The sequence below is a fragment of the Rutidosis leptorrhynchoides genome, chromosome 6, assembly GCF_046630445.1.
Source record: "Rutidosis leptorrhynchoides isolate AG116_Rl617_1_P2 chromosome 6, CSIRO_AGI_Rlap_v1, whole genome shotgun sequence".
NCBI classification, from domain to species: Eukaryota; Viridiplantae; Streptophyta; class Magnoliopsida; order Asterales; family Asteraceae; genus Rutidosis; species Rutidosis leptorrhynchoides.
Window position 1 is genome coordinate 68,131,394 of NC_092338.1, and position 72,089 is coordinate 68,203,482.

Consider the following 72,089-nt stretch of genomic DNA (forward strand, 5'->3'; position numbering starts at 1 on the left):
GGTTCAAGAGATTATCGCATTTATTACTACTGCATCTAAACAATTACTTTATTCCTTTGTAACGACATTTCATTTTCCGCTGCGTACTCATTGAACTTAATTTTCTCATTTAGTATTGTTCTCGTTATTATAATATGTTGGTATATTTTGATATTAAGTCACATTTCGCCCAGACCCTAACCGGGGGTGTGATAGATTGGTATCAGAGCTTAACCAAGCTGTTATAGAGAACCAGGATTGCATCTTTATGTGTGCCTTATTTGCTAGCTAGGGTACCTTAGAAATCTAGGAAGCTATAACCTTTCCTGCCTTAGACTTTAAAGCACTTAGGATTGCCCTATAATCTTAACATTTATGCTTTCCTAAACTTGATTAAAAGATTCTAATCAAAGTCTCTTTCCTAATGATAGGATGTCAAGCTCAAGCGTTTACAAGCCCAACAAGGCAACTCACAACCTTACTACCGAAGTAGGTGTTGGACACTCTGAAACATCAACACCTGTTCGAATTCCTTCTTACAGTCCTGCTTCACCAAACTATAGTCCAAATACTCTGCAAAATTCACAAAGGTCTCCTCAATATTATCCAACTTCGAGAATCAAAGATAAAGAAAAACGTCATGAAGAAGCCGGTCCATCAAGGAAGAGAGCCCGGACTCCTTCTTATAATGATGCTGCTAAGTATGCGGGTTTGCTTCGCCACATGGCGAGAGTGGAGGTCCGTATGGATGAGAAGGACCGCAAAATTAAGAAGTTGGTGGAGGAAAATGTTGAACTAAGAAAAGAATTAAGGCTCCTAAAGTACGAGGAAGAACGCAACACTCGTTGGGGGAAGCAATCACTTGCTCATCTCCAGGAGGATGTTAACTTCCGAATGAAAATGGAGAGAAGCCGAGTCGACAAACAACTTGCCTTAAGGGAATACGACACCAATGCCATTAACAGTCGTGTTACCAACCTCTACGACAATCTCGAATATCTCTACGAAAAGCAAAAAGCAAAGAACGAGCGATATGATAAGTTTATCAAAGAGTCTCTCAACTCTCAAACCGAAAGGCTAGAGAAACTTGTGAAGGATAACATGGAAAAAGTGATGAAGCATTGAGGACGAAAAGAAGAAATATGAAGACTATTTTAATCTTAATATTCTTTAGTTATCTTTCCTATTTTTCCATCTATGTAAAGGCTATGCCTTAAAACTATTTCTATTTCCGAATCGTGTAATAAAAAGGCTTATTTAATGCCTCGTTCCTTAATAATATAAAGTGTTTTATATATATCATGTGATATCAATACTTTATCTTATTCCTACTTGTAATTTCTTAACCCTATAATTTGTTAACTTATCCGACTTATGTTCACTTATGTAGCGACATCATGGTTCTTCCATCTGCACCTACTGTTAACAATATCGTATTGACTACTAAGCAATTCCAACAACTACTCACTGCCGCACAAGGCAACAATCAAGCTAACAATGTTAATCCTCAACCGAAACCTTGTTCCTACAAGGATTTTTCAAACTGTCACCCTCATGCGTTCAAAGGAAATGAAGAAGCTGTCGAGCTAGTTCGCTGGTTCGAGAAGATGGAATCTATTTTCCGTATTTGCAACTGTAGAGATGACGATCGAGTAAAGTATGCCACTAGCTCATTAGGTGGTAATGCTTTAACTTGGTGGTCAGCTCATGCCAAGTCTGTAGGGATTGACAATGCTAATGCAATTCCATGGGACGAACTCAAAAGCATGATGGTCAACAAATTTTGCCCGAGGAGTCAAGTTCAGAAACTTGAAGCTGAGTTCTGGGAACTCAAGGTCAAGGGAACTGATATTGAGAATTACACCAATCATTATTTGGAACTTTCTACTCTATGTCCTGAGATGTTTCCTACTGAAGCTAGAAGAATTGAGCGGTATATTGAAGGTCTTCCCGAGGATGTTCAAGGAAATGTTATAGCTGCCGAGAAAGTTACTCTGGATACTGTGATTCTTATGGCACAAAATCTGATGTTGGCCAAGAGAAGAAGAGCGTCAGCTAATAAGCAGGTTGAAACCAAGGGTAATGATGGTAAGAGGAAGTTTGAGCCATCTTAAGGTTCGGCTCAGAATGATAATAAGAAGCCTACGGATAACACAAGGTCAAATTATAAGGGTACTTATCCTTTCTGTATTCGTTATGAGAGGCATCACCCGGGGAAGTGTACTGTGGTTTGTGCGTTGTGTAAGAAAGTGGGACACGTTGCTAAGACGTGTAAGACTCCTCCAAAGGATAATGCTATTGTTCCAGCCAAAGCTCCTCCAACCTGCTATACTTTTGGAGAAAAGGGACACATTAGTCCTAATTGTCCTAAGAAAAAGGATAATCCCGCTACTGGAGCCAATACTACTGCTGTGAAGGGTCGTGCGTTTGTTATTACCGCCGCTGAAGCTCGAGATGAGGATGAGGTCATCACGGGTACGTATCTTGTCAATAATTGTTATGCAACTATTTTGTTCAATACTGGTGCCGATAGAAGTTACGTGTCTAGTGATTTTTATACCCTATTTACTGAAAACCCTCAACCCTTAGAAACTAAATGATTAGTAGAAGTAGCCAATGGAAAGATCATGCAAGTCGATAAAATATATAAAAACTGCAACTTAATCTTAGCTGATAAGGAATTTAAGATAGACCTTTTGTCGATCGAGCTCGGAAGTTTTGACGTCGTAGTTGGAATGGATTGGTTACGTCCATTACATGCTGCTATCATGTGTTACGATAAAACTGTTCATATTCCATTGGGAAATGGAGATACTCTCATCATCCAAGGTGAAAAGAGTGGTTCCAATCTCAACATCATCTCGTGTATTAAAACTCGCAAATACCTTATGAAAGGTTATCCAGCTATTCTAGCTCACGTTAAGATGATTGAATCGAAAGAGAAGCGTATTGAAGATGTACCAGGGGTTAAAGACTTTCCCGATGTGTTTTCCGAAGATCTTTCTGGTCTTCCACCTCCTCGACAAGTTGAATTTCAAATTGATTTAACTCCCGGTGCTGCTCCTATTGCTAAAGCACCGTATCGTTTAGCACCCTCCAAGATGAAGAAATTATCCAACCAGCTCCAAGAACTATTGGATAAAGGTTTCATTCGTCCTAGCTCGTCCCCATGGGGAGCTCCTATTCTGTTTGTTAAGAAGAATGATGGTACGTTAAGGATGTGCATTGATTATCGCGAACTTAACAAGCTTACTATCAAGAACCGTTAGCCGTTGCCGCGTATTGATGATTTATTCGACCAACTTCAAGGGTCAAGCGTCTATTCAAAAATTGATTTGAGATCTGGTTATCACCAACTCCAAGTCAATTAATCCGATATTCCTAAGACTGCTTTTCGTACTCGATATGGACATTATGAATTCTGTGTCATGCCTTTTGGTTTGACCAATGATCCTGCTGTATTCATGGATCTTATGAATCGTGTCTGCAAGCCTTACATCGATAAATTCATTATTGTGTTCATTGACGATATTTTGATCTATTCCAAGAGTGAGAAAGAACATGAGCAACATTTGCGTATGATTCTTGAACTCTTAAGAAAGGAACAACTCTATGCTAAATTTTCTAAGTGCGAGTTTTGGCTCAAAACCGTACAATTCCTTGGACAAGTTGTTGATAGAGACGGAATACATGTCGATCCAGCTAAGATTGCTGCTATTCAGAACTGGGAGATACCAAAGACTGCGAAGCATATTCACCAATTTTTAGGACTTGTCGGTTACTATCGAAGGTTCATAAAAGATTTTTCTCTCATTGCTAAACCTCTTACGAAGCTAACTCAAAAAGGGAAGAAATTTGAGTGGTCCGAAGAACAGGAATCTGCTTTCAAGATTCTGAAGGAGAAATTGACCACAGCCCCGATTCTATCTTTACCTGAAGGTACTGACGACTTTGTTGTTTACTGCGATGCTTCGAATCAAGGCTTTGGTTGTGTTCTAATGCAACGTGAAAAAGTTATTGCCTACGCATCTAGATAGTTGAAGAAACATGAAGAGAACTATACCACACATAACCTTGAGTTAGGTGACGTGGTATTTGCATTAAAGATATGGATATATTATTTGTATGGTACCCATTTTTCGGTGTACACTGATCATAAAAGTCTTCGACACATCTTTGATCAATAACAGCTGAACATGAGGCAAAGCCGATGGCTCGAGTTATTGAACGATTATCACTGTGAGCTGAAATATCATCCTGGCAAGGCGAATGTAGTTGCCAATGCCCTTAGTCGGAAAGACGATGTTAAACGTGTTCGTGCTCTAAACCTGAAAATCAAATCAAATCTTATCTCGCGAATCTGTGAAGCTCAATTGGAAGCCATTAAACTGACACTTATCGAAGGTGAAGGACCCATTGGTTTTGAGAACCAACTTCACGTGAAAGCTAATGGTACACGGTACTTTGGCAACAGAATTTGGGTTCCTCGTTTCAGTAATCTCCATGAACTCGTCTTGGATGAAGCACATAAGACTAGATATTCTATTCATCCCGATTCCGGTAAAATGTATCACGATGTGAAGCAATTCTACTGGTGGCCTAACATGAAAGCTGACATTGCTACTTATGTTAGTAAGTGTCTTACTTGTTTGAAGGTCAAGGCCGAGCATCAAAATCCTTCTGGTCTATTGACACAACTCGATATTTCGCAGTGGAAGTGAGAGTGCATCACTATGGATTTCGTTACTAAGTTACCTAAGACTTCGAACGGTAATGATACTATTTGGTTCGTAGTTGATCGTCTTACTAAATCTGCACATTTCATACTGATCAAGGAAACCGACAAGATGGAGAGATTAGCACAACTTTATATTAAAGAAATTGTCTCACGTCATGGTGTTCCTATATCGATTATTTCTGATCGCGACAGACGATTCGTTTCTAGATTTTGAAAAACTTTACACTCTGCTCTTGGAACTCAACTCGACATGAGTACAACTTATCATCCCCAAACTGATGGTCAAAGTGAACGGACTATTCAAACCATGGAAGATATGCTACGTGCTTGTGCAATCGATTTCGGCAAAGGATGAAATAGACATCTACCTTTGGTTAAATTTTCTTACAACAACAGTTATCACTCTAGCATTAAAGCTGCACCTTTTGAAGCTTTGTATGGACGAAAGTGTAGATCCCCTCTGTGTTGGGATGAACTTGAGGACATATATTTAACTGGTCCTGAAATTATTCATGAAACTACCGAAAAGATCGTTCAGATTAAGCAACGTTTAGAAACTGCCCGTAGCCGACAGAAGAGCTATGCCGATAAGAAACGAAAAGACATCGAATACCAAGTTGGAGATAAAGTCATGTTGAAAGTATCCCCTTGGAAAGGTGTTGTCCGTTTCGGTAAACGAAGCAAACTCAGTCCACGATATGTCAGAGCGTTCACAATCACTGAAAGAGTCGGTCCCGTGGCATACCGATTAGAACTACCAACCGAACTCAGTTAAGTACATGATGTGTTTCATGTCTCAAATCTTAAACGGTGTCTTGCTGATGACATACTCGTTATTACTCTGGATGATGTTCGCATTAATGAGCAAATGCACTTCGTTGAAGAACCTATAGAAATCATGAAAGGAGAGGTCAAACAAACACGTAAAAGCAACATACCTAACGTTAAAGTCCGTTGGAATTCGCGTAGAGGCCCCGAATATACCTGGGAACGCAAAGACCACATGAAATGGAAATATCCCCATCTCTTCTCAAATGCTGATGCAAACGAGGAATCTACCTAAAAACTTCGGGACGAAGTTTTCAATAACGGGTAGGTACTATAATGACTCTCATTTTTCCATTCTATATTTCTCATTTTTCCATTCTATACTTTTCCTTATTAAATGCCCAACAAAATAATTAACCTTAATAATTAAACTTTAATCAATGATTGTTAAGCGTTAAGAATTATAAAATACGATTATTAACTTTGTACATTAATTGACAAGTTATAAAAATAATAAGTTAATAAACTTTTTGTGAGTAAATAAATAACTATAAAGACTTGTGTAATTAAAATAAATAAACTTGGATAATTAAGGGTTATTAAGCTAAATTAAAGTGCAAGGTTTAAAGTGAAAATATTAAAACTCTAGCCCATAAAACCCTAGCCGATTTGGAAGGGCAAAATTACCCTTCTACCCCTCCAAATTTTTGGCCCAAATCACACTCCTAACCCCTTCTCCAAGTTAGACTTGTTTCCTAAGTAATTCCTTATTAAAACCTAATTCTAGAATAATCCTAACACTCCTATAAATAGGGACCTAGGCTAAACCATTCTATGTACCAAATCACAAACAAATCCCTCACTCAAATCTCTCTCTCCCTCTCTTGATTTCGGCCCCAAAAACTGAAATCCACCACCACCCCATCGAAATCCTTGAGGGTTTCCAAGTAATCTTCAAGTGTTCTTCGCATTCTTCTTGTTCTTCAAGAATCTTTAAGGTGTTCTTCAAGATATTCAAGACTTTGATCTTTCATCTTCATCGAGTTCTTCTTTTCTTTGTTAATCTTCTTGGATCTTCAAAGGTATAACATAAAACCCTAAACTATTTCCATAATTCTTTGATCTTTGTTTTAATCTATATTCATATAAATTCATAAACATATAAACATAAGAACAAACCTAGATCTATACATGTAAAAAAAATATAAATCTATACATATATGTATGTATGTCGACTAGGAAAAAAAAAGAGGAAGGAAACTTTGATCTTTAAAAACCCTAGATACAATTAGGAGATTTGTTAGTGTTAATTAAGGAAACAAAATAAACCTATATACATATACATATAAATCGGCATATACATATATATACATGTAGAAAATAAATTTTTGTATACATATATATATATATATATACATGACATCATATACATATATACACTAAAACCCTAAACCCTAATTTAAATTATACTACTTTAATCAAACCCTAGTTTTATTAAAAACCTAATTAATTATTAAACCCTAATTCATTAAACCTAACCCTAATTAATTAATACCACTTTAATTATTAAACCCTAATCATTACTACATTAAATAAAACCCTAATTTACTAAACCCTAATTTATGAAACCCTAGAACATTAATTACTAAACTCTAGTTAGTAATTACTAATTTAACTAACCGCCTTCTCATTAGCCGGATGAGATCGTATCCATTCTTTAGGAGCTGTGAATGCAACCCATTCAATAGATGTGGGCCATTCCCTTCAGCGTAACCCTAATTAATGAAACCCTAATACTATTAATTAACATGTATACACTATTACTATTATTAGCACCTATAACCTACTACTTATATTGTAACACATAAAAACCTTTTTGGGATATGTATTAGAGATGTATAGATCTTCGAACTTTCTTGACGAATGGTTTCTACGAAACTCTAGGCGAAAGGGTTTGGATTTTCGATTTAAAGGGTCCTATAGCTCAAGCCCCTAGACCTGAAATGGCCATTCGAAGGGAAAGGAGTGATTGGAAGCTTATCTAATACGGCAAGTATCCTAAAATGGAAAACACTCTTAAAGTAGAAACTTTCTAGTTATAGAAACTTAGTAAAACAAGCTATACTTAAAACGCTATCATACTTAAACTTAAACATGGGCAAAACACTTAACTACTCTTAAATCTCAATAGGTTGACTTTCCTGCTCACTCGTCCAACTTTCTATTCCGAGGAATAACTAGCTCTCTCTACTAAGGTGAATTCATAGCCCCTCTTTATTGCTAGCAAACTTACTTACTTTTGGGGTGAGACACATGCTATTTTTTACTTTTTACACTTTAGACACAAGTACCAAACTGTTAAACTATGCTATACCCGGCTGTGTCTGACTAAGTCCCTACAGTGATATTTTTAATTGCTGCAGCATGCTTAATTATTGGGAGGAGGCCTATCGGGAGTAACGTCCCCGATACATTTGACTAAGTCTTTGTATTACTTGATAATGAAATTAAAACCGACAAGGACAGACACAATTTGTCATGGGGCAAACTTGAACGTTTAGTCTAAATATCACGCTTTGGAATAACTTTTTGATCCTGCGGGAGATCAACTTTACAAACTAAATCTTGTGGTCTAAAACAACGGTCAAACTTTTGTTAAACCTATGAACTTCACTCAACCTTTTTGGTTGACACTTTAGCATGTTTTGTCTCAGGTGCTGTTTAATTCAAGCTTACTTATCTACTGCTTATGTGATGCTACTTGGACATAGGATCAAGAGATTATCGCATTTATTACTATTGCATTTAAACAATTACTTTATTCCTTTGTAACGACATTTCATTTTCCGCTGCGTACTCATTGAAGTTAATTTTCTCATTTAGTATTGTTCTCGTTATTATAATATGTTGGTATATTTTGATATTAAGTCACATTTCGCCCAGGCCCTAACTGGGGGTGTGATAATATGCATCTTGTTAAGGTCAGTTATCAGGTGTTCACCATATGAATGATTTTTATCTCTATGCAGTTTGCGAAATTCCTGATATGAGAATGATGTTTATGAAAAATGAAATCTTGTGGTCTATTAAAATAATGGAAATAATTGTTATGATAAACCTATGAACTCACCAACCTTTTGGTTGTCACTTGAAAGCATGTTTATTCTCAGGTATGAAAGAAATCTTCCGCTGTGCATTTGCTCATTTTAGAGATATTACTTGGAGTCGTTCATGTCATATTTCAAAAGACGTTGCATTCGATTCGTTGAGTTCATCAAGATTGTTATTAAGTCAATTATAGTTGGATATATTATGAAATGGTATGCATGCATCAACTTTCGATGTAATGAAAGTTTGTCTTTTAAAAACGAATGCAATGTTTGTAAAATTGTATCATATAGAGGTCAAGTACCTCGCGATGTAACCAAATGTAATGTATTCGTCCTGATGGATTAGGACGGGTCGTTAGAGTTGGTATCAGAGCGGTGGTCTTAGGGAACCAGGTCTTGCATTAGTGTGTCTAACTGATAGTTGTTTAGATGCATTAGTGAGTCTGGACTTCGACCGTGTCTGCATGTCAAAAGTTTTGCTTGTCATTTAGTGTCGAAAATTATTTGCTTATCATCCTTAAAGTCTAGACACGTCTTACTGTCTCTATTGCATAGACAGTGTATTGATAAATTCATATCTTAGCATATCTATTATTGTTACCTTTGATTGACAGCTTCCGTAGATTCCTCCGTAACTTATGGGATTTTAGTATTATATATGCATATGTAAACTATGTATTGCAGGGTACTAATCTACATCCTATAATCTATTTCTTATCGAAAATCCTTCATCTGATCGTACGAGATGAATCCCTCAACCAGTTCGAGTCCCTCAGATTCCGATAGCTATTCCGATAGTTATTCTGACAGCTATTCCGACATGGATATTCACCTAAGCTCCGGAAGCAGCATCACCAGAATGAATCAACCAATCAGCCATCCCCAATTCATCTGAAGGGTTCGTAGTCTACTTAATCATTGGAGACAAGAAGAAATAATCCCTTTCATTCACCACATTTCCCTCTTGATAATGAACCTGAAGCAATTACCGGCGAACCTGTTCGAAACACCATTTTCACCCTCATTTCCAGAATATCTCGCAACAATTACATAATAACCATAATTCTAAACATTATTCATCCGTTCGTTCCAACCGCTAATCATCCCGGAATAATAGAAGAAGTTAACGAACTTCGCGCTCGAGTAATTAATTTGGAGAATATGGTGCAAAACTTACCAGCTTCAGCAACATCACCGGCACCAACAGTACCACCAACAACCCAAGTTTCAACATCACATGCATCAACATCTCATTCTGTACCTCGAGTATACTCATCGTTCTACATGACGTTCTACATCAATTATCTTCGTTCGATATGGCTATTATGTAATCTCTAATGTTTTAGAGATTATATATTCTTGTTCTAACGGTAAATTAAATGAGTTTAATATCATATTGACTCATTAAATCCATGATTACATCTGAAATATATATATATATATATATATATATATATATATATATATATATATATATATATATATATATATATATATATATATATATATATATTTCATAAAGATTGTAATTGAAAATTCTTTTGTACAAACTATTAATGATGAAAATATTTTAACGGGTAGGTAATACCCGAGAAATATTTTGATTTCACATTAATAAGTTACACTGTACATTCTTCGAATCTGATTCAACAGTCATTTACTATCCTACTTACATCCACAGATTTACGAATCTGTTCACCACAGAATAATCATTTTCATTCAATTTCATATTTGGATTTTTACTTAACAGAATCCAACAAGTGGCATAATGAAGAAAACATTGGATAAAATAAAATTTGTTAGAAACAAACAAATTTACAATGAGAAATTTTGTTAAGAATCCACGCTAACTGTTCCTAGCTAACTATTCCTAGCTAACTGATTATATTTTATTTATCACAATTTAATTATCGCAATTTATATTCTAACAATTTTATTTATCGTCATTTAATTTCTGTTATTTATTTTACGCACTTTAAATATCGAGACACGTATACAAGGTTTTGACATATCATATCGACGCATCTATATATATTATTTGGAATAACCATAGACACTCTATTTGGAATAACCACAAACAAATGATTCTAAAATTCTAATATATTATCGTATCTTTCATTATGAATATCCTCAATATTTCTAAAGATATCTTCATAAATATTCTCGTCCGATATTAATTATCTCTCCTCGCTATCTGAGATATATCATAAAAGGAAATTATTTCAGTTTCTAAATTCTGAAAAGAAAAAAAAATCGAATTTAAATTATGAATTTTTTTGAAGTAGTGTTGAGAACTGAAGCATGGGTTAGTATAATATAATGACACTTGATCAACGTGATTATATTACAGTAAGTCATGCTGAATTTCTAATGGGACAAGATGATTCACAGATCATAACGTCATCATGTGCCATGTTACATAACTCTTTCATTCTTCTTAACTTCTGAACATATCAAGAAAATATATTCTTGATAGTTCTATTCTCAGTGATTCTGGTAATTTGACAAATCAAATCGTGCTATTACGTTCTTTCTTGTTTAGAACATTAAGTTCATTCGAAACTCCATACTTACGAATTCTGGACCATTACTCGCTTTACTAGAGGTCGAGAAGAGAATAAAAAGGCGAAGAGCTCCAAAATATAAGAGAAAATATAAAGCTCAACAACAACACGGAGGTTAAAACCGTGGATATTAATACGAATAGCAATATAAAGACGCGGTATAATTAAGAATAGTATCACCCAAGGTAATGGTAGAAGTAAATATATTTTTCTGGTGGAAGATTGAAAAGAATGATGACAGAAATGATAATTAGAAAAATATCAAGGATTAGAACGGGATTAAGCATTTTCACAATCTTTTGGATGTATGAACTAAGAAAGAAAGTATAGGAATGGTGAGAATAATGGAACGGAAGAGCTTAATTTATAATGGAAATATCAGACAGAGTAATTGAGACAGATCACCGTATTTAATTATAGAGATCTTAATTTTCTTACTCGCCGAAGAAACAAATCCTTTAGATTTTGAAGATTTTCTTTAAATCCCTTGAATTCCAGAAATCCACCGTGACTACGTCAAAAGTTAAATCTCTATCTCAATCTTTTGTGACAACTTCACTCGTACGCTTCACATAATCGAATCGTTTTATCTATATTAATCAATAATGATAAAACTCTATTCATCAACTCATATTCGTCATGAAAACATTTTTATTGTTAGCCATGACCACCTCACCCAAATTTCGGGACGAAATTTCTTTAACGGGTAGGTACTGTGATGACCCGGAGATTTCCGACCAAATTAAACTTAATCTTAATATTGATTTCGACACGATAAGCAAAGTCTATAATACTGAGTCTCAAAAAAATTTTGGAACTATATTCATGTAATCAATTCATTGACCTTCGACTGCTCTCGACGATTCACGAACCACTATTTGTAAATAGATACATATATATTTAAATATATGAATTTGAAATATAAATTGAAATATTGTATGACGTAATTGTTAGAGCTAATAATGTAAAATAAAATAATATATAATAACTATTATTTAAAAGGTATCTATATATGTAAATGAAGTATATTGAATATATATATATATATATATATATATATATATATATATATATATATATATATGTTTTTGAATTTATTTTGTAATCATATATATATATATATATATATATATATATATATATGTTTTTGAATTTATTTTGTAATCGACAGTAACGCTCAATTGTAATTCGATCGATATTAAACGAGTTAAAAATGAATATATGTGATTTTAAAATAAACGGTGATCCGAAAATGAGTTCTGTAAATTTTAGGCTTATTAAAAATGTATTTAAGAACTATTGGTTAAGTTTTGACACTTTTTATATTTTACCCAAAAAAGAGAGGGACGGTTAATGTAATTTTTTATTTAAAAATTTCTAATCGAATTTTATACCATAATGACCAAAATAAATAAATACAGTTAATTTAAAAATATGAGATTTTTCTGAGAACTTTTATTCGTCACTGATTTATCAACGGGGTACGATATTGCAGTCCGTCAAAACTGTCGGTAGAATAGGAATTAGATATTTTAATTCATGCACGTTTAATTTCTTAATTATATTATACTTATTATTATATTTAATGTTACTGTTATTGATTGAATGATTTATATTTCTGTGCTTGTTTCCTTTCCAATTCTGTTTACCATCATATCAATATATCATATTATATGGACACATATAATGCAACTAATTATCTAAAGCAAACCCCACTTGCATATATATTCTTGTTTTTCAGAACATCAATTAACCAAACACCTTTAATATATAAATACATATACTTGTGCATTACATCTGTCCCACTTTTCTTTTCTTCCTTCTTTTCTCTTAAAACTAATCACACTCCAAGAACAACCATCTTACTCAATTACAAACTACATCACCTGCACCACTCCACAAACGACTATCAACAATAAACCACCACTCTGCTGCTATGCGCTTTCGTTTATGTTTTTCTATTTATTGTTGCTGCAACTATACGAAAACCATTCATGTGCATTTTGTTGTTGATCTATTATAACCCGAGATCAAAACCCATCTCTTACCCTATTATTTTAATTATAACTAAACTCTTCAAGAACACCCACTGCCACTTCGGTTCCCTGTTGTTGTTATGATAACGATTTCTGTTTCATCTTACAAACAACCACCATAATAATCACCATCGACACCCTCACCATATTCTTGAGCCAAAAACTTGCGGCCATCACCATTCTCTTCAACCTAAAACCCATCACTATCACCGCTAACACCTTCCATCTTCCATCATTCCATAACCCTCCACCAGTACAACCATAACCCATCCTCCATCACGATCACCGGCTAAATATTCAAAACCTACTATTGTTTTTCTGTTTCTAATCACGCAAGTGTAATATCATTATCTTCATAATCAAGCTGCAACTGTACATCTATCGTTTCTACTTTTGTATTCGAACACCCACATAAAATACCAACCATTTTCAACCGATATTGTTTGGATGTAACCCAAAGAAAAACCATCACCATTTCTACTCCTTTGTAAACCTACTAAAACCACGACCCGTATTATTTTTCTATTTCTTGTCTATCCTTCTTGAACCCACAAAAACTGCTGCTACAGCTGCAAAATTTGCAGCTATTAAAACCAATGATATTCCTTAATTTATTGCTTGACAAAACCACCCAACTATCATGAAACCACTTGTGTACTTTTCTCCTTTTTCTGTTGATTGAACGACCACAAGAACCACGCTACAATCAATCTCCATCATCACGCAAGTTGATACATATAATTATTCTGCTCGAATTTTATTTAGTTATAACAAAGATAACTATAATGAAGATGAACGTGAACGTGAATATGAGAAAATGTGAAGATAAATTGATTGATTTTGGTAATAAAGGAGAGACGATAATGATTTTAGATGATTATGTTTAGTTGAATGATTAACCAAAGACCCCACTCTTTATTCTCCTGTCCAACCTGATTAGTTAATGAAGATAAACATTAAAAACCGTTCGGATTAGGTATTGGACTCTTGGGCCTAACAGGTATTGGGTCTGTATGAAGACGTTTTTTTTATTTTATTTAGGCTATCGAGCATCAGGAAAGGAATCAAACATCCAGAATTTTAATCGGGCTTCTAGTTATTCATGATGGGCTTTTAGATGTTGGGCCAATATACCAGCCTTTTATTTTCTGTTTGACTGAAAATGATAACGAAAATGAGAGGGGATGGTGATAAATAATGCAGGTGATAGATTATGGATAATGATAATGGTTAGGACAAAGATGATGATGAACGTATGATAAGATGATTATGATGTAGTGTATGATGCTACGATGATAAAAATGATGATGAGGTATGGTATTCGATGTATGATGGTGTGTGATGATAGAAATTATAGAATAGATGATGATGATGATGATGATTAAGTGATGGTTAAATGATGATAATGATTATTGATGATTGTTGATAAATAAATAACAATAATGATCGTAAGATGATGATGAGAAGAGGTGAGGAATTCATGAGGAAATTGATAACAGCTGTTATAGTTAAAATACATAAGAACTCAAGTTAATACCTGAAACAAGTAATGGTTCAATGGTTGGAGGTGTGTTTGTGAGACGAGAGATCTCAGGTTCGAGCTCGGTCTATGGCATTTTTTTTAAACTCTCTTTAAGGTTCGTGAATCCAAGGCCAACCCTACAGTTGTTCAATGTCGTCATATGTATTTTTACTACAAAATACAGTATTATGAGTTTCATTTGAGTCCTGCGAAGAAACGCTTCATCATATCCTGAACAAAATCAGGTTGCGAAAATAAGTGGACCATGTAAGGAGGTGCCGCCTGCATAAATTGGCTTGCGAGATTCGCCTGTCCCTGAATATTTTGTCAAGCTTACCCCAGCGTCTGCGGATATAGCCAAGGCTGCTGCGTTGGAAAAGAAGGCAGGCTTGACGGCGCAGAGTATACGTGTAGCTGAAAAGATGCCGAAACCTGTGGCGCAGATGCCTACGACACCTGAGGATATGCCGTTAAGAGCCCTACTGTATGGGCAGTCCTTTGCTGTTGCGCAGTGATTGGCGTCCAATGAGAGTTTGCGTCTGGAATGACCCCAAACCCCCAACTATAAGTAATGCATGCGCATCCGCAGGGGTCAGAAACTGCGATACTGGACGCGGCGGTTGCCAAGGTTGCAATGGTGTAAACGACGAATTTTGCTGAACACTCTGTGCCTGCAGAGGGATTGAAACCGTGGTACTGTAAATAGATACATGGTCGCAGCATACCACATGCGGACCTACTGTTTCACCGCTAATGCCTACCAAGATGACCCTTGAATCCACCGAGGAAAAATCCAGCCGCGTGGTTGTGACTGGTGAGTTTGCCCTTGGCGGTGTAATTCCATCCGAATATATCGGCTTGTACCTTTGGAAAGGCTCGCCGGACACTGGTGGAGGGTAAGGCGTATAACCCGCCCCCGTAGTCATAGCTTGCGTCTGCTGATTACCAGACAGCGTGTTTTGATTGTCTGTTTGAGTACGTTCCGATGAGTCCCCGGAAGTCATGATACTGTAAAAGAGAAAAAAAATTCAGAAATTTTGTGAATAATGAGTCTTATAATTCAAAACTTTCTAAAAGAAAAAAACAATTAAACATGTCTTGAATTAATTCGGCTCTCAATGAAAGCACCACTTGATCATGCATATATTTTCCATAGGATCAATATGCCTGTTCAATAAGCTAGAGGGGGGGGGGGGGGTAAGGATCTTAGAACTTGACTCTCCGGTCCGGCTACCGTGAATAACCCTGGCCGACATGATGATGTCTGCGGGGTGGCCAAGTGATTAAGTCCACCTTCGATAACGGTCGTTGATCAGAAGGCCCCATGTAAGGTTGTAGGTGCTAGTCAATAAGGAACTAACATGTAAACCTTGAGAAGATGAAAGATGATGCTTGTAACGTGAGATGTGTAGCAGACAGTGGTTACGTAACGTGATGGTGTCTAGAATGATAATTAGGGTTAGTATATATAGGCAAACCCTAATTCTAGAACCGTCTAAGATTTCGATAATCATGTCCATAACAAACTCCCCCGAATCTCGGTTTTAATTATGGAAAAGATATCGACTTGATGACCAAGTAACCGCCGTACCGGGAACAAAGACATTCGATACATTACCGCATGCCGCATACCGCATACAAAGTACACGCATACGCATGCTAGCGAGCGCCCGCATACGTATGGAATGAGCATGCGGGTTGCGGTATCATTAACCAATTATTTACGTTTTTAAAAATCCTTAATTTCATCGAACACAGATTGAAAACAATAAGAATTTGATCATTTGAATGACTGCAATAGCTCTAACTTATATTTTCAGTGCAAATCTTGAAGTTCAGACCGGTTTCATTCATAATCTTTCTACAGTTCGTGTTATATAATCTTTGAAAAAAATATGAAAAATAAAATAACTTAAATGAACCACCTTTTGTTATTGTATAGTGCAATAATACATGGTAGACAAAGATCCCAATTATCGGTGTCATGACGCTTTCACTTGGTCTAAAAGGAAGTTTTTAAAAATTGTAATATCCCATTTTTTCGGGTCGGGGTCCATATATAGCTAAATCCCACTTGTGACAATTTCGGGTCCACTACCACTCGGGTTAATTTTAAAAGACAACACATTAGAGTGAAAAAAAGTTCATATGATCCACTTTTATTTTTGTGAACACTTTGGCAATGATCATTCAATGATAAATAGCGACAAGACTTAAAATTTTTGCCAAACATATCGGGACACCATTATATCATCTTTCATTGCGTTTCATCACTAGGTCCTTTCATCCATACGTTTTCTCTGATAAGTACGTTTCAGTAATGTAACACCCCATTCCAACTATGAAATGGAAGGTCACATTTATTACTAAATAACTGAATTCAAAATAGTCTAACAATGTTAAACGACAACGTCTAAAACAACTGAATTATTAAAATCTCTAATAAAACTTAAAAGTCTCCAAAACTTAACATAAGTCTGAATTATTATTAATAAGGGTAGTCTCTAAGGCATCTTCCAATCCATAAGCTCTCTCACTCATCCCATATGATCCTGATTACCTGCCGTAGGAAAAGAAAAATGCGGCTGAGCTAATAGCTCAGTGCGCTGATGTTGACAGATATAAACAGTAACAATAAACATTTTAAAGTATAAGAACGGAAGGAATTAAATAACATTATTTTTACATTTATTTTATAAGTCTCCATCGATTACCACCACAACACCAGAGTAAGAAATGAAATAAGGCTGAAGCAACGAGGAGTTGGAAAAATTATACCGAGTACACCTAACTGAATAGAATATGGACAGAACAGAACAGAATGCACAACATCGGTGCTGTATCATATCACAAATCATATATCACCTTTCAGAATTACACACTGGTCATGACTCCAGGTGCAACCCTAAATCGGAAGGAGTGTATGGCACTACACTACACAACCGTCTACAGAAATCTGTCCATAGTATAACCTAGGATGCATCCATACGCCTCCCAAATAATCAGAAAGCTCTCCCACGAGCATAATCACATAATATAACAGAATATAACAGAACACTCTTCAATGAGCAATTACAGAAGTGGAGAGGCCGCGGACTAATTGCACCGCCACGGATAGTGCCTTGTCATTGGTCGCCATAATGACAAGCCTGTGGGCACCCCACAGGTAGTTACCTCGGTATACATATTGTAGTGACCCGAACTTTTCTATGTTTATATATATTAATTGAGATTGATATTTACATGATTAAATGTTTCCAACATGTTAAGCAATCAAACTTGTTAAGACTTGATTAATTGAAATATGTTTCATATAGACAATTGACCACCCAAGTTGACCGGCGATTCACGAACGTTAAAACTTGTAAAAACGACATGACGATATATATATGGATATACATATGGTTAACATGAGATTATGATAAGTAAGTATCTCCATAAGTATATTAACAATGAGTTATATACATATAAACAAGACTACTAACTTAAGGATTTCGAAACGAGACATATATGTAACGAATATCGTTGTAACGACATTTAAATGTATATATATCATATTAAGATATATTAATATATCATAATATCATGATAATATAATAATTTAACATCTCATTAGATATAATAAACAATGGGTTAACAACATTAATTGAGATCGTTAACTTAAAGGTTTCAAAACAACACTTACATGTAACGACTAACGATGACTTAACGACTCAGTTAAAATGTATATACATGTAGTGTATTTAGATGTATTAAAATACTTTTGGAAGACTTCAAGACATATATCAAAACACTCATACTTAACGAAAATGGTTACAGTTACTTTTCCATTCTTTTCTTTCATCAAGAATTCTAGTCGTATTCTTACCCGTATTATACACAGCTTCAAAACGTACTTACTATGGGTATATACCAATAGGAACTAGCATGGGATTCCACTCTTGATTATGTCATGTATGACTAATCAATTTTAACTTCTACCATGAGCTAGTCAACTAACTAGAACTCCTTTTAACCCCACTCACCACTCACCAATTACCACTCATCATTCACTCCATTTCACTTCCAATTCTCTTTCTAATTCTCTCTCAACACACACACACTATTATGAACGTATTTTTCCAGTAGTTAATCACCATCTTCATCAAAAATCACTTCAAGAATCAAGCTATAATCATCATAGGAAGAACACTTCAAGAACACTTCAAAATCCCTTCAAGTTTACTAATTTACTTCCAAGCTTTCTAATCCATTCCAAGTAATCATCTAAGATCAAGAAACCTTTGTTATATACAGTAGGTTATCTTTCTTATTCAAGGTAATATTCATATTCAAACTTTGATTCAATTTCTATAACTATAAACTATCTTAATTCGAGTAAAAATCTTACTTGAACTTGTTTTTGTGTCATGATCCTACTTCAAGAACTTTCAAGCCATCCAAGATCCTTTGAAGCTAGATCATTTCTTGTCACTTCCAGTAGGTTTACCTACTAAACTTGAGGTAGTAATGATGTTCATAACATCATTCGATTCATATATATAAAACTATCTTATTCGAAGGTTTAAACTCGTAATCACTAGAACATAGTTTAGTTAATTCTAAACTTGTTCGCAAACAAAAGTTAATCCTTCTAACTTGACTTTTAAAATTAACTAAACACATGTTCTATATCTATATGATATGCTAACTTAATGATTTAAAACCTGGAAACACGAAAAATACCGTAAAACCGGATTTACGCCGTCGTAGTAACACCGCGGGCTGTTTTGGGTTAGTTAATTAAAAACTATGATAAACTTTGATTTAAAAGTTGTTATTCTGAGAAAATGATTTTTATTATGAACATGAAACTATATCCAAGAATTATGGTTAAACTCAAAGTGGAAGTATGTTTTCTAAAATGGTCATCTAGACGTCGTTCTTTCGACTGAAATGACTACCTTTACAAAAACGACTTGTAACTTATTTTTCCGACTATAAACCTATACTTTTTCTGTTTAGATTCATAAAATAGAGTTCAATATGAAACCATGGCAATTTGATTCACTCAAAACGGATTTAAAATGAAGAAGTTATGGGTAAAACAAGATTGGATAATTTTTCTCATTTTAGCTACGTGAAAATTGGTAACAAATCTATTTCAACCATAACGTAATCAACTTGTATTGTATATTATGTAATCTTGAGATACCATAGACACGTATACAATGTTTCGACCTATCATGTCGACACATCTATATATATTTCGGAACAACCATAGACACTCTATATGTGAATGTTGGAGTTAGCTATACAGGGTTGAGGTTGATTCCAAAATATATATAGTTTGAGTTGTGATCAATACTGAGATACGTATACACTGGGTCGTGGATTGATTCAAGATAATATTTATCGATTTATTTCTGTACATCTAATTGTGGACAACTAGTTGTAGGTTACTAACGAGGACAGCTGACTTAATAAACTTAAAACATCAAAATATATTAAAAGTGTTGTAAATATATTTTGAACATACTTTAATATATATGTATATATTGTTATAGGTTCGTGAATCAACAGTGGCCAAGTCTTACTTCTCGACGAAGTAAAAATCTGTGAAAGTGAGTTATAGTCTCACTTTTAAAATCTAATATTTTTCGGATGAGAATACATGCAGGTTTTATAAATGATTTACAAAATAGACACAAGTACGTGAAACTACATTCTATGGTTGAATTATCAAAATCGAATATGCCCCTTTTTATTAAGTCTGGTAATCTAAGAATTAGGGAACAGACACCTTAATTGACGCGAATCCTAAAGATAGATCTATTGGGCCTAACAAACCCCATCCAAAGTACCGGATGCTTTAGTACTTTGAAATTTATATCATATCCGAAGGATGTCCCGGAATGATGGGGATATTCTTATATATGCATCTTGTTAATGTCGGTTACCAGGTGTTCACCATATGAATGATTTTTATCTCTATGTATGGGATGTGTATTGAAATATGAAATCTTGTGGTCTATTGTTACGATTTGATATATATAGGTAAAACCTATAACTCACCAACATTTTTGTTGACGTTTAAAGCATGTTTATTCTCAGGTGAATATTAAGAGCTTCCGCTGTTGCATACTAAAATAAGGACAAGATTTGGAGTCCATGTTTGTATGATATTGTGTAAAAACTGCATTCAAGAAACTGATTTCGATGTAACATATTTGTATTGTAAACCATTATATAATGGTCGTGTGTAAACAGGATATTTTAGATTATCATTATTTGATAATCTACGTAAAGCTTTTTAAACCTTTATTTATGAAATAAAGGTTATGGTTTGTTTTAAAAATGAATGCAGTCTTTGAAAAACGTCTCATATAGAGGTCAAAACCTCGCAACGAAATCAATTAATATGGAACGTTTTTAATCAATAAGAACGGGACATTTCAGTTGGTATCCGAGCGTTGGTCTTAGAGAACCAGAATTTTGCATTAGTGTGTCTTATCGAGTTTGTTAGGATGCATTAGTGAGTCTGGACTTCGACCGTGTTTACTTGAAAAATGATTGCTTAACAAATTTTGTTGGAAACTATATATTTTTAACATGTGAATATTATGTGATATATTAATCTCTTAACGCGTTTGATATTATGTGATAGATGTCTACCTCTAGAACAAGTCCTATTGACTCACCTAATAATAATGAAGAGTCAAATGTAAATTGGAATGATTCGTGGACTGATTCACAAGTTCCCGAAGAGGAACCGGAAGAAGAGTCGGAACCGGAAGAAGAATCGGAACCGGAAGAAGAATCGGAACCGGATGAAGAAATAGAACCGGTGGGGGAAATAATAAAACGGTTAAGTAAAAGAAAATTCTCAACCAACCGACCAAGGTTAATTATGGTCAATGGTGTTTCCGCTAAGGAAGCAAAATATTGGGAGGATTACCAATTCTCCTATGAATCGGATTCTGACGAGAATTCCGATGATGTTATAGAAATTACCCCAACTGAATTTAAAAAGGCAAAAGAAAATAATAAGGGAAAGGGCATAAAAATAGAGAAATCTAATTCCAACCCCGATGAACTTTATATGTATCGTCAACCCCCGAAGTCCTTAAGTTGTAACAATGACCCGGGAACCTCTAAACCACCAGGTTTTTCTAAACCAATGTGGAAAACGACGGCTCGTATTAGGGGAACATCATATATCTCTAGAAACTTGGCAAAACAAACCAAAACCGAAGAAGAAGAAACAAGCGAGTCGGAATAAGATAGTTGTATTCGTGTGGTGTAATATATGTAATATAGTGTGCTTATGCTTTATGATATATGTAAAAATTGCTTGTATTAATAAGTATTTTTTTTTTATGAATCTAACTCTTGTCTATTTTACAGTATAAAAACACAAAATGGATAGACAACCAAATATTTTAAGAGACCTACCCGGAGACATGATTGATGAAATCTTGTCTAGAGTCGGTCAGAATTCTTCGGCACAACTATTTAAGGCGAGATCAGTTTGTAAGACATTCGAAGAACGTTCCAAGAATGCCTTGGTTTATAAAAGGCTTTCGTTCGAAAGATGGGGGATATCACATTGGGAAATCCATAAGTTACGATGTGTTTACTTTGACGCATATATTGCGGGGAACCCAAATGCTATTTTATGCAATGGGTTAAGAAATTATTTTGACTCAATATATCCAAATATTGGACTTCGTGATTTAGAAAAAGCGGCTAACATGCAACATAAAGAAGCATGTTATGCTTACAGATTAGTAATGTTCGCTTCTCACCAAAGTGAGAACAAGAACATCGGGCTACAACTGTTAAACAAAACGTTCCCACAAGTGACGGAGTCGGTAATTAGGGTAAGAAATGAGGTTTTTAGATTGTTACGGGACTGTTGGACATTACGTAACCCTCGTCCCTTTGATGACGTTACAACACGCTGTCTTATCAACGGCCATAACGGTTATGTTCCACAAGACCAAGGATGGGAAGTAATCCTAGTAAAACCAGAATGCATGACTTGTTTCTGGACGTATAAATTACGTTTCTTTATTGCCTTTGCTGAACGACTTGTGTACTAGCTAGAATTATCTTCACAACTATCTTGTATCAAAGTTATTGTGTGCTATATTTCATGATTTATGTAAAATAAGCGGTATTGTAAGTTTGTAAAATATTGTATAAAAGTTTGAACGCGAAATATTATTATAATCAGTTTTTCATATAGAATTGTAGTAGTTGAATTGTATATTAGCTACTAAGTATGAACTTAACGGGTAGGTACTACCCGAATTTAAACTTATAAAACGCTAATATGAAGAAAAAGATTTTATAAATGAGTTCATATTATGCTATGAAATACTATTAACTACTCTTAACATTCTGTATGATTAACTTGTTCCATTTGACTATTTTGAAGGAAATGGCACCGACTACTCGACACACCGTGAATATGAATGAAGAGGAATTCCGTACTTTTCTAGCTTCAAACATAGCCGCAGTACAGGCTGCGCTACATACCAACAATAACCTTGGATCTAGCAGTACAGGAAATCGTGTAGGATGCACCTACAAAGAATTCACTGCCTGCAAACCTTTGGAATTTGATGGAACCGAAGGACCGATCGGATTGAAACGGTGGACCGAGAAGGTCGAATCGGTGTTTGCCATAAGTAAGTGTACTGAAGAGGACAAAGTGAAGTACGCTACGCATACCTTCACAGGTTCTGCGTTAACATGGTGGAATACCTATCTAGAGCAAGTGGGACAAGACGATGCGTACGCACTACCGTGGTCAGCATTCAAGCACTTGATGAACGAGAAGTACCGTCCCAGAACCAAGGTCAATAAGCTCAAGACAGAACTTAGAGGGTTACGAACCCAAGGATTTGATATTACCACGTACGAAAGACGATTCACAGAATTATGCCTATTGTGTCCGGGAGCATTCGAAGATGAGGAAGAGAAGATCGACGCGTTTGTGAAAGGATTACCGGAAAGAATCCAAGAAGATATAAGTTCACATGAGCCTGCCTCCATACAACAGGCATGTAGAATGGCTCACAAACTAGTGAACCAGATTGAAGAAAGAATTAAAGAACCGACTGCTGAAGAGGCCAATGTGAAGCAAGTCAAAAGAAAGTGGGAGGAAAACGGTGATAAGAATCACCAATACAACAACAACAGCAATTACAATAATAATCGCAACAATTATCCCAACAATCGCAACATCAATCGCAACTACAACAAATGGCCCAACAACAACAACAACGACATCAACTACAACAATCATCCCAACAACAATAATAACCGCAAAAACAACAACAATCAGAAGCAGCTATGCCAAAGGTGTGAAAAGTATCACTCGGGGTTCTGCACCAAATTTTGCAACAAGTGTAAAAGAAATGGTCATAGCGCGGTGAAGTGTGACGTCTACGGACCATGGGTTAATAGAACGAAAGGAACAAATGGTGTCGGAACGAGTAATGGCGGAGCAAGTAGTGTCGGAGCAAGTTATGCCAATGTAGTTTGTTATAAATGTGGAAAACCGGGCCACATTATTAGAAATTGCCCGAACCAGGAGAACACGAATGGACAAGGTCGCGGAAGAGTTTTCAATATTAATGCGGCAGAGGCACAGGAAGACCCGGAGCTTGTTACGGGTACGTTTCTTATTGACAATAAATCTGCTTACGTTTTATTTGATTCGGGTGCGGATAGAAGCTATATGAGTAGAGATTTTTGTGCTAAATTAAGTTGTCCATTGACGCCTTTGGATAGTAAATTTTTACTCGAATTAGCAAATGGTAAATTAATTTCAGCAGATAATATATGTCGGAATCGAGAAATTAAACTGGTTAGCTAAACATTTAAGATTGATTTGATACCAGTAGAGTTAGGGAGTTTTGATGTGATAATCGGTATGGACTGGTTGAAAGAAGTGAAAGCAGAGATCGTTTGTTACAAAAATGCAATTCGCATTATACGAGAAAAAGGAAAACCCTTAATGGTGTACGGAGAAAAGGGCAACACGAAGCTACATCTTATTAGTAATTTGAAGGCACAAAAACTAATAAGAAAAGGTTGCTATGCTGTTCTAGCACACGTCGAGAAAGTACAAACTGAAGAAAAGAGCATCAATGATGTTCCCATTGCAAAAGAATTTCCCGATGTATTTCCGAAAGAATTACCGGGATTACCCCCACATCGATCCGTTGAATTTCAAATAGATCTTGTACCAGGAGCTGCACCAATAGCTCGTGCTACTTACAGACTCGCACCCATCGAGATGAAAGAACTGCAAAGCCAATTACAAGAACTTTTAGTGCGTGGTTTCATTCGACCAAGCACATCACCGTGGGGAGCTCCTGTTTTGTTTGTCAAGAAGAAAGATGGTACATTCAGGTTGTGTATCGACTACCGAGAGTTGAACAAACTTACCATCAAGAACCGCTACCCACTACCGAGAATAGACGACTTATTTGATCAACTACAAGGCTCGTCTGTTTATTCAAAGATTGACTTACGTTCCGGGTATCATCAAATGCGGGTGAAAGAAGATGATATTCCAAAGACTACTTTCAGAACACGTTACGGTCATTACGAGTTTATGGTCATGCCATTTGGTTTAACTAATGCACCAGCTGTGTTCATGGACCTTATGAACCGAGTGTGTGGACCATACCTTGACAAGTTTGTCATTGTTTTCATTGATGACATACTTATTTACTCAAAGAATGACCAAGAACACGGTGAACATTTGAGAAAGGTGTTAGAAGTATTGAGGAAGGAAGAATTGTACGCTAAGTTTTCAAAGTGTGCATTTTGATTGGAAGAAGTTCAATTCCTCGGTCACATAGTGAACAAAGAAGGTATTAAGGTGGATCCGACAAAGATAGAAACTGTTGAAAAGTGGGAAACCCCAAAAACTCCGAAATACATACGCCAGTTTTTAGGACTAGCTGGTTACTACAGAAGGTTCATCCAAGACTTTTCCAGAATAGCAAAACCCTTGACTGCATTAACGCATAAAGGGAAGAAATTTGAATGGAATGATGAACAAGAGAAAGCGTTTCAGGTATTGAAGAAAAAGCTAACTACGACACCTATATTGTCATTGCCTGAAGGGAATGATGATTTTGTGATTTATTGTGACGCATCAAAGCAAGGTCTCGGTTGTGTATTAATGCAACGAACGAAGGTGATTGCTTATGCGTCTAGACAATTGAAGATTCACGAACAAAATTATACGACGCATGATTTGGAATTAGGCGCGGTTGTTTTTGCATTAAAGACTTGGAGGCACTACTTATATGGGGTCAAAAGTATTATATATACCGACCACAAAAGTCTTCAACACATATTTAATCAGAAACAACTGAATATGAGGCAGCGTAGGTGGATTGAATTGTTGAATGATTACGACTTTGAAATTCGTTACCACCCGGGGAAGGCAAATGCGGTAGCCGATGCCTTGAGCAGGAAGGACAGAGAACCCATTCGAGTAAAATCTATGAATATAATGATTCATAATAAACTTACTACTCAAATAAAGGAGGCGCAACAAGGAGTTTTAAAAGAGGGAAATTTAAAGGATGAAATACCCAAAGGATCGGAGAAGCATCTTAATATTCGGAAAGACGGAACCCGGTATAGGGCTGAAAGGATTTGGGTACCAAAATTTGGAGATATGAGAGAAATGGTACTTAGAGAAGCTCATAAAACCAGATACTCAATACATCCTGGAACGGGGAAGATGTACAAGGATCTCAAGAAACATTTTTGGTGGCCGGGTATGAAAGCCGATGTCGCTAAATATGTAGGAGAATGTTTGACGTGTTCTAAGGTCAAAGCTGAGCATCAGAAACCATCAGGTCTCCTTCAACAACCCAAAATCCCGGAATGGAAATGGGAAAACATTACCATGGATTTCATCACTAAATTGCCAAGGACTGCAAGTGGTTTTGATACTATTTGGGTAATAGTTGATCGTCTCACCAAATCAGCACACTTCCTGCCAATAAGAGAAGATGACAAGATGGAGAAGTTAGCACGACTGTATTTGAAGAAAGTCGTCTTCAGACATGGAATACCAATCTCTATTATCTCTGATAGGGATGGTAGATTTATTTCAAGATTCTGGCAGACATTACAGCAAGCATTAGGAACTCGTCTAGACATGAGTACTGCCTATCATCCACAAACTGATGGGCAGAGTGAAAGAACGATACAAACACTTGAAGACATGCTACGAGCATGTGTTATTGATTTCGGAAACAGTTGGGATCGACATCAACCGTTAGCAGAATTTTCCTACAACAACAGCTACCATTCAAGCATTGAGATGGCGCCGTTTGAAGCACTTTATGGTAGAAAGTGCAGGTCTCCGATTTGTTGGAGTGAAGTGGGGGATAGACAAATTACGGGTCCGGAGATTATACAAGAAACTACCGAGAAGATCATCCAAATTCAACAACGGTTGAAAACCGCCCAAAGTCGACAAAAGAGCTACGCTGACATTAAAAGAAAAGATATAGAATTTGAAATTGGAGAGATGGTCATGCTTAAAGTTGCACCTTGGAAAGGCGTTGTTCGATTTGGTAAACGAGGGAAATTAAATCCAAGGTATATTGGACCATTCAAGATTATTGATCGTGTCGGACCAGTAGCTTACCGACTTGAGTTACCTTAACAACTCGCGGCTGTACATAACACTTTCCACGTCTCGAATTTGAAGAAATGTTTTGCTAAAGAAGATCTCACTATTCCGTTAGATGAAATCCAAATTAACGAAAAACTTCAATTCATCGAATAACCCGTCGAAATAATGGATCGTGAGGTTAAAAGACTTAAGCAAAAAGAGATACCAATTGTTAAGGTTCGATGGAATGCTCGTAGAGGACCCGAGTTCACCTGGGAGCGTGAAGATCAGATGAAGAAGAAATACCCGCATCTATTTCTAGAAGATTCGTTAACACCTTCAACAGCTTAAAATTTCGGGACGAAATTTATTTAACGGGTAGGTACTGTAGTGACCCGAACTTTTCCATGTTTATATATATTAATTGAGATTGATATTTACATGATTAAATATTTCCAACATGTTAAGCAATCAAACTTGTTAAGACTTGATTAATTGAAATATGTTTCATATAGACAATTGACCACCCAAGTTGACCGGCGATTCACGAACGTTAAAACTTGTAAAAACGACATGACGATATATATATGGATATACATATGGTTAACATGAGATTATGATAAGTAAGTATCTCTATAAGTATATTAACAATGAGTTATATACATATAAACAAGACTACTAACTTAAGGATTTCGAAACGAGACATATATGTAACGAATATCGTTGTAACGATATTTAAATGTATATATATCATATTAAGATATATTAATATATCATAATATCATGATAATATAATAATTTAACATCTCATTAGATATAATAAACAATGGGTTAACAACATTAATTGAGATCGTTAACTTAAAGGTTTCAAAACAACACTTACATGTAACGACTAACGATGACTTAACGACTCAGTTAAAATGTATATACATGTAGTGTATTTAGATGTATTAAAATACTTTTGGAAGACTTCAAGACATATATCAAAACACTCATACTTAACGAAAATGGTTACAGTTACTTTCCCATTCTTTTCTTTCATCAAGAATTCTAGTCGTATTCTTACCCGTATTATACACAGCTTCAAAACGTACTTACTATGGGTATATACCAATAGGAACTAGCATGGGATTCCACTCTTGATTATGTCATGTATGACTAATCAATTTTAACTTCTACCATGAGCTAGTCAACTAACTAGAACTCCTTTTAACCCCACTCACCACTCACCAATTACCACTCATCATTCACTCCATTTCGCTTCCAATTCTCTTTCTAATTCTCTCTCAACACACACACACACACTATTATGAATGTATTTTTCCAGTAGTTAATCATCATCTTCATCAAAAATCACTTCAAGAATCAAGCTATAATCATCATAGGAAGAACACTTCAAGAACACTTCAAATATCCCTTCAAGTTTACTAATTTACTTCCAAGCTTTCTAATCCATTCCAAGTAATCATCTAAGATCAAGAAACCTTTGTTATATATAGTAGGTTATCTTTCTTATTCAAGGTAATATTCATATTCAAACTTTGATTCAATTTCTATAACTATAAACTATCTTAATTCGAGTAAAAATCTTACTTGAACTTGTTTTTGTGTCATGATCCTACTTCAAGAACTTTCAAGCCATCCAAGATCCTTTGAAGCTAGATCATTTCTTGTCACTTCTAGTAGGTTTACCTACTAAACTTGAGGTAGTAATGATGTTCATAACATCATTCGGTTCATATATATAAAACTATCTTATTCGAAGGTTTAAACTCGTAATCACTAGAACATAGTTTAGTTAATTCTAAACTTGTTCGCAAACAAAAGTTAATCCTTCTAACTTGACTTTTAAAATTAACTAAACACATGTTCTATATCTATATGATATGCTAAATTAATTATTTAAAACCTGGAAACACGAAAAACACCGTAAAACCGGATTTACGCCGTCGTAGTAACACCGCGGGCTGTTTTGGGTTAGTTAATTAAAAACTATGATAAACTTTGATTTAAAAGTTGTTATTCTGAGAAAATGATTTTTATTATGAACATGAAACTATATCCAAGAATTATGGTTAAACTCAAAGTGGAAGTATGTTTTCTAAAATGGTCATCTAGACGTCGTTCTTTCGACTGAAATGACTACCTTTACAAAAATGACTTGTAACTTATTTTTCCGACTATAAACCTATACCTTTTCTGTTTAGATTCATAAAATAGAGTTCAATATGAAACCATAACAATTTGATTCACTCAAAACGGATTTAAAATGAAGAAGTTATGGGTAAAACAAGATTGGATACTTTTTCTCATTTTAGCTACGTGAAAATTGGTAACAAATCTATTCCAACCATAACTTAATCAACTTGTATTGTATATTATGTAATCTTGAGATACCATAGACACGTATACAATGTTTCGACCTATCATGTCGACACATCTATATATATTTCGGAACAACCATAGACACTCTATATGTGAATGTTGGAGTTAGCTATACAGGGCTGAGGTTGATTCCAAAATATATATAGTTTGAGTTGTGATCAATACTGAGATACGTATACACTGGGTCGTGGATTGATTCAAGATAATATTTATCGATTTATTTCTGTACATCTAACTGTGGACAACTAGTTGTAGGTTACTAACGAGGACAGCTGACTTAATAAACTTAAAACATCAAAATATAGTAAAAGTGTTGTAAATATTTTTTGAACATACTTTAATATATATGTATATATTGTTATAGGTTCGTGAATCAACAGTGGCCAAGTCTTACTTCACGACGAAGTAAAAATCTGTGAAAGTGAGTTATAGTCCCACTTTTAAAATCTAATATTTTTGGGATGAGAATACATGCAGGTTTTATAAATGATTTACAAAATAGACACAAGTACGTGAAACTACATTCTATGGTTGAATTATCGAAATCGAATATGCCCCTTTTTATTAAGTCTGGTAATCTAAGAATTAGGGAACAGACACCCTAATTGACGCGAATTCTAAAGATAGATCTATTGGGCCTAACAAACCTCATCCAAAGTACCGGATGCTTTAGTACTTCGAAATTTATATCATATCCGAAGGGTGTCCCGGAATGATGGGGATATTCTTATATATGCATCTTGTTAATGTCGGTTACCAGGTGTTCACCATATGAATGATTTTTATCTCTATGTATGGGATGTGTATTGAAATATGAAATCTTGTGGTCTATTGTTATGATTTGATATATATAGGTAAAACCTATAACTCACCAACATTTTTGTTGACGTTTAAAGCATGTTTATTCTCATGTGAATATTAAGAGCTTCCGCTGTTGCATACTAAAATAAGGACAAGATTTGGAGTCCATGTTTGTATGATATTGTGTAAAAACTGCATTCAAGAAACTGATTTCGATGTAACATATTTGTATTGTAAACCATTATGTAATGGTCGTATGTAAACAGGATATTTTAGATTATCATTATTTGATAATCTACGTAAAGCTTTTTAAACCTTTATTTATGAAATAAAGGTTATGGTTTGTTTTAAAAATGAATGCAGTCTTTGAAAAACGTCTCATATAGAGGTCAAAACCTCGCAACGAAATCAATTAATATGGAACGTTTTTAATCAATAAGAACGGGACATTTCACATATCTCCTATCTACAGAATCTAGGGTTCTATGGTAGCACAGTGAACATACCAACCAACACCAGAATTATGTTCACCGTACATATGGAACCTAATCAAATGAATCAGAAAGAACGCTCGCAAATAAATAAGTTCACAAAGCTTATCAAAACTCATTTCATTTCAGAAAAAGGTTTTTCTCAAAGATTTCCAGAATAATCAGATCATACAAAGTTTCTCATTTCATCATACAAAAGCATTTTCTCAAAAGTTTCCACAAAAATATATCTCATAATTTAGTGCAACTCAAATAGATAGATTAAGCACACGAAATCAAATAACGAAGTGATAACAATATAATCATGAAGCACATCAAGGTAACGCCGAAAGAACAGTACAGAAATCCATACCTGGATAAACGTGTAAAGCTCACAGTCAGAATGATCCTCCAATATCCTCAACAGTAGCTATATAAAATAATTTAACTAACTTAGCATCTAAAAATTCAAGGTCCTAATGTTATAATGACCCTTATCCCAATATTATTATCATTTTTACGTATACAAATACTTTAATATTATGTCATTATTTTCTTACGGTTATTAACAAATTTTCTGAATTTGATTATCTGAGTTAATGTATTCTTCCAAGTTTCAACGCTAAAAAAAAACATTCAGAATAGTGTTATAATAATATTAAACGTTTTAGCATGATTTGATAAGATTAATTACGCAGTCTTAAATTTATGAATCTGACTAATTTACACATATGTACTATATAGTTCGGGGTATTAAATGATAATTTTGACATTCTCCAATTATCCTTTTGTAACTTGTTAATACTCTAGGGTGCTGTAATGTATAATCATCAAAATTCTTTCCATCTTGTTAATAATTTTCGATGTACAGAAAGTGAAAACCAGAGTATCATTCTTCCTATTTTAATTCTCCCATTTTATCATCATCATGGCCATTAAAATAAATGAGATACATAGCATAAGATCATCTCATTTTCTTCATTACTTTTTTACGGACAACCTTCTCCTTAAGTTCTTGTTCTTTTTATTGCTTGTGTTAAACCAATTGACTATTATTAATTAAACACCACTAATCATTCGGTTTAATAAGGTGTTAGTATAAAGTTTATATTCACACTGGTGCGCTACAACAATATATAATTATAGGACTCGAAACCTTCGAATTAATCCTCGAGATACTAACTTTAACATTTGGTTTTCGGTTTTCATAAACAGAGAAATGACAACTATAAGATTTATAAAGCTTAATAACATAGTAATAACTGAGTTTAGTAAACAATTACCTCTCGAAACGAAACCGAATTGTGACCGTAAGGCACTTCGTCAATTTTGTCACTCTGTAATATCGTTTCCTTTATCCTTCTACTCCTATGGCTGTGAGCTTTTAAACTTGGTGACTTATTTGTATGACTGAATTAGTTTTGGGTGAAGGAAATGGGTGAAAACCTTTTACGAAAATGAGTTTGGAAAATGATAAATGTGATGAGAAGACGTTCCTTATAACTTGATGTTTCAGCTCAAAAATCACGATATAATTGGGATCGGAAGTTACGTCTATTTAACGTTGTCAATCTCTCAACTGATTCTCTATCTTACCTTCATTTTAAAATTAACAAAGTATAAATATCATATTTGCCATTTTACATGTTTAGTTTGTACGGAGTATTATAGTTAGTACTATTTATTTATTTATTATTATTTATTATTATTATTATTATTATTATTATTATTATTATTATTGTTGTTGTTGTTGTTGTAATAAAATAAGATATTTAGAATTTATACATGTTTGTCGTTGTTTTCATTTCGAAGGATTTCGAACACATGTACAATACTAATATTTTTTTTATCTAGTTACATGTGATTAGGTGTTATGTATTATTAAAATTAATTGTTCACTCCTTGATCTCGTATTTAAGTGATCTACTTATATTTATGCATAACATAATACTTAATTATTTAATATTTTATTTCGGACCATTATAACATATCTCACTAAAAATGATTTCGTCCCCGAAATCAATAATATTAACTCTACATATCTCATTCTATATTTCCGGTTATTATAACATATCCCACTAAAAAAAATTATTTCGTCCCCGAAATCAACAAAATTAGAACGGAAAACAACGAAATTAAAATTCTAACCTTTAGGCAAACAAAGAAGGGTAACGCTCACGAATAGACTCCTCGGATTCCCAAGTAGCTTCCCGTTCCGGGTGATTCTTGCACAACACTTTAACGTAAGGGATCGTTTTGTGTCGTAGTACTCGTTCCTCACGAGCTAGAATTTCCTGAGCTTCCTCTTCACACGAGAGATCTTCACGAATCTCATGAAGTGGATATTGACCACATGGAGTGGAGAGTAGTTGTAGCCTCGTAAACAGGACACATGAAACACATTATGCACATGAGACAATGCCGGGGGTAACGCCAAACGATATGATACCTCTCCAACTCTTTCCAAAATCTCAAAAGGACCAATGAATCTCGGGCTAAGTTTTCCTTTAATGCCAAAGCGTCGAATGCCCTTACAAGTAGAAACTTTAAGAAAAACGTGTTCACCGACTTTAAACTCGAGAGCTCGTCGATGCTTATCAGCATAACTCTTCTGACGTGTGCGGGCCTCTTTCAACTTCTCTTTCGCTAATTCAACTTTTTCATTAATAACTCGGACCAACTCGGGACCTTCAATAACCTTCTCACCGGGTTCGTTCCCACAAACCAGAGCCCTACATTTCCGTCCATACAACATCTCATAAGGTGCCATGTCGATACTAGCATGCCAACTATTATTTTAAGCAAATTCAACCAAGCAAAGATAATCGTCCCATGTAATGACCCGGACTTTTTCGATCGATCTATACTTATAAGATTAATATTTACATAAATTAAACCTTACCAACATGATAAGCAATCCAAATTGTTGAGATTTATGTTTTTGAAAAGAGTTTTACACAACGTTTGACCGTCTAGTTTGACCGATGATATCACGAACTATATAATATATGATAATTATACGTTTGTGTATATATATGTATATATACATATTTAACATGATCTAAGGATGTTTTAATATCTCATTTTGTATTAATAACAATAAGTTATAAGTATATTTTGAAACTACTAATTTAAGTTTTCAAAACAATAACCATACGTAACGTTATTTGACATAAAAACTTATAACCTATAATGTTTATACATATATCGTATATGTAATGTATTTAATCACTTTTTAAGGACTTAAATACATAAAACAATATAAGTATATTCATAAAAGATAACTATATTTGAATCCTCGTTCCGTTTTTACAGGATTTCTATACGTATATCTAGAGTATATGTACTCGTATCATACCTAGCTTCTATACGTATTTACTATTGGTATATACACATCAAATCACCACCTAACCAGCCCTTGTTCATGCCTTATGTATAAGGTAATTACTTTTGTATTATTGTATGACTAATTAACAAGATTACAAACTTGAAAATTGTCTTTGTCTCCCCCCCATTCACGTTTTTAAAGGGGTTAAGAGTACTCCATTTTTTATTCATTTTTACCTCAAATCTCTAGCTAAATACACACACACTTATGAACCCTAAACACCTTAACCATCTCAGCTCACAACCATGAAGATCTAGCTTCAAAAACATCACTTAATCACCATAATAAAACCCTTACAAAAACACTTCAAGAATCCTTCCAAGAACACAAGTTTACTTCCAATCTTTCATCCAACTCCACCACTCTTTTGGTTCTAGGTTTTTACTTCTCTTTTACAGCAATCTTGTCCAAGTAACTTGAGGTAGTAACTTTGTTCATAACCTTATTCGATTCATATATATATATAGCTATCTTATTTTATGGTATACAATTTTAACAACAAGAACATAGTTTGAATGATTTCAAACTTGTTTGCAAACTAAATAGATCCTTCTAACTTAACTTTTAAAATACTTCAAGACCTGTAATATATCATAAATATATGCTAATTTAGCAAGGTATAACTTGGTTTTTCAAAGAACACCTTAAAAACTGAATTTACGACGTCGGAGTGTAACCGGAGGCTGTTTTGGGTTGGATAATTAAAAACTATCTTGAACTTTGAATTGGAGGCTTATTTTCTGGAAAATTGATATTTACTATGAATATGATAACACATAAAAATTTCATGATTTAACTCAAAGTATAAGTATTTTTAGAAAAATAATCATTTAATGTTGTTTACATAAGGGAAAATGATCAACTTCATAAGTTTCACCAAAGTTTGACCTATGACCTGTGATTTCAAATACAAACTAAGGTATTTACAGTTCATAGTCTTAAATAAGAACTCGATCCAAGGAAGTGGCAAGTTGAACCAACGAAAACGGAGTTGTAACGAAGAAACTATGACCAAAACAAGATCGGATATCCAAAACTAGTTTAGCCACGAAAATAATTGGAGAAAAATTAAATGAATCACATCTTTCTAAAATAACATGATATTTTATATATATGTACTCATAATTTAATTTTATATATTTCAGGACCACCCGTAAACAATACGAGAAGATTAATCATAAGATCCCATGATTGTACGCAACACGTCATTTGACAACACCGGTACTTTATGTACGCAACACGTCATTTGACAACACCGGTACCATGGGTCAAGATTAATCCCGACCAATACAAATACGATGGGGTTTTATTTATTTCGATGGGGGTTTTATTTATTAAACTCCTAAATATGAACCATTAAAATTGAATTACTAACATCGGACTGCTAACTACGGACTAAGAAATTATTAAAACTATTAAAAGTATAATAAGTATATATATGTGACGATTGTTTAAAATGGAAATATATTGATAAACTATATATGGATAGGTTCGTGATATCAACCGGAGACCAAGTCAAAATATATATATCTTCAAGGCAAAAGTGAGTATATAGTCCCACTTTTAAACTCTAAATATTTCGGGATGAGAATACATGTATTTTATGTTTTACGATATGGACACAAGTAACTGAAAAATATATTCTACGTTGAGTTGTACCACTAGCATACTTCCCTGTAGCTTGGTAACTATTATTTACAGCGGTATTGTAAACGCGAATCCTGTTGATAGATCTATCGGGCCTGACAACCCCAACCGGACTGGACGACCAGTATTCAACGGTTGCACAGTACTTCGTTTCGTGACTATACTTGGTACAGTGTAGTAAGATTTCATAATAAAGGGAATATGCGACGTGATTAAATGTTAAGTATGGTTACCAAGTGCTCAACCACTTAGAATACTTTTATTAAAATGTTTATATATGAAATCTTGTGGTCTATATATATATATTGCTGCCGGCATTAAACCTATATCTCACCAACTTTATGTTGACATTTTAAGCATGTTTATTCTCAGGTGATAACTAAAAGCTTCCGCTGCAACATGTTGAATTTAAGCAAGATCTTGAGTATGCATATTTGTGTCAAAAATAAAACTGCATATCCGAGGAATTGTAATGTAAAATATGCTAGAAATCGTATTGTTATCATCACATGTAAAGTTTGTAAGTCTAAGATTATCGCTAAACGATAATCATCTTTTTATTGTCTAAAGCTTGTATTAAAATAAGAGTTATGGTTTGTAATGTAAAATAAATGCAGTTGTTCTTTTAAAAATGTCGCATATAGAGGTCAATACCTCGCAATGAAATCATACGTTATCTAACTCGTTCTTATGGTTAAGGACGGGTTATGACATGTGGTATCAGAGCGGTGGTCTTAGCGAACCAGGTTTGCATTAGTGTGTCTAACTGATAAGTCGTTAGGATACATTAGTAAGTCTGGACTTTGACCGGGTCTGATTTAAAAACCATTGCTTATCATTGTTGGTTAAAATTTATATGTAAATATTATGTAGTACTAATGGGTTAGTTATTGTGTGATAGATGTCGGGCTCAAAACTTGTCATCACATTCAGCGACTCCGAATCAGAATCTTCAGATGGTGTTCCAGTCATTAACCTATCCGATGACGAAAATAATATCATTGGGGAAGACTCACAAATTCCGGATGAACCGACTATAGAGAACCCGGAAAGTGAACCCGAGGAGGAAAGTGAACCCGAGGAGGAAAGTGAACCCGAGGAAGAAATACAGGAAATTACAAAAGACAAGTTCGAACTAGGAAAGAAACGAAAGGCTAATAAATTAGAAAATTCAAATCCTGAGTTTAGTAAGGATGATGTGGCACCAACTCCACTAGACACTACCACCCCTATTCCCGCTATTCCTATTCATTCTATCCCGGCATCTAGTTCTTCATCCCCACAGCCAAAATATAGGCAGACAGCTAGGATAAGCGTTAGGCCATTCCTTGAACCTAAACGTCCTAGAAAATAGACCAAACGATGCGCTGCCGTATTAAACCATGGGATCATATAATGTTTTGTATAATATTATTAGTGTGGTTTGCTTAATGTTCGATGTAAGATAAGCATATGTAAAATAGTGAAGTATGAAATGCAATAATTTTCCATGGTTAAGTATTATTTAGATTGTAGTAATTGATTCTGTACTAAGCTATTAAGTATGGACATTAACGGGTAGGTACTACCCTAGATATAATTATAAAACGCTAATAAGAAGAAAAGGCTTTTATAATAATACCTGGTTCATATTATTAATAAGCTATAATGTACTGTAAATATACACTACATCTATAATATTCCATGTGAATAATTATTTTTTTTCATTCTTATAGAAGAATATGGCGCGATTGAACCGAATGACGGAACAAGAAATCCAGGAACTCATCAATCAGCGAGTGAACGACAGAATGTTATGGGTCGAGGCTGCAAGAGGTGCTGCAGTTAACCCAAATCCTCGTGTGGGGTGCACTTACAAAACTTTTCAAGCTTGCAAGCCCTCATCATTCAGTGGAACAGAAGGACCGATCGGTTTAACCCGGTGGATAGAAAAGATGGAGACTGTGTTTAAAATCAGTGGTTGTGTTGAAAAGGACATGACCAAGTATGCATCGTGCACTTTACAAGATAGTGCACTCACGTGGTGGAAAAATTATGTGAAGGCTGTAGGAGGAGATGTAGCTTATGATACCCCATGGGAAGAATTCAAAATAATGTTAATCAACGAGTATTGTCCAAGGAACGAGGTTAGGAAGTTGGAAGATGAATTACGAAGCCTGAAGGTTGTTGGTACTGAAATCACCAACTACAATCAGCGATTCATGGAATTAGTTTTGCTATGTCCTGAATTGGTTCCAACTGAAGAACGGAAGATTGAAATGTACAAAGATGGTTTGCCCAAAAAGGTCAAGGAAAATGTTATAGCATCGAAACCTAAGACAATTCATGAAGCTATAACCATGGCAAATGAGCTAATGGATCAGGTCATCATGGATAAGAAAGTATCCAATACTGATGTGAAGGTATCAGGTAACAAAAGAAAGTGGAATGGAAATTATGATCGAGGTAACCAACAACAATCTTTTAAGAAACAAGAAATCACGCAAGGTGCGGGTAGTGGTTTAAGCTTTGGTTACAAAGGACAAAATCCTTTATGTAACCGATGCCACAAACATCACTCTGGCTACTGTAATGTGGTATGCAACAAATGTAATCGAAAGGGTCATCTTGCTGAAGATTGTAGGGCTCTCGTTACAAATACAAATGGTACCAAGACTCCTGCCACCAATGCAAATAGAACTGCTTTGGCTACCATTACTTGTTATGGGTGTGGAAAACAAGGTCACTATAAGAGCCAGTGTCCAAATCCAGAGAAGAATAATGGATCTGCACGTGGAAGAGCATTTGTTATTAATGCTAGAGAGGCGTGTGAAGACCCGGAGCTTGTTACGGGTACGTTTACCATTAATAACTTATCCGCATCTATTATATTTGATACTGGTGCCGATAGAAGTTACGTGAGTAGAGGCTTTTACGCTAAATTGAATTGTTCATCATTACCTCTAGATGCTAAGTACATGATTGAGTTAGCTAATGGTAAACTAATTAAAGCCGATAAAATTTGCCGTGATTGTAAAATAAATTTAGCCGGAGAAACGTTTAAAATTGACTTGATACCCGTAGAATTAGGAAGTTTTGATGTAATAGTCGGCATGGACTGGATGTCCAAAATAGGAGCTGAAGTTGTGTGCGCCAAGAAGGCAATTCGCATTCCTCGTAAGAATAAAACGCCAGTAATGATTTATGGAGAGAAGGGTAACTCAAAGCTAAAACTCATTAGTTATTTGAAAGCTCAAAAGTGCTTGAAGAAAGGGTGCTATGCTATCTTAGCACATGTTAATAAAGTCGAAAAGAAAGAAAAAGAGAAGTGCATCAATGACGTGCCTGTGGCAAGAGATTTTCCTGAAGTATTTCCGGAAGAGTTGCCGGGATTACCTCCATTTAGATATGTAGAATTTCAAATAGATTTAGTACCAGGAGCTGCACCAGTTGCCCGTGCTCCATATAGACTTGCACCGTCCGAGTTAAAAGAACTTCAGAGTCAGTTAAAAGAATTACTGGATCGTGGATTCATACGACCAAGTACTTCACCGTGGGGAGCTCCGATTCTATTTGTTAAAAAGAAAGATGGATCTTTTAGGATGTGTATAGATTATCGTGAATTAAATAAGTTAACTATCAAGAATCGGTATCCACTACCGAGAATTGACGACTTATTTGATCAACTCCAAGGATCATGTGTGTACTCAAAAATTGACCTAAGATCGGGCTATCATCAATTACGTGTCAAAGAAGAAGATATACCGAAAACTGCTTTTCGGACACGTTATGGTCATTACGAATTTTTGGTCATGCCGTTTGGGTTGACAAATGCGCCAGCTGTATTCATGGACCTCATGAATCGAGTTTGTAGTCCGTATTTAGATAAGTTTGTTATCGTTTTCATTGATGATATTCTTATCTATTCCAAGAGTGAGCAAGAGCATGAGTAGCATTTAAGGTTGATATTAGAGTTGTTGAGAAAAGAACAGCTATATGCTAAATTTTCTAAATGTGCTTTCTGGTTGAAAGAAGTGCAATTTCTTGGCCACGTTGTTAGTAGCAAAGGAATTCAGGTTGGTCCAGCAAAAATTGAAGCCATTGAAAAATGGGAGACTCCTAAGACACCAATGCAGATACGCCAATTTTTGGGTTTAGCCGGTTATTATAGAAGGTTTATTCAAGATTTTTCCCGAATAGCTAAGCCGTTGACAGCGTTAACGCAAAAAGGGAAGAAATATGAATGGACTTCTGAGCAGGAGAGTGCATTTCAATTACTGAAAAAGAAGTTGACTACGGCGCCTATTTTATCGTTACCAGAAGGGAACGATGATTTTGAAATATATTGTGACGCTTCGCGACAAGGTTTTGGTTGCGTTCTTATGCAACGGAAGAAAGTTATTGCATACGCATCCCGACAATTGAAGATTCATGAGCGGAATTATACGACGCATGATCTAGAATTGGGAGCAGTCGTGTTTGCATTGAAGATATGGAGACACTACTTGTATGGGGTTAAATGCACTGTGTTTACTGATCATAAAAGCCTTCAACATATTTTTGATCAGAAACAGCTGAACATGAGGCAACGTAGGTGGGTCGAGTTAATAAACGACTATGATTGTGAAATTCGTTATCATCCCGGGAAAGCGAATGTGGTGGCTGACGCACTAAGTAGAAAGGAACGAGAACCAATTCGAGTACGAGCGATGAACATAAAAATTCGCATGAATCTCAACTCACAAATCAAAGAAGTTCAACGAGAAGCACTTACTAAAGAAAATATAGGAAATGAAATAATGAAGAAGTATGAGAAGCAACTCGTTATGCGGGAAGATGGAATTCGATATTTTGCAAACCGTATTTGGGTACCAAAGTTGGGTGGATTAAGGAAGTTAATATTGAATGAGGCACATAAGACAAGATACTCGATACATCCTGGAGTTGGAAAGATGTATCAAGATCTTAAGACGCATTATTGGTGGCCTAATTTGAAGACAGACGTTGCAACATATGTTGGGGAATGTTTAACTTGTTCCAAAGTCAAAGCAGAACACCAGAAGCCGTCAGGATTACTTCAACAACCAGAAATCCCAGAATGGAAATGGGACGGTATTACCATGGATTTCATCACGAAGTTACCAAAGACTGCCTGGGGATACGACACTATTTGGGTAATTGTTGATCGTCTTACCAAATCTGCACATTTCTTGCCTATAAAGGAAACGGATAGAATGGAGAAATTATTACGATTATATATAAAGAAAATAGTTTCAAGGCATGGAATACCTATTTCCATTATATCTGATCGTGATAGTAGATTTACCTCAAAGTTCTGGCAATCACTACAGGAGGCACTAGGAACTCGTTTGGATATGAGTACCGCATATCATCCGCAAACCGACGGGCAGAGTGAAAGAACAATTCAGACTCTTGAAGACATGCTCAGGGCATGTGTGATCGATTTTGGAAACGGATGGGATAAATATCTACCATTAGCAGAATTCTCGTATAATAATAGTTATCATGCGAGCATTAAAGCTGCGCCATTCGAAGCATTGTACGGAAGGAAGTGTAGATCTCCTATTTGTTGGAATGAAGTAGGAGATCGACAATTAACTGGTCCCGAGATCATACAGGAAACAACTGAGAAGATAGTATAAATCAAGGAGAGATTGAAAACAGCCCGTAGTCGCCAAAAGAGCTACGCCGATGTCCGAAGGAAACCATTAGAGTTTCAGATCGGTGACATGGTTATGCTAAAGGTGTCACCTTGGAAAGGTGTAATACGTTTCGGTAAAAGAGGTAAACTGAACCCAAGATATGTAGGCCCGTTCAAGATCATCGAACGCATTGGACCGGTAGCTTATCGACTCGAGTTACCGCAACAACTCGCCGGAGTACATAATACATTTCACGTCTCGAACCTTAAAAAGTGTCTTGCAAAGGAAGACCTCACCATTCCTCTTGAAGAAATTCAAGTTGACGAGAAACTACAATTCATAGAAGAACCAATCGAGATCATGGACCGTGAAGTTAAACGGCTCAAGCAGAGCAACATACCGATCATTAAAGTTCGTTGGAATGCACGAAGAGGTCCCGAGTTTACTTGGGAGTGAGAGGATCAAATGAAACAAAAATACCCGCATTTGTTTCCCGATGACGCAAAATAGGTACGATTTTAAAATTTCGGGACGAAATTTATTTAACGGGTAGGTACTGTAATGACCCGGACTTTTTTGATCGATCTATACTTATAAGATTAATATTTACATAAATTAAACCTTACCAACATGATAAGCAATCCAAATTGTTGAGATTTATGTTTTTGAAAAGAGTTTTACACAACGTTTGACCGTCTAGTTTGACCGATGATATCACGAACTATATAATATATGATAATTATACGTTTGTGTATATATATGTATATATACATATTTAACATGATCTAAGGATGTTTTAATATCTCATTTTGTATTAATAACAATAAGTTATAAGTATATTTTGAAACTACTAATTTAAGTTTTCAAAACAATAACCATACGTAACGTTATTTGACATAAAAACTTATAACCTATAATGTTTATACATATATCGTATATGTAATGTATTTAATCACTTTTTAAGGACTTAAATACATAAAACAATATAAGTATATTCACAAAAGATAACTATATTTGAATCCTCGTTCCGTTTTCACAGGATTTCTATACGTATATCTAGAGTATATGTACTCGTATCATACCTAGCTTCTATACTTATTTACTATTGGTATATACACATCAAATCACCACCTAACCAGCCCTTGTTCATGCCTTATGCATAAGGTAATTACTTTTGTATTATTGTATGACTAATTAACAAGATTACAAACTTGAAAATTGTCTTTGTCTCCCCCCCCATTCACGTTTTTAAAGGGGTTAAGAGTACTCCATTTTTGATTCATTTTTACCTCAAATCTCTAGCTAAATACACACACACTTATGAACCCTAAACACCTTAACCATCTCAGCTCACAACCATGAAGATCTAGCTTCAAAAACATCACTTAATCACCATAATAAAACCCTTACAAAAACACTTCAAGAATCCTTCCAAGAACACAAGTTTACTTCCAATCTTTCATCCAACTCCACCACTCTTTTGGTTCTAGGTTTTTACTTCTCTTTTACAGCAATCTTGTCCAAGTAACTTGAGGTAGTAACTTTGTTCATAACCTTATTCGATTCATATATATATATATATATATATAGCTATCTTATTTTATGGTATACAATTTTAACAACAAGAACATAGTTTGAATGATTTCAAACTTGTTTGAAAACTAAATAGATCCTTCTAACTTAACTTTTAAAATACTTCAAGACCTGTAATATATCATAAATATATGCTAATTTAGCAAGGTATAACTTGGTTTTTCAAAGAACACCTTAAAAACTGAATTTACGACGTCGGAGTGTAACCGGGGGCTGTTTTGGGTTGGATAATTAAAAACTATCTTGAACTTTGAATTGGAGGCTTATTTTCTGGAAAATTGATATTTACTATGAATATGATAACACATAAAAATTTCATGATTTAACTCAAAGTATAAGTATTTTTAGAAAAATAATCATTTAATGTTGTTTACATAAGGGAAAATGATCAACTTCATAAGTTTCACCAAAGTTTGACCTATGACCTGTGATTTTGAATACAAACTAAGGTATTTACAGTTCATAGTCTTAAAGAAGAACTCGATCCAAGGAAGTGGCAAGTTGAACCAACGAAAACGGAGTTGCAACGAAGAAACTATGACCAAAACAAGATCGGATATCCAAAACTAGTTTAGCCACGAAAATAATTGGAGAAAAATTAAATGAATCACATCTTTCTAAAATAACATGATATTTTATATATATGTACTCATAATTTAATTTTATATATTTCAGGACCACCCGTAAACAATACGAGAAGATTAATCATAAGATCCCATGATTGTACGCAACACGTCATTTGACAACACCGGTACTTTATGTACGCAACACGTCATTTGACAACACCGGTACCATGGGTCAAGATTAATCCCGACCAATACAAATACGATGGGGTTTTATTTATTTCGATGGGGGTTTTATTTATTAAACACCTAAATATGAACCATTAAAATTGAATTACTAACATCGGACTGCTAACTACGGACTAAGAAATTATTAAAACTATTAAAAGTATAATAAGTATATATATGTGACGATTGTTTAAAATGGAAATATATTGATAAACTATATATGGATAGGTTCGTGATATCAACCGGAGACCAAGTCAAAATATATATATCTTCAAGGCAAAAGTGAGTATATAGTCCCACTTTTAAACTCTAAATATTTCGGGATGAGAATACATGTATTTTATGTTTTACGATATGGACACAAGTAACTGAAAAATATATTCTATGTTGAGTTGTACCACTGGCATACTTCCCTGTAGCTTGGTAACTATTATTTACAGCGGTATTGTAAACGCGAATCCTGTTGATAGATCTATCGGGCCTGACAACCCCAACCGGACTGGACGACCAGTATTCAACGGTTGCACAGTACTTCGTTTCGTGACTATACTTGGTACAGTGTAGTAAGATTTCATAATAAAGGGAATATGCGACGTGATTAAATGTTAAGTATGGTTACCAAGTGCTCAACCACTTCGAATACTTTTATTAAAATGTTTATATATGAAATCTTGTGGTCTATATATATATATTGCTGCCGGCATTAAACCTATATCTCACCAACTTTATGTTGACGTTTTAAGCATGTTTATTCTCAGGTGATAACTAAAAGCTTCCGCTGCAACATGTTGAATTTAAGCAAGATCTTGAGTATGCATATTTGTGTCAAAAATAAAACTGCATATCCGAGGAATTGTAATGTAAAATATGCTAGAAATCGTATTGTTATCATCACATGTAAAGTTTGTAAGTCTAAGATTATCGCTAAACGATAATCATCTTTTTATTGTCTAAAGCTTGTATTAAAATAAGAGTTATGGTTTGTAATGTAAAATAAATGCAGTTGTTCTTTTAAAAATGTCGCATATAGAGGTCAATACCTCGCAATGAAATCATACGTTATCTAACTCGTTCTTATGGTTAAGGACGGGTTATGACATCCCAACTCCCTGACCACTCTATGAAATGTCCCGTTCATATTGATTATAAACGTTCCATATTAATTGATTTTGTTGCGAGGTTTTGACCTCTATATGAGACGTTTTTCAAAGAATGCATTCGTTTATAAAACAAACCATAACCTTTATTTTATCGACAAGGTTAAAAGGACACCACCTAGATTATCCAGAAATGATAATCTAAAAATATCACACTTACACACTACCAATACATATTGGTTTACAATATTAATATGTTACAACAAAGTAAATCTCGAATGCAGTTTTAAACAATATTATACAAGCATGCTGACACCAAATCTTGTCCATATTTTAGCATGCAACAGCGGAAGTTCTTAATAATCACCTGAGAATAAACATGCTTTAAACGTCAACAAAAATGTTGGTGAGTTACAGGTTTAACCTATATATTTATCAAATCGTAATATTAGACCACAAGATTTCATATTTCAATATACATCCCATACATAGAGATAAAAATCATTCATATGGTGAACACCTGGTAACCGACATTAACAAGATGCATATAAGAATATCCCCTATCATTTCGGGAAATCCTTCGGACATGATAAAAATGAATTCAAAGTACTAAAGCATCTGGTACTTTGGATGGGGTTCGTTAGGCCCAATAGATCTATCTTTAGGATTCACGTTAATTAGTAGATCGGTTTACTAATTCTTAGGCTACCAAGCAAAAGGGGCATATTCGGCTTCGATCATTCACCCATATAATGTAGTTTCATTTACTTGTGTCTATTTCGTAAAACATTTATAAAATTGCATGTATTCTCATCTCAAAATATTAGATTTTAAAAGTGGGACTATAACTCACTTTCACATATTTTTACTTCGTCGGGAAGTAAGACTTGGCCACTGGTCGATTCACGAACCTATAACAAATATGTACATATATATCAAAGTATGTTCAAAATATATTTACAACATTTTTTATTACGTTTTAATGATTTGAGTTTATTAAGTCAGCTGTCCTTGTTAGTAACCTACTAGTTGTCCACAGTTAGATGTACAGAAATAAATTGATATATATTATATTTAATCAATCCATGACCCAGTGTATACACGTCTCAGGCTAGATCACAACTCAAAGTATATATATTTTTGGAATCAACCTCAACCCTGTATAGCTACCTCAAACATTACTTCATATAGAGTGTCTATGGTTGTTCCAAATAATATATATACATGGATCGATATGATATGTCAAAACTTTTGTATACGTGTCTATGGTATCCCAAGATTACATAATATATTAGAATACATGTATAATACAATATAAGTTAGCTAGGATATGATTAATATAGATTTGTTACCAATTTTCACGTAGCTACAACAAGCAAAATTATCAAATCTTGTTTTACCCATAACTTCTTCGTTTTAAATCCGTTTTGAGTGATTCAAGTTGCTATAGTTTCATATTGAACTTAAGTTTATGAATCTAAACAGAAAAAGTATAAGTTTATAGTCGGAAATACAGGTTACAAGTCATTTTTGTAAAGGTAGTCATTTCAGTCGAAAGAACGACGTCTAGATGACCATTTTGGAAAACATACTTCCGCTTTGAGTTTAACCATGATTTTTGGATATAGTTTCATGTTCATAAGAAAAATTATTTTCCCATAAGAATAGCTTTTAAATCAAAGTTTATCATGGTTTTTAATTAACTAACCCAAAACAGCCCGCGGTGTTTACTACGACGGCGTATGTCCGATTTTACGGTGTTTTTCGTGTTTTCGGGTTTTAAATCATTAAGTTAGCATATCATAAAGATATATAACATGTGTCTAGTTGATTTTAAAATTCAAGTTAGAAGGATTAACTTTTGTTTGCGAACAAGTTTAGAATTAACTAAACTATGTTCTAGTGATTACAAGTTTAAACCTTCGAATAAGATAGTTTTATATATATGATTCGAATGATATTATGAACATCATTACTACCTCAAGTTTTGTGGATAAACCTACTGGAAATGAGAAAAATAGATCTAGCTTCAAAGGATCCTTGGATGGCTTGAAAGTTCTTGAAGTAGAATCATGACACGAAAACAGGTTCAAGTAAGATTTCCACTCGAAATAAGATTGTTATAGTTATAGAAATTGAATCAAAGTTTGAATATGAGTATTACCTTATATTAGAAAGATATCTTACTGTAAATAAGAAAGATTTCTTGAGGTTGGATGATCACTCAAAGTGGATTTGCAAGATTGGAAGTAAGCTAGCAAACTTGGAAGTGTTGTTGGTGTGTTCTTGAGTAGTTGTTTTATAACTTGGTTTATGTATGGATTTATGAACTAGATTGAGCTAGATTTTGTTAAAGATGATGAAGAACACTTAGAACAATGGAAGAACACTTGAGAGAGCTTAGTTTGATGCATAAAAATTGAAAAGTGAAAGTGTCTGTGAGTGTGTTAGAAAATGTGATTTGTATGGTGTCATATAGTCTCCATTAGTTTGTTGTTTTGTTAGATATTTCTTGCTAGATGTTAAATGATGGTTCCCACATGTGTTAGGTGACTCACAAGGGCAGCTAATAGCTGATCATTGAAGTGAATATACCAATAGTAAATACATTTAGAAGCTGGGTATTGTACGAGTACGAATACGGGTGCATACGAGTAGAATTGTTGATGAAAATGAACGAGGATGTAATTTTAAGCATTTTTGTTAAGTAGAAGTACTTTGATAAGTGTCTTGAAGTCTTTCGAAAGTGTATGAATACATATTAAAACACTACATGTATATACATTTTAACTGATTCGTTAAGTCATCGTTAGTCGTTACATGTAAGTGTTGTTTTGAAAACTTTAAGTTAACGATCTTGATAATGTTGTTAACACATTGTTTATTATATCTAATGAGATGTTAAATTATTACATTATCATGATATTATGATGTATTAATATATCTTAATATTATATATATACATTTAAATGTCGTTACAACGATAATCGTTACATATATGTCTCGTTTCGAAATCCTTAAGTTAGTAGTCTTGTTTTTACATATGTAGTTCATTGTTAATACTCTTAATGATATGTTTACGTATCATTTATCATGTTTATCATAGTGTAACAATATATTAATATGATTCATAGGTATTTAGTAAGACGTTGTTATAACGATAATCGTTATATATATCGTTTCGAGTTTCTTAATTCAATAAACTCATTTTTATGTATATCACTCATTGTTAATATACCTAGTGAGATACTTACTTATCATAATATCATGTTAACTATATATATATATATATATATATATATATATATATATATATATATATATATATATATATATATATGTCATCATATAGTTTTTACAAGTTTTAACGTTCGTGAATCGCCGGTCAACTTGGGTGGTCAAATGTGTATATGAAACCTATTTCAATTAATCAAGTCTTAACAAGTTTGATTTGCTTAACATGTTGGAAACACTTAATTATGTAAATATCAATTTCATTTAATGTATATAAACATGGAAAAGTTCGGGTCACTACAGTACCTACCCGTTAAATAAATTTCGTCCCGAAATTTTAAGCAGTTGGAGGTGTTGACGTATCTTCTGGAAATAAGTGCGGGTATTTCTTCTTCATCTGATCTTCTCGTTCCCAGGTGAACTCGGGTCCTCTACGAGCATTCCATCGAACCTCAAGAATTGGTATCTTGTTTTGCTTAAGTCTTTTAACTTCACGATCCATTATTTCAACGGGTTCTTCGATGAATTGAAGTTTTTCGTTGATTTGGATATCGTCTAACGGAATAGTGAGATCTTCTTTAGCAAAACATTTCTTCAAATTCGTGACGTGGAAGGTGTTATGTATAGCTGCGAGTTGTTGAGGTAACTCAAGTCGGTAAGCTACTGGTCCGACACGATCAATAATCTTGAATGGTCCAATATACCTTGGATTTAATTTTCCCCGTTTACCAAATCGAACAACGCCTTTCCAAGGTGAAACCTTAAGCATGACCACCTCCCCAATTTCAAATTTTATATCTTTTATCTTAATGTCCGCATAGCTCTTTTGTCGACTTTGGGCGGTTTTCAACCGTTGTTGAATTTGAATGATTTTCTCTGTGGTTTCTTGAATAATTTCTGGACCCGTAATTTGTCTATCCCCTACTTCACTCCAACAAATTGGAGACCTGCACTTTCTACCATAAAGTACCTCAAACGGTGCCATTTCAATGCTCGAGTGGTAATTGTTGTTGTAGGAAAATTCTGCTAACGGTAAATGTCGATCCCAATTGTTTCCGAAATCAATAACACATGCTCGTAGCATGTCTTCAAGCATTTTATCGTCCTTTCGCTCTGCCCATCATTTTGTGGATGATAGGCAGTACTCATGTCTAGACGAGTTCCTAATGCTTGCTGTAATGTCTGCCAGAATCTTGAAATAAATCTGCCATCCCTATCAGAGATAATAGAGATTGGTATTCCATGTCTGGAGATGACTTCCTTCAAATACAGTCGTGCTAACTTCTCCATCTTGTCATCTTCTCTTATTGGCAGGAAGTGTGCTGATTTGGTGAGACGATCAACTATTACCCAAATAGTATCAAAACCACTTGCAGTCCTTGGCAATTTAGTGATGAAGTCCATGGTAATGTTTTCCCATTTTCATTCCGGGATTTCGGGTTGTTGAAGTAGACCTGATGGTTTCTGATGCTCAGCTTTGACCTTAGAACACGTCAAACATTCTCCTACGTATTTAGCAACATCGGCTTTCATACCCGGCCACCAAAAATGTTTCTTGAGATCCTTGTACATCTTCCCCGCTCCAGGATGTATTGAGTATATGGTTTTATGAGCTTCTTTAAGTACCATTTCTCTCATATCTTCAAATTTTGGTACCCAAATTCTTTCAGCCCTATACCGGGTTCCGTCTTCCCGAATTTTAAGATGCTTCTCCGATCCTTTGGGTATTTCATCCGTTAAATTTCCCTCTTTTAAAACTCTTTGTTGCGCCTCCTTTATTTGAGTAGTAAGGTTAGTGTGAATCATTATATTCATAGATTTTACTCGAATGGGTTCTCTGTCTTTTCTACTCAAGGCGTCAGCTACCACATTTGCCTTCCCCGGGTGGTGACGAATCTCAAAGTCGTAATCATTCAACAATTCAATCCACCTGCGCTGCCTCATGTTCAGTTGTTTCTGATTAAATATGTGTTGAAGACTTTTGTGGTCGGTATATATAATACTTTTGACCCCATATAAGTAGTGCCTCCAAGTCTTTAATTCAAAAACAATCGCGCCTAATTCTAAATCATGCGTCGTATAATTCTGCTTGTGAATCTTCAATTGTCTAGACGCATAAGCAATTACCTTCGTTCATTGCATTAATACAAAACCGAGACCTTGCTTTGAGGCGTCACAATATATCACAAAATCATCATTCCCTTCAGGTAATGACAATATAGGTGTCGTAGTTAACTTTTTCTTCAACAATTGAAACGCTTTTTCTTGTTCATCCTTCCATTCAAATTTCCTCCCTTTATGCATTAATGCAGTCAAGGGTTTTGCTATTTTGGAAAAATCTTGGATGAATCTCCTGTAATAACCAGCCAGCCCTAAAAATTGACGTATGTGTTTCGGAGTTTTCGGGATTTCCCACTTTTCAACGATTTCAATCTTTGCTGGATCCACCTGAATACCTTATTTGTTCACTATATGACCGAGGAATTGAACTTCTTCCAACCAAAATGCACACTTTGAAAACTTAGCGTACAGTTTTTCTTTTCTCAGCAACTCTAGCACTTTTCTTAAATGTTCTTCGTGCTCTTGGTCATTCTTTGAGTAAATAAGTATGTCATCGATGAAAACAATGACAAACTTATCAAGGTATGGTCCACACACTCGGTTCATGAGGTCCATGAACATAGCTGGTGTGTTAGTCAACCCACACGGCATAACCATAAACTCGTAATGACCGTAACGCGTCCTAAAAGCAGTCTTTGGAATATCATCCTCCTTCACCCGCATTTGATGATACCAAGAACGTAAATCAATCTTCGAATAAATCGACGAGCCTTGTAGTTGATCAAATAAGTCGTCGATTCTCGGTAGTGGGTAGCGGTTCTTGATGGTAATTTTTTCAACTCTCGGTAGTCGATACACAACCTAAATGTACCATCCTTCTTCTTGACAAACAAAACAGGAGCTCCCCACGGTGATGTGCTTGGTCGAATGAAACCACGCTCTAAAAGTTCCTGTAACTGACTTTGTAATTCTTTCATTTCGCTGGGTGCGAGTCTGTATGGAGCATGAGCTATTGGTGCAGCTCCTGGTACAAGGTCTATTTGAAATTCAACGAATCGATGTGGGGGTAATCCCGGTAATTCTTTCAGAAATATATCGGGAAATTCTTTTGCGACGGGAACATCACTGATGTTCTTTTCTTCAGGTTTAACTTCCTCGATGTGTGCTAGAATGACGTAACAACCTTTTCTTATTAGTTTTTGTGCCTTCAAACTACTAATAAGATTTAATTTCGCGTTGTTCTTTTCTCCGTACACCATTAAAGGTTTTCCTTTTTCACGCATAATGCGAATCTCATTTTGTAACAAACGACCTCTACTCTCACCTTTTTCAACCAGTCCATGCCAATTATTACATCAAAACTCCCTAACTCGACTGGTATTAAATCAATTTTAAACGTTTCATCCCTCATTTTAATTTCTCTATCCCGACATATATTATCTGCTGAAATTAATTTGCCGTTTGCTAATTCGAGTAAAAATTTACTATCCAAAGGCGTCATTGGGCAACTTAATTTAGCACAAAAATCTCTACTCATATAGCTTCTATCTGCACCCGAATCAAATAAAACATAAGCAGATTTATCATCAATAAGAAACGTACCCGTAACAAGCTCCGGGTCTTCCTGTGCTTCTGCCGCATTGATAATGCTAAAAACGAACATATATTTCATAGCATTATCCCTCAAGAAAGACAAGATTTTAGTTGCAATTGTTCTAATTTCAAGTAATTATCGTTTAAATAATAAAAGGTGAAGACAAAAGACAGATTCGACGATTTGAAGACACAAACGACCAAAAAGCTCAAAAGTACAAAGTACAATCAAAGTGGTTCAAATTATTGATGAGAAACGTCTCAAAATTACAAGAGTACAAAACGCAAAACGCAAAGTATAAGATATTAAATTGTACGAAAGGACGTTTGAAAATCCGGAATCGGTACCAGAGTCAACTCTCAACGCTCGATGCAACGGACTAAAAATTACAAGTCAACTATGCATATAAATATAATATAATATATAAATAATTCTTAAAATTATTTATATATTATATATATTTAATTAAACCGTCGGCAAGAAGAAAACAACCAAATGTGAGCTGTCCCAGCTGGCCATGCGATCGCATGGCCAGGAAGAAGGAATTTCATGCGGTCGCATGACCCAAAAAGTGAGGCCACATTGCTATAAATTTCGCAGTTTCAGTCGAATGTAAACACATCCTTTTCTTTCTCCATCTCTCACGTATATATATATATATATATATATATATATATATATATATTATAATTTTAATTTTAATTTTAATAATAATAAGGGTATGTTAGCGAATGTTGTAAGGGTGTAAGTCGAAATTCTATCCGTGTAACGCTACGCTATTATTAATCATTGTAAGTTATGTTCAACCTTTTTAAATTAATGTCTCGTAGCTAAGTTATTATTATGCTTGATGTGCGTAGAGGTGTATACAAAATAGTTATATATTTACTACGAAAAACTATAAAATACGATACAATTTTACACAAGTTATTTATTTATTTATAGAGTGGATATACCTAAATCTTGCTACAACACTTATAGGCAGTGTACCTAATCGTACAATAGTGTAGTTTTTAGTAAATCCGGTTCGTCCACAGGGAACTCGCCAAGTTTAACGCTATATTTTTAAAAACTATATTTATATAAATATAAATATAAATATAAATATAAGTAGTATTATTATTATAAAAGGGGGTTTTTACCGTTTAATGACCGGTTTGTCGATTTTAAAACTTAAGTCGCAGTTAAAACCTAATGTAAAATATTAAATATATAAAAGACTTAATTTAAAGCGTAAAGTAAATAACGATAATGAAATTGCGATAAATAAAATTGCGATAATTAAAAAGTACGATAATTAAAAGTGCAATTAAATAAAATGACAGTAAATAAAAGTGCGATAATTAAAAGTGCAATTAAATATGAAATAAAGAAATTATGCTTATTTAAACTTCCGTAATCATGATGTTTGATGTGTTTATTTTAGTTTATTATCATGGGTTAATTGTCCTTTGTCCTGGATTATTCAATATGTCCATACGGATTTGTCCATAATAGTCCATCAGTCATAATCATAAAATGCGGAAGTCTTCGTCAAATTATTCTTATTCCCGAAGTCAAATATTCCAACTAATTGGGGATTCGAATTGTAACAAGGTCTTAATACTTTGTTTAATGAATACACCAGGTTATCGACTGCGTGTAATCCAAGGTTTTATTACTTTGTTAACAATTACACCAATTACTCTTGAATGTAATCCACCCCTGTTTCAACTAGTCCATTAACTATTAATCCAGTTCCGTGTCCGGTAAAATGAACAATTATTGGTATTTATAGATATCCCGCCCACCGTACCCAGTCAATCATATGTGGTTTTTATAGATACGTCAAATTATAAGTCTATATATTAAATTAACGAGGTATCATTTAGTTAATATAAAGCCCATTAATAGCCCATAGTCTAATTTCCACAAGTGTCGTTCTTTTATCCAAACCCCAATTATGGTACAAAGCCCAATTACCCTGTTTTAATATTTAGCCCAACATCACGATTACTTCGGCATTAAATAAGCATAATAATAACTTAGCTACGAGACATTAATTTAAAAAGGTTGAACATAACTTACAATGATTAAAAATAGCGTAGCGTTACACAGACAGAATTTCGACTTACACCCTTACAACATTCGCTAACATACCCTTATTATTAAAATTAAAATTAAAATTAAAATTATAATATATATATATATATATATATATATATATATATATATATATATATATATATATATATATACGTTGATAGATGAAGAAGAGAAAAAGATGTTTTTTACATTCTATCACCAAACTTCTTTTTATAGGGGTGTGGCCAGATACGGTTCACCATACGATCGCATGGAATTTAGGCTTCCAGGCCATGCGATCGCATGGCCTCTTTTTCCAGCTCAGGTACTCTTGGCTCCTAGCTTGCCGACACTTTTAATAAATAATATAATATATAAATAATTTATAAGAATTATTTATATATTATATTATATTTATGTGCATAGTTGACTTGTAATTTTTAGTCCGTTGCGTCGAGCGTTGAGAGTTGACTCTAGTCCCGGTTCCGGATTTTCGAACGTCCTTGCGTACAATTTAATATCTTGTACTTTGCGTTTTGCGTCTTGTACTCTTGTAATTTTGAGACGTTTCTCACCAATAATTTGAACCACTTTGATTGTACTTTGTACTTTTGAGCTTTTTGATCGTTTGCGTCTTCAATTCATCGAATCTGTCTTTTGTCTTCACCTTTTATTATTTAAACGAATATCACTTGTAAATAGAACAATTGCAACTAAAAGCTTGTCTTTCTTGAGGGATAATGCTATGAAATATATGTTCGTTTTTAGCATTATCAAATATTTCCACACTTGAGCATTGCTTGTCCTCAAGCAATATAGTCTTAAAATACAAATACTAGAATCACTTCTTTATTCTTCACACTTTGTACATCAGTGATTTCTATATGGCGATATGAACAATGGTAGTAACGTTGTGGTTTACAGTCCCACATGACTATGAAAATTTAGATCCTTAAGGAAATTCGATCTTTATGAAAACATTTGATCTTTAGAAAATCTAGCTTTTACCCTAGATAAGCTTTCCAGAATAACCCTTCACCGGTGTTTGCAAAATTGTTTTTGTGGGTTTGTTGGGTTTCAGATTTGAAAATTTTAGCTCAAAATTTGCGGTTTTGTGTCACCCACTTGATAACCTTGTATTGGGAAAGCAACACGTCCAGTTTACTTGCTCCGTATATTACCTTACGGTAAACTACCATCCGGTTGTAAAGGAAAGCGTTGAACAAGCAACTGTTAAGGCAATGTCCCCTGACATGCTTTTAATTATGGTCTATATCGTGTCGGATGCAATTACTATCCTTTGTAGGAGCAATAGTAAAGCTCACCCTATAGTTTTTCGGTCTGGCACAAGGTCCTGTATTTGACCATGCTATGCAATCACCGTTCTTACGGTTGACACCCGATTTGGTTCAGGTGACCTTAATGAATTCCAGGTGAATTCCTAGGATTTTACGTTCAATGGTAATGAACGCATTAAAAATGGGGTTTTCAGAAAACAAATCGGTTTGTAATTTTGATCAAAATATTTTCTCGTTCAAGCTCGAGTTTAGATATCATCGAATTCCATGAGTTTATAATTCTCAATCTTTAAGGTCAATCTCAAGGATTGAGTAATATCAGGCTTAAAAGCTGATTTTTGATCTTTAAGGAGATTATCCTTTCTCTGGGGGTCTGATTCATTAGTCTTATCAAGCTAATTTGCACGGCGCCCTCCCCATTTTACGAGATAGATCCTCTCATGGTTAGGATAAGTCTGACCACTTGACGACCCTGTTTGATGCTGAGGTCAGTGGATTTCCAGCTGATTTTTGGGAAAACTTTTCAAGGTTTTTCGTAGACTCTACAACTGGTCTGGACGACAACTTCCTGACCTAAATCAAGAAGCGCGTGTCTTTTTCGGAAGACTTTACTTCCTTTTAATGATGGAATTGATTCATCGTGTAGATCCATCTTTTTTTTCAAATATATTACAATTTACCAGGTAAAACGGTTAATTTTGTCCAAAACAAAAGTATCTTCAATTATTTGTACAAAAATATGTGATATATGTTTTAAATAACTTGGTAAATTTTTCCCACACTTGGCTTTTATTTTCCTTTCTTTGCCTTTTTATTGTCCTCTATTCCATTTTAAATGAATTCTAACATTTTGGGTTGTTTCTCAATTTATGTCCTTTCCGAGGTAACAATAATTTCGGTGTTAACACCTAGTTTTATCGTTCATAAATATGTATAAACATGATTTTGAATTCATTTAATTGAAAATTTTGAAAAATTTTACTAGAATTGGGTAGTCAGTATATAAGACTAGGGCTGTTTTTTATTATCAGAGAGCACTAGATTCTAATAAAACTTCTGCGTTACTAGTATTTTTAATGGTAACCAAGTGTATAAGTTTAAAATTTTAAAAATTCGAAAGAATTTAACCCCTTCCCACACTTAAGATCTTGCAATGCCCTCATTTACAAGAAATTAGTAACAATTTAAATTATTGAGGGTGATTAGCGTAGAAAAATGATTAAATTTTACCAAAGTTTCCAAACGTATTGGCGTTTGTTTGTTGAATGATAAATGGTGCACATCATTTGTTCATTCTGTCTTGTTGTTACATCACATTTGTTTTTCGTTTTGTCGTCAAAATTAGTAGCTTTTGCTGAACTTAATGCTAGTATTTGAAAATGCGCTATTTTACCCTGTTGTGTACATGAAATAAAATACATACAATACAAATATAAACATGCATGGTAATTTAAAATGGGACTTAAAATCCCACTTTCAAATCAAATATAAAACATTAGTACAAAATAATAAAAATATTAAACAATACATTAATGTATCACAATATCATATGTTTAAACATAAATAAATAAAAATAATAAAAAGATAAAAATCATAGAAATCACCAACGGGAACTATATCAATCTGGATAGGGGTTCCAGTTCATTTCGTCGGTCGGGTTCCATGGTTGGTGATAGGTGTACTGGTAGGCCTAGTTAGGGTCGTAGAGAGTATATGGTGGTCTCATCTCGGGCTGGTGTGGAGGATAGTAAGCGGTTCGGGTCGGTACGTGGTGATCCTGAGGTGATAGCCGGCTCATGATCTGACGCTGATGATAGTCCCATCTATCATGCTGTCGTTGCCTAGAATGCTCGTACTCATTCCGGGATTGCCACTGATCGTACCGTCTATGTCTCTCCGAGTTTGTCATTTCTACCTAATCTACACGCTGGTAGATGTCAGTCATAGCCTCCCTAATGACATCCCTAATGTCATCTGCTTCCTCCATTTCCTCATCTGAACCTCTCTCTACCTGAGGATGATTACCAACATATGGTATTGCCTGATTGCGTCTACTCTTCAATACCTTAGCACCCTGATAGACCCTCAATCCTAAAGGCTCAACCTGTTCCCTACATACCAAAAGTGGACCTCCTTAATCCCTATCTACACCCAAATACTCTCCAATGAGAGTAACAAAAATACCTCCTCCTATTATTCCCCCTTACTGTATTCCTTACACCATCTTAGACAAATAAAAACCAACACAGTAAGGGATATTAATAAAGCCTCTTGGGTCTCGAATACAATTTAGGTAGAATAAATCATGTAAAGTCATTTTCTCCTTGTTGTGACCTCTCTGCGTAATCGAGTTAGCCAGAAATCTATGAATTATACGAAGCTCGGCTCTATGAATATGTAAGTAGGTGTATGTTCCTGCCCGTCCAAAAACATTAAAATCTGACATACGCCTCCAGATGGCGTTAGCATCAAAATTCCTATCTACCCTTTCACCATGATAAATCAAATTCATACAATCGGGTAGTAGTAATTCAGTGGGCGTATATATCTGTAAAGCCCTGGCCATGTCCAGCATGGACATCCTATACATCCTACGGCCAAGTATAAATCTAAGAAAACTTCTATCATCTAACCTATCTACATCCACATTTAACGCTATAGTACTCATAAGCTCAACACACCATTCCTTATATACAGGTCTACGAATGGTGAATAAACGTTCCCAATCGGGAAAAGAAGAGCTGCCATACCTTTGGATCAAATGCTGTCTAAATGAGTTAGCAAGTTGGACCCTTTCCAAAGGCTCCCAATCGATTACCCTCGGCACTTCTACATTTTTCAGTACCAATTTGAATTTGTTACTTTGATATGTTGGGTAATCTTTCCAGCTTCGATCAAATCTTAGATTGGGATGCAACTGTTCTTCATGAATCGTTGGGTGAGCTACTATCGGATGCATCAGAAATACTACGTAAGCATCAACATATTCTTGATGCGGATCATAATAAGGTACGTGTTGATCAGGTTGTTGTTGTTGTTCCTGTTGTTGCTCCGGTTCATATTGCATTTCCGGTTCAGGTTCTGGAGCAGGTTGTCTAGATGATGATGATGCACCATCAGTATTGGTAAATCTCTGCAAAACACATTAAACACAAAATTTGTGCATCCAAATATGCATTAGTGTTAGAAAAATAACAAATTAACACAATTACAATAACATGTTTAATTAAAATTAAACTTATACACATTTTCACAATTTTTACAATTCTACACTTTTTCAAATAAACATATATGAAAATGTTTACAAAGTTCATAAGCATTTAACTTAAATAACATGTTAAAACAACCATTACTAGTAATTAAACAAGTTTCAAATGGCATTTATATCAATTTAATCAAGTTCATGATTTTTAGACCTAAAAAGTCCACTTTAATTCTCAAAAATCATGTTTAGGATCAAAGTTTGGATCATTTAGCTACCTAAACATGTTACACTACTTAATTTAGCAATAATTCATGACAAAAATCGGCCATAACCTGTTTATATCAAAAAGCCCCAAATTGCTCAAGAACACAAACCCTAGATTCCTAAAATTTTTGAAGTTTTTGGCTTCTAATCATGTTAAATAGCATCAATCTAGGTTATACATGCATAATATACTAACAATTTAACTCTAATTACACTAGAAATTAACAAAATCAAATTAGATAAAATATTGGTAAATATCACAAAAACTAGGAAATTTAAGAGTTTAGGGGTGTAATTTTTACCTTCTTGCTAAAAAATCCGAACCTAGGCATGATTAGAGCGGATTGTAGGATGAAATTTGGTTGAATTTGGTGAAAAATTGGTGATTTTAGGGGTGATTTTGGGAGAGTTTCGTATGTGTTTGTGTGTGTGGTGGTATGAGACATAACCAGTTCGTGGAGTATTTGTTCCTGACCAAAATTTGGTCACCATGCGACCGCATGGTTTTGAAGGCCAAACCCCATGCGATCGCATGGGGGTCTGGTGTTTTTTTTTGGCTTACTTTAATTTAATAAGATTAAAAATAATTATAATAAAAGTTCTCGTCCCTCCCTTGGGTAAAGCAATTTCGGTTCAACGACCTAGTTTTCAACTTACGACGAATTTTTAGAAATCACATTTTTAACTTAATGAAATAAAGTAAATTTATATTTTTAAATTCACACCAAACTTAAATTTAAAATGCATAAAATTAAAAATTCACACCAAATTTATATTATATTTTTATTTTTATACATACAAACTTATATTAAAAATATTAATTTTTTAAATATGTACAAACTTAAATATATTGATTTTAAAAAGTTTACAATAATCATTTAATATTTATATATTAATTTTAAAAAATAAAAAAAATTAAAATTAAAATTAAAAATCTTTTTGGTCTTTTATCCCACTTTAATCAATCAAATATTATCAAAAATATACGCCCCTCTTTTCGGTAAAGTAATTTCGGTTCAACGACCTAGTTTTACTCCTGACAAATTTCTAAAATATTTTGGGTTGATTGATTAAAGATATTTATACCTTAAGAATAAACGGTAAATTTCGCAGTGATGTAATAAATTTTTGTATGATATCAATAATTTCGGTTACGCATACCTAATTTTATTGAATACCAATTTAATACTTTATAGCGAACAATTTAGCATTTATTATCAAAAATTTAAAAGCAATAAAAATAAAAATAAAAACTGTACATACTTACCTGTGAGAAAGAATTCTCAGAGACCTGCTTTAGCCGACTCATAGGAGAGTCGTGTGATTTGGTTCTCCATAGCTACGTAAGCATAACCTCGAATCTTCAATATCTTTTCTTCTAAACATATAAACGGTCCTTCTCTGCATAGAGTAACAAATTCGGTATTTGAATATGTTTGATTATTTAAGCATTTTCCTTCGTGTGACCATTTTTCGCATTTATAACATCTTTCAAGGTGTCGTGCTCTTCTTGTTGTTGCGGATTTTGATTTTCCTTTACCAAAATGTATCTTATGATGATCTTTTCTGAGTTCTTTTCTTACTCCGTCCATTTTGCCTCTTATGAATGATACCAGTTCACTCGGGAGTGTGTCATTATTACGTTTAGTAATCATAGCATGTAGCATTAGACCATGGTTTAGATCAAAGGAATTCTTCATCTCGTAAAACCTAAAATAAAAATAAAAATTCAGAATGGGGGGAGAAGACTAGTCCTTTAGGGTCTGCTAGGGAAAGACCATTCGGATTCCATTCTCGGAAACTACACGAAAACAGAATATCTAACTCTAATAGAAATATATATTATCCTTAAAAGACTTGATTCTCCCCACACTTAGTTAGCTGTGGTGTTGAAATTGTGATTAACTTCGTTTTCAATTGGACTATCAACAACTTGTATATCTCTGACTTTTGCTTCAAGCCAATTGTTGATTTCCTCTGTAACTTTCACAAATTTAACTAACATTGCCTTTTCTTTAGGTGACAAATTGGATACTAATCGGTTACATAACTTAAAGTTTCCCTTAATCCTAGCATCGTGAATCCGTTTATAAAGTTTCTTCGTTGAACTGTTAAAAACGGGTTCATCTAATTTCGTATCATCAACGGGGTTCTTTGTTATCGGATCATCATTAAGTGTTTCTTCATCTTCCCCACACTTATGCGTTTTTATTGGTTTAACAGTTTTGGTTGATGGAGATCTAGACTTTTGGTTCACAAAGGTGACCGATTTATCACCATCCCTAAGTGTCATTCTACCTTCTCTTACATCAATGAACGCCTCGGTGGTTGCTAAAAATGGGCGACCTAAAATTAGAGGAATATAAAGGTTTTCCTCCATATTAATAACTATGAAGTTTGCAACAAAGGTCAAACTTCCCACGTTAACAAGTAAATTATTTGCTATTCCAACCGGGTGTTTAATGGTTAGGTCAAATGATTGAACACCTATTTTGGTTGGTGTTAATTTACCCATACCTAATCTTTTGTATAAGGAAAGAGGCATAATATTTGCACTTGCTCCTAAATCTGCGAGTCCATTATATATAGCACCATCATTAAGCAAGCAAGAAATGATAAATTCACCCGAGTCTCCTACTTTAGTAAGTCGAGTTGGTTTGTAAACCTTTTTTGCGTGTTCTTTTCTTGGTTCTTTCACTTTTATTTGAACTTCTTTTTCTTCATTTCTTGGAATGGGAGGTTTGTATAATAATTCTTCTTCATCACTCCAATTTGAATCCTCCCTATTTTCCAATTTTGATTTTTCATATGTTGTTGATAACATATTTATGTTTTCATTTTGAGGGTTTTCTTGGGTGGTGAAATTATGATTGACTTCATTGTCAACTTCCATCGAACCATGTATGTAATGTTTAACTCTGTGACCATTAACCTTAAATTCAATCCCATTTGAATTTATTAACTCTATTGTTCCGTATGGGAAAACTCTTTTGACTATGAATGGTCCAGACCATCTTGATTTCAATTTTTCAGGAAATAGCTTGAATCGTGAATTGAAAAGAAGAACTCTGTCTCCTTCTTTAAATTCTTTTGAACTTCTGATTCTTTTATCATGCCATTTCTTCGTTCTTTCCTTATAGATTAACGAATTTTCGTATGCTTCATGTCTTAATTCTTCTAATTCGTTTATTTGACTTAACCGTAGACGTCTGGCTTCATGTAAATCAAGATTACACGTCTTCAAAGCCCAAAATGCTTTGTGTTCAATTTCTACTGGAAGATGACATTCTTTTCCGTAAACGAGTCTAAAAGGTGTGGTTCCAATTAGAGTTTTGTAGGCTGTTCTAAAAGCCCAAAGTGCATCCTCCAATTTCATGGACCATTCCTTCGGATTTGATCCTACGGTTTTCTCTAGAATACGTTTTAAAGCTCGGTTGGTATTTTCAACTTGTCCACTTGTTTGTGGATGATAAGCGGTTGAGATTTTATGAGTTACTCCATATCTTTTAAGAACTTTCTCAAGTTGATTATTACAAAAATGAGTACCTCGATCACTTATTAAAGCTTTCGGTGTTCCAAACCTAGCAAAAAGACGTTTCAAAAAGTTGACTATAACTCGTGCATCGTTAGTTGGGAGAGCTTGTGCTTCCGCCCATTTAGATACATAATCAATGGCAACGAGAATGTAGAGATTATTATGAGATTTTGGAAATGGACCCATAAAGTCAATACCCCAAATGTCAAATACTTCACATACTTGAATGACATTTTGTGGCATTTCATCACGTTGACTTATTTTTTCGACCCTTTGACAAGCATCACAGGATTTGCAAAGAAGGTGTGCGTCTTTGAAAATTGTAGGCCAATAGAATCCAGCGTCGTAAACTTTTCTTGCTGTGGGTTGAGGCCCATAATGCCCTCCTGTTGGTTCTGTGTGACAATGGTTTAAGATTTGACCAGCTTCATCCCCGAATACACAACGGCGTATTATTCCATCGGGACAACTTTTAAACAAATGTGGATCTTCCCAGAAATAGTGTTTTATATCACTAAAGAATTTCTTTCGTTTTTGGTACGACAATCCTTTTTCAAGGAATCCACATACTAAGTAGTTTGCATAGTCTGCAAACCATGGAATTTCACTATAATCTATCTTCAATAGATATTCATCAGGAAAGTTGTCTTGTATGGCCGATTCATTTAGAACTTCTAATTCGGGATTTTCAAGACGAGAAAGATTATCAGCGGCGAGATTTTCTGCTCCCTTTTTATCTCGAATTTCAATATCGAACTCTTCTAAGAGTAAGATCCAACGGATTAATCTTGGTTTAGCATCTTGTTTTGAAAATAGGTATCTAAGAGCAGAATGGTCGGTATAGACCACCGTTTTTGCTAGAACGAGATATGAACGAAATTTGTCAAAAGCAAAGACAATGGCAAGGAGTTCTTTTTTAGTAGTTGTATAATTCATTTGTGCTCCTTGTAACGTCTTACTAGCGTAATAAATAGGTTGAAATCATTTTTCAATCCTTTGTCCTAAAACGGCTCCCATTGCAAAATCACTTGCATCGCACATAAGTTCAAACGGTAGATTCCAATTTGGAGTTATCATGATCGGCGCATTAGTGAGTTTCTCTTTAAGAATATTAAAAGATTTGATGCATTCATCTGAAAAGATGAATGGAGCATCCTTTTCTAGGAGTTTATTTATAGGAGTGGCAATTTTAGAAAAATATTTTATGAAACGTCGGTAAAAACCGGCATGCCCTAGAAAACTCCTAACTTCTCTAACATTAGTGGGATGTGGAAGTTTAGCAATTACATCTACTTTAGCTCTATCCACTTCAATTCCTTCTTTTGAAATTTTATGACCAAGAACTATGCCTTCTTTAACCATGAAATGGCATTTCTCCCAATTAAGTACTAGATTTGATTGTTCGCATCTAATAAGCATTCGTTCAATATTAACTAAACATGATTCAAATATATCACCGAAGACTGAAAAGTCATCCATGAAAACTTCCATGCATTCTTCTATCATGTCGTGAAAATTCGCCATCATGCACCTTTGAAAGGTTGCAGGGGTGTTGCAAAGTCCAAATGGCATGCGTTTGTAAGCAAAAGTACCATAAGGGCACGTAAACGTGGTTTTCTCTTGATCCTCGGGTGCTATTGGAATTTGAAAGTATCCGGAAAAACCGTCAAGAAAACAATAGTAACTATTTCCGGCTAATCTTTCCAACATTTGATCAATGAAAGGTAAGGGAAAGTGATCTTTTCTGGTGGCGTCATTTAATTTTCTATAATCAATACAAACACGCCATCCTGTTATAGTCCTAGTAGGAATAAGCTCATTTTTCTCATTTGTGATGACAGTCATGCCACCCTTCTTAGGTACACATTGAACTGGGCTTACCCATGGACTATCAGAAATTGGATAAATTAAACCTGCATCAAGTAGTTTAATAATTTCTTTCTTAACAACATCTTGCATATTAGGATTTAGTCTTCATTGGCGTTGCACATACGTTTTATGACCTTCTTCCATAAGGATTTTATGTGTGCAATACGAAGGACTTATTCCTCTAATATCATGAATCTTCCATGCAATAGCTGGTTTATGAGCTTTTAGCACAGCAATGAGTTGAGATTTTTCATTTTCAGTAAGAGAAGACGATATTATTACAGGTAATTCAGATTCACCATGTAAATAAGCATATTCTAAATGGTTTGGAAGTGGCTTTACCTCTAATGTCGGTGGTTCTTCTATCGATGATTTGTATCGATATCTGTCTTCCTCTTTTAGCATTTGAATTTCTTCTGTTGTTGGTTCATATCCATTAGCCATAAGTGTAGCTAACATTTCAGTTTCATCAATTGGTTCAGTTCCTTCTCCTAAAGAACATTCTCCTGTTCCTTGTAATTCTGGAAATTCTTCTAACAATTCTGCATGTGAATCTATAGTTTGAATATAATAACATGTATCATCTGCAGATTGCGGTTGTTGCATGGCTCTATCAACTGAAAAGGTAACACTCTCGTCCTCTATACTTAGGGTCAGTTTCTTACCGAGCGCGTCTATTATTGCTTTGGCCTTGTTTAAGAATGGTCTTCCTAATATGAGAGGAACTCGAGAATCTTCTTCCATGTCCAGAATAACAAAATCTACTGGAAATACTAAAGTACCAACTTTAACTAGCATGTTTTCCATTATCCCTCTAGGATATTTTACTGATCGATTTGCTAGTTGTATGCTTATTCGTGTTGGTTTCAATTCTCCAAGGTCTAGTTTAGCGTATAGTGAATATGGCATAAAATTTATACTAGCACCTAAGTCTGCCAATGCTTCTATTGTACTAAGACTACCCAGAAAACATGGAACTGTGAAACTTCCTGGATTTGATAATTTTTCTGGTATCTTATTCAACAGTACTGCAGAATAATTAGCATTCATAGTAACAGCCGAGAGTTCTTCCATTTTCTTTCTATTTGTGATTAGATCTTTCTGAAATTTAGCATATCTAGGCATTCCTGAAATCACATCAATGAAAGGAAGATTTATATTTATTTGTTTAAACATATCCAAAAATTTGGATTGCTCGGCTTCAAGTCTCTCTTTTCTTATTTTAATCGAGTGAGGAAGTGGTGGTTGGTATGGTTTAACATAAGGTTTAGCCTTAACTGTGTTTTCTTCATTAACCTTTTCAACTACCGGTTCTGTTTCCTTATCTTGCTCAGGTTGTGGTTCTTGTGGAGTAGGAATAGAGTCATCAGAAATTATAGGTATTTCAGGTGGTTTAAGTGTAATACCACTTCTTGTGGTAATGGCTTTAGCTGTTTCCTTCCGGGGGTTAGCATTTGTATCGCTAGGTAAACTTCCCGGTTTTCTTTCACCTATCAACCTTGCTAGGTTGCTTACTTCTTGTTTCAAATTTTGAATAGAAGCTTGTTGATTTCTAAATGCTTGAGCATTTTGTTCATTGGTTTGTTTCTGAGATGTAAAAAACTGTGTTTGAGATTCAACTAGCTTCGACATCATATCTTCTAAATTTGGCTTTTTATCATCGTTTTGTGGTGGTTTGTTTTGAAAAATAGGTCTTTGCTGATTGTAAGTATTATTGGATACTTTTTGATTGCTAGGACCTTGTTGGTTGTTGTATGGAACATTTCGGTTATAATTCTGATTTTGATTGTAAATTGGTCTTGGCGGTTGATAATTATTCTGATAATTATTTCCAGGCCTTTGGTTCATGTATGAAACATTCTCTCTTTGTTCCATTGTTGGTTCAATACTGAGACAATCTTTTGTCAAATGTGGTCCTCCACACTGCTCACAACTAATTCGTATTGAGTGAATATCTTTAGTCATCTTTTCCATTCGTCTCTCGACAGCATCTATCTTTGCGGAAATGGAATCTAAGTCATGGCTAGAATCTGCTCTAGCTGCTTTAGATGATCTCACGATATCTTTTTCTTGGTGCCACTCATGTGAGTGGGAAGCAGTGTTATCAATAATTTTGTAAGCGTCAGTTACGGTTTTCTTCATAATGGAACCACCAGCTGCTATATCGATGTCTTTTCTTGTAGTGATGTCGCATCCTTGGTATAATATTTGTACTATTTGACAAGTGTCTAAACCATGTTGCGGACATCCTCTCAATAACTTTCCAAATCTTGTCCACTCCTCATATAGAGTTTCATTTGGCTTTTGTGTGAACGTAACAATTTCTCCTTGAAGTCTGACGGCTTTAGATGTCGGAAAGAATTGTTTAAGAAATTTTTCAACTAAGACATCCCATGTTTCAATCGCCCCTTCAGGTAACGATTCTAACCAATCTTTGGCTTCTCCCTTTAAAGTCCAGGGAAATAACATGAGATATATATGTTCATCCTCCACTTCTCTGATTTTAAATAGAGTACAGATCCTATTAAAGGTACGAAGATGTTCGTTTGGATCTTCCTTCGGCGCACCACTAAATTGGCATTGATTAGTTACCATGTGTAAGATTTGTCCTTTGATTTCATAATCTGGTACATTAATGTCAGGTTGAGTAATTGCGTGACCTGGCCAGTGCGTTTAGCTCGCATTCGGTCTTCCATACTTAGAGGTTCCAGATTTTCCATGATTGAATTTGTTGAATCTGAATCACTAGAGGATTCTGATTTAATGGGTTGTTCCTCGACAATCTCCGTTTGAATGATTGGTGGTTCCGGAGGAAAGATTAATGGTTCAGGATCTCTGAATTGTCCCTGAATATCCTCCGAATTCTCAATTGTGAGGTCGGGTTCAAAAAATGGATTATCGGAAATTTGAATTGGAGTACTTGGTCGACTAGATGACGATTCTAAAGAAAAATCAACGGCAACAATATTGGCTAGATGTCTTGATCGAGTTACATGTGGTGAACATATAAAAGGTGGTGAACGTTTTGCTCGGTGCATTCACAGAATATCCTATTAGTTATAAAAGATAAAAATTATATAAGTTATCGAATTAATAGACTTTTCTGATTTTGCCCACGTTTCGAATAGCCAATAGATGCAGCAGGTAGCCAGGACCCTTTAAATCAGAAGCCCACAACTCGCCACTAACAAATCCAACTATTACTACGAACCAGAAAATTTTGGATGTCTATCAATTTAACCACTTAAAATAATTTTTTTTTCGAAGTTTAAAGAAATTTTAGAGAAGAAATAGAAAATTCTATGTCCTAAAAACTAGAGCGGCGAAAACTAAGAAAGAAAAAGAGCGCGTCGGAAAACGTCGAAAAATAAAAGGTCGAAAAATAATAAAAAAAACGTAGTGCGTCGAAACTTTAAAGTCTAAAAACTAAAAATTAAAACTTACATCTAAAGGTATTAAAGCTTAAAAGAAATTCTATATCCAAAATGGCAATAAATAAAAAAGTACTAAGATTTATAAAACGGCGTCACAAAATTCTAAAGCACCTAAATCTTAGTCTAAAGAAAAAGCACTTAAGGGATTTTACGACAAAGCCTAAAAATCTAGAAATAAAAATAACTATGGCAAAAACTATAACTTAGAACTGAATACGAATGAAAAATACAAATATTACGCTAAAACAAATAAAAAGATACAAAATATAAAAATAAACTTAAAGTTCTAAAAAGTACAATTTTTATAAAAATATTATTTTTATATTATTTATTTTATAAAAGTATTAATTTTATATATTTATAAAACTAATTAAACTTAAAATACAAAAATATAAAACTAAAACTTAATTATTATTATAAAAAACCCTAATTAGGGTTTTAATTAATTAATAATAATAATTATTATTACTCCGTAATTAATGTTGAAATTGGTCAAACCTGGCGTGCCAGGGCCAGTCATGCGATCGCATGAGATTGGAGTTAAAACTCCATGCGGTCGCATGGATTAAATTTCCAGCGGTCGCATGGATTAAATTTCCAGGCCAGATTATGGGCTTCAACAGTGATTGGCCCGTAAACTTTTATATATATATATTTTTTTTCTGTTTTTAAATTTATATAAAATATTTATATTATTTATATAAATTAAATAAAACTTATATTTAAAAAAATAGAAATAAAATACTTTATAATTTTATATATTTTGAACAACTCTTAAAAATATATATATTTTGTTTTTCTTTTTATATTTTTGTGTTTTTAATAATTAAAACGTATTTTTACAAAAGTGTATTTTTACAAAAGTAAACTAAGACTTAATAAAAATCTTCTTTTTTTTATATATACCGTTGCGCTTTCGGGGTTTAACTTTCCCCGGCAGCGGCGCCAAAAATACTTGATGTGCGTAGAGGTGTATACAAAATAGTTATATATTTACTACGAAAAACTATAAAATACGATACAATTTTACACAAGTTATTTATTTATTTATTTATAGAGTGGATATACCTAAACCTTGCTACAACATTTATAGGCAGTGTACCTAATCGTACAGTAGTGTAGTTTTTAGTAAGTCCGGTTCGTCCACAGGGAACTCGCCAAGTTTAACGCTATATTTTTAAAAACTATATTTATATAAATATAAATATAAATATAAATATAAGTAGTATTATTATTATAAAAGGGGGTTTTTACCGTTTAATGACCGGTTTGTCGATTTTAAAACCTAAGTCGCAGTTAAAACCTAATGTAAAATATTAAATATATAAAAGACTTAATTTAAAGCGTAAAGTAAATAACGATAATGAAATTGCGATAAATAAAATTGCGATAATTAAAAAGTACGATAATTAAAAGTGCAATTAAATAAAATGACAGTAAATAAAAGTGCGATAAGTAAAAGTGCAATTAAATATGAAATAAAGAAATTATGCCTATTTAATGTTCCGTAATCATGATGTGTGACGTGTTGATTTTAGTTTATTACCATGGGTTAATTGTCCTTTATCTTGGATTATTCAATATGTCCATACGGATTTGTCCATAATAGTCCATGAGTCATAATCATAAAATGCGGAAGTCTTCATCAAATTATTCTTATTCCCGAAGTCAAATATTCCAACTAATTAGGGATTCGAATTGTAACAAGGTCTTAATACTTTGTTTAATGAATACACCAGGTTATCGACTGCGTGTAATCCAAGGTTTTACTACTTTGTTAACAATTACACCAATTACCCTTGAATGTAATCCACCCCTGTTTCAACTTGTCCATTAACTATTAATCCAGTTCCGTGTCCGGTAAAATGAACAATTATTGGTATTTATAGATATTCCGCCCACCGTACCCAGTTAAGCGTATGTGGTTATTTATAGATACGTCAAATTATAAGTCTATATATTAAATTAACGAGGTATTATTTAGTTAATATAAAGCCCATTAATAGCCCATAGTCTAATTTCCACAAATGTCGTTCTTTTATCCAAACCCCAATTATGGTACAAAGCCCAATTACCCTGTTTTAATATTTAGCCCAACATCACGATTACTTCGGCATTAAATAAGCATAATAATAACTTAGCTACGAGACATTAATTTAAAAAGGTTGAACATAACTTACAATGATTAAAAATAGCGTAGCGTTACACGGACAGAATTTCGACTTACACCCTTACAACATTCGCTAACATACCCTTATTATTAAAATTAAAATTAAAATTAAAATTAAAATTATAATATATATATATATATATATATATATATATATATATATATATATATATATATATATATATATATATATATATATATACACATTGATAGATGAAGAAGAGAAAAAGATGTTTTTTACATTCGATCACCAAACTGCTTTTTATAGGGGTGTGGCTAGATACTGTTCACCATGCGATCGCATGGGATTTAGGCTTCCAGGCCATGCGATCGCATGGCCTCTTTTTCCAGCTCAGGTACTCTTGGCTCCTAGCTTGCCGACAGTTTTAATAAATAATATAATATATAAATAATTTATAAGAATTATTTATATATTATATTATATTTTTGTGCATAGTTGACTTGTAAGTTTTAGTCCGTTGCGTCGAGCGTTGAGAGTTAACTCTAGTCCCGGTTCCGGATTTTCGAACGTCCTTGCGTACAATTTAATATGTTGTACTTTGCGTTTTGTGTCTTGTACTCTTATAATTTTGAGACGTTTCTCACCAATAATTTGAACCACTTTGATTGTACTTTGTACTTTTGAGCTTTTTGGTCGTTTGCATCTTCAATTCGTCGAATCTGTCTTTTGTTTTCACCTTTTATTATTTAAACGAATATCACTTGTAAATAGAACAATTGCAACTAAAAGCTTGTCTTTCTTGAGGGATAATGCTATGAAATATATGTTCGTTTTTAGCATTATCAATGCTTATTTAAGCCGAAGTAATCGTGATGTTGGGCTAAAATATTAAAGACGGGGTAATTGGGCTTTGTACCATAATTGGGGTTTGGACAAAAGAACGACACTTGTGGAAATTAGACTATGGGCTATTAATGGGTTTATATTTGTTTAATTAAATGATAGTTTGTTAATTTAATATAAAGATTTACAATTGGACGTACCTATAAATAACTACATACACTCAATCGGACACGATGGGCGGGATATTTATAAGTACTAATAATCGTTCATTTAACCGGACACGAGAATGGATTAATAGTTAATGGACTTATTAAAACAGGGGTGAATTATGTACAAGGACACTTGGCGTAATTGTTAACAAAGTATTAAAACCTTGGGTTACACGCAGTCGATATCCTGGTGTAATTATTAAACAAAGTATTAAGACCTTGTTACAGTTTAAGTCCCCAATTAGTTGGAATATTTGACTTCGGATATAAGGATAATTTGACGAGGACACTCGCACTTTATATTTATGACTGATGGACTGTTATGGACAAAAACCAGACGGATATATTGAATAATTCAGGACAAAGGACAATTAACCCATGGTAATAAACTAAAATCAACACGTCAAACATCATGATTACGGAAGTTTAAATAAGCATAATTCCTTTATTTCATATATAATTGCACTTTTAATTATCGCACTTTTATTTACTGTCATTTTATTTAAATGCACTTTTAATTATCGTACTTTTTAATTATCGCAATTTTATTTATCATCATTTTATTTATCGCATTTTTATTTATCGCAATTTCATTATCGTTATTAATTTACGCTTAAAATTAAGTTATATTTATTTTTAATATTTTACATTCGGTTTTAACTGCGACTTAAGTTTTAAAATTGACAAACCGGTCATTAAACGGTAAAAATCCCCTTGTATAATAATAATACTACTTATATATATATTTATATTTTTACAAATATAGTTTTTAAAAATATAGCGTTAAACTTGGCTAAGATCCCTGTGGAATGAACCGGACTTACTAAAAACTACACTACTGTACGATTAGGTACACTGCCTATATGTGTTGTAACAAGGTTTAGGTATATCCACTCTATAAATAAATAAATAACTTGTGTAAAATTGTATCGTATTTAATAGTATTTCCTAGTAAAAATACTACTATTTTGTATACACCTCGCATAACATCACGCATTAATATTGAAAATTCTTCTGCGGCCCTGCCCATTAGTATTCTCCTGATTCGGGTAATTTCTAATAATGTGGCCTGGTTTTCCACATTTATAACAAACATCGTTGGTATAACTTGCTCCGACACTATTCGTTCCGGCATTACTTGTTCTGACACTATTTGTTCCTTTAGTTCTGTTA

General features: G+C 34.3%; 1 protein-coding gene and 1 long non-coding RNA gene across 2 annotated transcripts; both read right to left on the minus strand.

The window, feature by feature from the left end:
• Window positions 1–17,011: 17,011 nt before the first annotated feature.
• LOC139851333 (uncharacterized) lies at window positions 17,012–32,596 on the minus strand. The gene is made up of 3 exons (XR_011760595.1): window positions 32,300–32,596; window positions 31,390–31,446; window positions 17,012–17,277 (listed from the first exon to the last, which is right to left on the minus strand). It is a non-coding gene; the product is annotated as an uncharacterized lncRNA (long non-coding RNA).
• A 570-nt stretch (window positions 32,597–33,166) lies between these two features.
• On the minus strand, window positions 33,167–33,786 carry LOC139853724 (uncharacterized). Its single transcript, XM_071843089.1, has 2 exons — window positions 33,434–33,786; window positions 33,167–33,392 (listed from the first exon to the last, which is right to left on the minus strand). Exons 1-2 carry the CDS (start codon window positions 33,784–33,786, stop codon window positions 33,167–33,169), a joined length of 579 nt encoding a protein of 192 aa, XP_071699190.1.
• Window positions 33,787–72,089: the final 38,303 nt, after the last annotated feature.

Bases quoted from the DNA above. Each gene is read 5' to 3' on its own strand.
- LOC139853724 (XM_071843089.1), bottom strand. From the start codon at position 33,786: ATGGCACCTTATGAGATGTTGTATGGACGGAAATGTAGGGCTCTGGTT. The intron at 33,393-33,433 runs GTCTCATGTGCA...CCTGTTTACGAG, and splicing joins TTGGCGTTACCCCCGGCATT to GCTACAACTACTCTCCACTC.